At 42.6% G+C, this 64,200-nt stretch overlaps 1 protein-coding gene across 1 annotated transcript; it reads right to left on the bottom strand.

Moving 5' to 3' along the window:
* Positions 1 to 4,105: 4,105 nt before the first annotated feature.
* T265_12798 (hypothetical protein) lies at positions 4,106 to 48,830 on the bottom strand (the record flags this gene model as incomplete). Its single annotated transcript, XM_009165576.1, has 11 exons — positions 4,106 to 4,765; positions 11,376 to 11,561; positions 12,457 to 12,572; positions 13,827 to 13,939; positions 17,857 to 18,252; positions 23,022 to 23,141; positions 34,176 to 34,272; positions 44,383 to 44,468; positions 47,093 to 47,233; positions 48,469 to 48,579; positions 48,622 to 48,830. 11 exons carry the CDS (start codon positions 48,809 to 48,811, stop codon positions 4,528 to 4,530), a joined length of 1,794 nt encoding a protein of 597 aa, XP_009163840.1.
* Positions 48,831 to 64,200: the final 15,370 nt, after the last annotated feature.

A 64,200-nucleotide genomic window follows, 5' to 3' on the forward strand; every position in this document is an offset into this window, starting at 1 on the left:
TATATATATATATATATATATATATCACCTGAAGCCTTTGGATTAGGCACTTCCAGTCTCATTGTCCTCTTCGACGAATTGCAGACATGGCTGAAAATTTTGTTTAAGTATGATTACTATAAACTCCAATGTACTTAGAGGCTGAGAACGAGCTTGTTCCGCTTCAATTATGTGATTCCAAGGTCGGAAAGTTCACTAGTAAACCAAATAGTGAAGCAACCGAATTTCCATACGCTCCTTCCGAGTAAATCAACACCCTATACACATTCTGTTGAATAAGACGGTGCAAAAACGTAAAAACCTGTTTGGGAGTGAAGTTCTACTTATTATGTCACAAGTTTTCTCATTTGCGTGTACGGATAATTGACGTCTCATAAAGTGTTGAAAAACTATTCCCTCGGATGCTCAGTTATTGTTGGTTCGAGACTCAGCAGGTGATCAGACAGGGTTTTCAGTGAAGGACCCATAGTAAGCTTTATGAGCTACCTTTATCCCCAGATACCTTTGACTTTTATGCTGACAGGCAATGTACTAACCAAAGACAAGTTTGCCCTTTTGACCATGACTAGAATGAGTCACACAAACTGCATTTCGTCCCTAGACAGCGATGGAATTTGTCTGAAATTCTCTGAAGGCTTCGACTAGCGGAGCAGTTTTCAAGAGTGTGAAAATCGTTTTGTAGTGAAAACTTCATAAAAGAGAATTTAAACTGGGTTTCAGAACCGAAATTGTCTGCAAGTAAGTGCATTTATCCTCGTCTTCAACTGCACTTTTTAGAGGAAAGTGTCCATTGCTGGTGACCTGTCGGCAGGCAGATAGGCTTGATCTGCGCTTGTGCCACACATTGCGGATACGACAACCGAAGTCAGCCAAAACCTCAATTTGGTCACACTTTCTGGCACTAATAGCAGAAACACACTCTAAGTACTTTCTTCTAATTCGATTATAAAGCTGGTGTTTTCAAAATTTAGAAACTATGCAGGAAAGATTCCCCCCTGAAAAGAAACAACTCGTTGATCAAGCTTATAATATTTGCCTCAAACTTAATCTGGTATTCTGGAATGTACATACGTCTACCTGAGGCCACCAAAATGAGGTATTCAGAAAAGGTCGTCAAAATTTCTTCTCCATTTTGAAATCAATCGCGAGAATTGGGCTACTCACCATACGACCATCGAAAGTGTAATCTGTAACAATTTAGGCATTCGGGCCATGGTGCAAGTGTGATGTTATGCAGTGTGTGATTTTGATGACAAGAGTTTTCCGTTTAACGTCGTTGGAGAAGATTCGAGTTGACACACGTCGATACTGTTTCTTCATGTGTAAGTCTGCCTGTTATTCTGCTGGTCTAAGAAAAATCGAGTATCATTAGGCGCTTTTAGGAGCAAGTCGGGCGTGAACTGAAATGCACGCCTTTTCACCACTGGAAATGCTCGAGCCAATTTTGGTTCGAATTATGATGTACACTATCCATCCCTAATCCCAAGACCTATGTGCATAGATGCACGAGTGTACAAGTGAACTGTACGAGAAACATCAGCTCAACTGAAGATGGTAAACCAGCACTCTCTAAAAGAGTAACTCAGCCCTAATCTTTACCTTTTGCAAAGAGTGACCGAGGCGCCCAGTTTTGTGAAAGGCATGGTATATCGGTTAGAGTTCTGATGCATATCATGATAATTGAGTGTTGAGTAGTGTGTGTATAGTCGGCGTAATAAATCTGATCCGCGGTGCTTGAATCAACCAGATCGACATGTGATAGGGAGTCAGTTGCCTAGACGTGACGTGTGTATTAAGCAAAACATCAACGTCATTCTAATCTTCTTGCTGACACATCACTCATAAGGTTCCGGACACCGCCAGCCAGTTAGGTCCTTCTTGAGACTCGTTTGGTCGGCGTAGTTCCAGAGTTTACAGCAATATTTTGAACATCAAGATCTTGAAACCACCCACAATCAAATTAAAGCAGTGAATCATCAGGGGTAAACAATGGTTTTATACTGCCAACGACGATGATTTGCAGATTGATTTGTTGGGAACAAGGAACTCAACTGAATCTATTCAGCAACCAAATGAGTAGTACATTAAACCCCGAATATCGTTCTATAACAAATGCATGAGGCGGCCTTTCTGTAACACATTCAGACGAAAGATATCCCAGACAAGTTTTCCAGCTGAGTTCCTCGTTCATACCAAAGTAGTCTACAAATGGGTACTTTTCACCGATTGACCCAATTCATTCAGTTTCACCAATCATAGTTGTCATCTCCCGTTGGGTATGTTACAAAGCAAAACAGGCTACGTAAATCTCAAAGTCTGTTTTTGGTGGACTTTAGTTGCAGAGTGAAAGGCGTGTTGATAATTTTGTGACTTAGGCTGGTACGGTGAAGCGGAGCCGCCAGCAAAAGTTATTTTTTTATAAGGTGACCCATCGGTCTGATTGTGGTGAGCACGGAAGCCAACCGACACTCTAGATGAATCACTTACGTCAGTAGATTTGCCCTATATCCCACGCCACTGTCTACCAATATCACATTACATTGTGGCAACCTTTCGATTATCCAATACACACGGAAAAGAACACAGGATATGGGGCCGGATATAATGGACCTTGCTAACACACGCTACGGTTGTTTGTTGTTCGAAGCTGTGGGTAGAAGAGTTTCGTTCACTTCAGCAAAAAAGCAAAAAACACTGACTAAAAAATCAGAAGAAAACGAGGAAGTTAACACATTTCATGTATGGAAAATCTAGTTTGAAGTACGAGTTTATTGCTTATTCCGGGTAAACGAAAGCTTAGGACATGCATATCCAGTTACCTGATTACCACAATCACCAACGGTTTGATAAGATATGTAGTGTTTTCTACTTGTAAACGGATGAAAAGCCGTCTGTGAAAGTTACGACTGGAGAGATGCTTTCTCACTTTTTATACAGACCGGGTAAGTAGCCACTTTGGTGACTGTCCCAACGCCTTGTACGAGCGTACTTTCAGACTTGGTTTTTTATGCTTAGATCACGCGCATCATTTGTTACGGTCACCAACATGCCAATTTCACTGGTTTAAATTTGCCTCTGAAGACAACGACCGAGTCTGAATGATTTTTTCCAACAAGGATGACCTGGACTAGCTATCTTTGACGGCCTGACCAGACCAGAAAGCTGTGTACAGTGTAACTCTTCGCAATTGTTGCCTCACATTTAACAACCGAGAACCTTCTCGCTTTCTATACGTGAACTTTAGATGATCAAAAAACTGACCGAATCCATTCGTGCTCGTTTCAGTGGCTAGTTTGACTGAGGTATCTTCTCAGCGCAATGATTAGAAGTGGAGCACACTGAAACAGTGCTCTGAGAATAACAATTTGCATGATGTTCCTGAAATGAAATGTAAAGACGATGATTCTTAGTTGCCATGGGATGTGGTGAACCGTCATCGGTTAAATAACTACTAGACTGAGCGGACCGGCCGCACGATCAGTCATAACATAAGTGTGGACCTCTTAGGTTATCAGCTTGTCAACAACTAGCCGACAAATGGATGAGAGTTGCAAAAAACGTGCAACAATTAGCCGCACGGTCGTTGGTTTGTTCGCTAAGTTACCTCTATGGTTGACCACATGTTTCTTCTTGCGTGTTTGACGTATGAATACATTCGCATTCGGCCTCAAACTTCATCTGTCCAACCAAATATGCTTGGTGTTATTATTTGGCGAGGGGTCTGTTCACGCAGTAGAACAGGCTGTGTAAATAGTCGAGAAGCTCCTGGCTGGCTGGACGTGTGACCACAACCATCACGTGCGTTATCTTTGTTGCACCCCTGCAATTTGGAAAGAATATGTGTTGTCCAGCGCCAGCAGAAGACTGTCTGTCAGTGTCAACAGTCGTCTTCTCACGGCGTTTTCACCTGGACAGATTAGGACAACATCCGGATGGGTAATCACTCCTATTTTATCTACTATTCTCACCACAATAGATATGAATCAGAAAACACACTACTGCTTACAATGTAGTCTAGATTTTCATGTTCTAAGTAACCGTGTGAACTTATTTGCACATTTGTCAGTACTGGAGACATTTTGAGATTAGTCTGTGACGTTTTAAGACGATTTCCGTTTGTACGATATTGTAATCAGTGAAGTTACGGGTGACTGGGCAAGGGTAAGGTAATCAAAATAGATCACGTAACAAAATTATCAATGTCAATTCAAGTGTTGCATGAGCAAACAAGTATACGGGGGTAAGTGCAATTCTGTACAATATTTATGACAGTAAATCGCACAGACTGGGCGAGATTTGAGGAAGCACTTTTGTGAGTGGATACATGGGCTATTCCATCCGAAAATATTTGGTCAACTCGATACACAGTCACTGTTTCATAGGCCAGGGATGTGACTAGAAAACAGGTTTTTTCACTCTGAAATATTCTGTAACCAGTTAATCATAAAAAATGACACAAAATTCTGTTCACCGTAGAAGGAGAATGTGGCAGAGTGAATTTGAACGTTGCTCAGGCAGCTCATCCATTTAAACGAGAAAATTGAATCCGTACATGAGTAGGGCGGACAAGAGACCGGATGCTGGAACGGTGACCAACCATGCAATCAGAATATTTCGAAATATTCCCCAATTAACTCTGTCTCGCCCTTTCGCTCTCCCGACACCCACCACCGACCCAACTTTACAATGCGTTGTGGAGATGGGCAATCCGACCTTACTGGCAATCAACACCGTTAGGGCCGCGCCGATTTCAATGCAAACGCCGCTAAATTGAAAGTTGAAAAAGGGTTGACAGTGCATTATGAATGCAGCACAGAATTTAATCACAAAAGCCTTTCCAAAAAACCCTACTGTAGACAAAGTTTACGTGGATAAATTCCGTCCAGGATTAGCTCTCAAGGACCTAGTGGAACAGCTGGCTACTGGTAAAGACCTTTGAGTGAACTCCAGTAAATCTGTTGCACTCGCTGGCCAAAAATAATTCAGATTTAAAACAATGTGTCACAACTGGCGTGGCACAGAGAGTAACTTTCAGGCGCCCGCTTAATACCAGGAGGAGAGAAAACTCCAATCAAGCGCAGTATGCCTTCTGTCAACTACATTTCTGTCCCTAAAAATCCTAAAGAGAATATAATCATATTGCCTTCTACAGAAACAAAATTTTATGCTCACGATCAAGAAGCTTCGAACAGAAAATGTATCTGGGATAAAAGTTACTTTCTTTGTGAAAGTTTAACAGTTGCGTACTCCGGAGCATTTCTAGTGTCGGTGATCAACGGACACGCAACAAAACGCCTAGTTTCACAAGCTAGCCACACCAGACACTACTGAGACCAACAAGGAATCGGTAAATGCAAAAGCTCTGTCATTTACAGTCGTGCTGTCTGGCTGAGAGTCGTTACAACTGTGAAACCAGTTTATTCTCGCACCTCTGATGGCCGAATTCACAATAAGTGAGCAAACAAGCAGTTAACAGAGGAAATAAGGAGTAGGTTAGCAAGTAGATGAGCAAATTAACAAGTAAGTGGACTCCTGAGTGTGTGTGTGTGTGACTAAGGAATTAGTCAGTACAAATTACACATCTACTCACAACTCTATATTCACTTTCAAACGCCACGTGGTCCAAAGCTGACCATGAATAGCTATTATCATCATCGACAGCATGACTTCAGTGTTCAGCACCGATCTTCACTGCCGTAACACCAATGGGTCACTACCATGCATGGCCAATGGACATCGAATAGTTTCATTCCTGAATCTGAGCTCTAAAGTGTCACGCACCAGCGCAAAGTAAACAATATTTTAATCTCGTTTACGTGACACCATCCACAGAGTTGATGAGAATTCTTGACTTTAGTTACTTGATACGTGTTTTCTCGGGCTACCCGGGGAATGAAATTCTCTTCGTCAACACGTTAACGCCAACGGTCAAGGACGACAAATTTACCCCCAACTTTCTCGCATGTGTATGGCTCTGATAGACAAAAGAGTGAGCATAACGATGAGAAGTTAGGTATTCTTCTGGTGAATGTCAGCGCGCTGAGGAATTCGGCTACGTATCTTTGTTTTTCACGCCAGCGCCTCACGTATATGACCCTGGTCATTCGATAAAAGTTAAAACGAAGATGATTACTAGAAAACTGACCAAGTGCATAGATGGAGTATTTCTTTGGTTGATCTCAGATTAGCTTCTGCAACGCATATTCTGTATGAAGTAAAATAGGCGCAAGAATATGCAGCAAATCAGTAGCTCGAAAAACGCTGACTGAAGTGCCGACCACACTCGCAACTCACCCCTTGAAAAAACGCTTTAGGTAGAGGAACAGATGTGTTATTGAGTGAGAATGCTGGCAAGGAGTTAATCATTTACCCAGACCCAAATTTGTTTTCTGTTGGTGATATACATATGGCTGCGAAATGCTACCGATTGTTCAGAAACATCGATGAAAGTGATTTTTACTCGACACTTAACAAACATGCAATACAACACAATTATCAGACTTCTGGGTATTTCCAAGCAGAATGAGTAGGCTCCAAACCAAGTTCCACTGTTGGGGATGTGCTACACTCTCTTACTTTGAGATGCACTGAAGCTTTTCACAGGATGTTTCGAGAAAATATTCAGGACCACTTGATGGGAAATATGTACGATCTTTTTGGCTCACTGAAAATGTATCTCTTCTCAGAATACTCCTCTGAGTTGTGCTTCATTGAGAAAGGGTGATACTGCAGACTACTAGATGAATCGAGATCGCCGACTCATAAGCTGTCAGTCAGATTTTGCTGTTCATTGCTACGCTCTGAGCGTTGCGTCTCACAGAGCATGCAACTTTGCTTTTCGCAGTTGTCAACTCGTCTTCAAACAACCTAGTGGTTACGAAATTATAGTTTTACCATAGAAAACCGCAGGTTTTTCGAGTAGGCTAGTGAAAAAAGATGAGATTGCTATATAAAAGTTTGATGATTCAACAATATGGGACTGAAAACAGCATCCTTTAGACTTTTCCGGTTCGCATTCGGAAAGAGCATGAAAACGCTGTCACCAAGTTGTCTGATACAGTGCGCCATCAAATTGACCACAGTCGAATAGTCCTTTGTGTGAATTTGGGGCCAGGTTGAGATTGGACAAAGAGGATTCAGTTACGGTCAATAGACAGGCCCGATTGATTGCATTTCAGTGAGTTGACCGGTTACAGGTTACCATGGCTCTTTAAGAATGCTTGCTTCCGCAACATCATGGAATCGTCGGCGCATAACAATCAACGGTTTTAAAGTGTGGTTGTAGTGAATAAAACATACAAATGGAAACCGTTTTGTTGAAATTTTTTCACTTGAACTGAATATCCCTCCCCTTATGGACGTATCACAATTGCTGGTAAAAACTCGGGAACGTTCGTTGGTAAGCTGATTGCAGGGAATTCATCAGTAATCGACATGTTGTCAGGGCACGGAGTGAAGTGTAGCTATGAGTCAGTGGTTGTGCCTTGAATCGTGGTGCATGTAGGTCAATTATGTCCTGCTAGCCGGAGCTAATCATTGATCACCGTTGGTTTTTCAGTCTGGCAGTTCTATTGGTTGGTCTGTTGTCGTGGTCTTGATTGGTCCGTGACCGTTTATCTTTGAACTTGGTCGCTCCTCCTCTCGTCCTCCCGTCGGTACTGGGACGACTTCTTTCTTCGAATACTCAGGATTCCACTTTGTGATCTTCGCTGATCTGACTCCAACGAGTTTGCTAATTCGACAGTCGTCTGTTTTTAAATATTCCTGTTTGTGTATTGGACAGTCGCACGTCTAGTTTGACCCACCCGTGCGACGATTGAATCAGAAACTAACCAAGTCGCCAACTGAGTACAACGGAACAAAAACTTTCAATTAAAGGACTGAACTTCAAATCCAAGCACACGTACCACAATGATCACTTAGTCAGCTTGAAATACGCTTTGAAAACAACTAGAATGTCCGTTGAGTTTCAAAAACAGATCTGACAAACAATCTTACTGATGGTCATACGGAGAAAAAACAACCAATTTTCGAACAAGTACGAAGCGCACACAGAAGCTTACAAACGGATAAAACAATCGTAATGTTACCGATGGGAAAAGACAGTGGCAGCAAACAAAGCGATGTACGTTGGAACGACCCGAAACTGCCAAGTGGCACGTCTATCCACAGGTCAATCAGTCGTGACCCCACTTCAAAAACTCATCTGTCTAATCAACATGACTCTCAGAAACACCAAAACACACACGAAATGATGGGAATCAAAGCCTATGACACCAATATTGCGCAATCATACAAGCTACCAAAAGTATACAAAGTAGAAAGTCCAACTGGACAAATCAACTCACTTCCGGAAACTCCATTTTTAAATTAACTAGAGACTTTTGGATGAGAGTTAAATGCCCTTTTACCGGGTTGGAACAAACAACCAAAAATACTGGCCGATTTCTATGCAAACTATCGGACGTCAATTAAAAGGATGACGAAGTCATGCTTTCGTTTGACGTCACATGAATATTCACCTAAATCACCCACAAGCTGGCCGGAGACACAATGACGATATTGCTTCGGAAGAATCCAAAAACACGATGAAAACCATGAAATCCGGAAGTTTCTACAGTTTTTTGGACTTCCCCGTGGATACATATTTTGACTATGACGGATTATTACATCAACAACTGAAAGGGACTGCGATGGGATTTCCACATGAAGAAATATTGCTGAAGTCGTAATGTAAAAAGCAGAGTGTGCAATATTACCGACTGTCAATCTGAAGTTATTGGTCCGTTACGTAGATGACACTCATGTTGTCACGAAAAGAATATCAGTACATAATATTACTTTCGAAAAACAATACTATGTTTACAACTGAATCTGAAAGAGACAACCGACTACAACAGCTGGACGTTTAAGAGAATAGAAAGGTGCATGGGATGCTTTCGTATACCGAAAATGAACACACGAATAAAATACCGCAATACAATAGGAACTATCCACTAGACCACAAGACGGGCAGCCTTCAAGCCGTATTCCAGAGCGCAGAGATATATTACAGCACCACACAACTGAGAAAGAAGAAAGACAAAGATCTCTCCGGAGTATTCCAGAACAATGAATATCCGAGGAATATTGTTGAGAGGAACTTGAGGAAGGTGTCAAAACAACAGTAAAAGCAAGGACAAGCGAACACAATGGTAGATATTCTGTGAGCTAAGATTACATCTGAGCTTACAATCAGGTGTTTAGGTCAGAAAGAAATTATTGCAGCCCAAAGCCGAACGTCGCTTCATAAAAACTGATTTCAAGAACAAAGGACATCACTGGCAAACCAAAAGAAACGATATGATATACCGAATCAAGTGCAGCAACTGCAAAATATTCTGTGTTGAAGAAACCAGCAGGAAATAATATGTACGAGGACAAAGACACAGCGCGATCATCATCACAGAGGACTCTCAAACATTGATATCCATACATGACGACCAAGAAGGCCACATATTCAATCTGAGAAGCGCAAACAGTATGTTGGCACGCGGAGACACGAAACAAGGAAGGAGATTTCTGGTATTGCATGACGAATTCGGTCAACCGACTAGTTGAAATACATCCATCCAAAACGTACAAAGGTAAAACATCACAAAAATACTCAAAAACAGACGACTATCGGATTAGCAAACTCGTTGATCAACAAAGGTCACAAAGTGGAATCCTGAGTAGTCGAAGAAAGAGGTCATCACAGCATCGACGGGAGGACGAGAGCAGAAGCGATCAAGCTCAAAGGTACACGGTCATCGACCAATCAAGACCATGATAACAGACTAACCAATAGAACTGCCAGACTGAAAAACCAACTGTGATCAAGGATTAACTCCGGCTAGCAGGATATATATTAACCTACGCTACTCAATACACAACCACTGACCCATAGCTACACTCTGTTCCGTTCCCTGACAACATATTGATAAGGTCACCTCGATTGGTGAGGGCACTTTCACTCTTAAGTTACCCAGCTTAGAGACCGGAACCGATGAGCATCTAAGTTACTTGAGCTACCAGCATTCTCAGCAGTTGCTACTCATGAGGATTGTTATGGGGCACACACTTCAAACGAAGGATTACACGGCCAGTGAAAATTCCATGACCTCACCGGGTTCGTTTCAAGAAGCGGTTGAAATGTATGACCTATTTCATGTTTTTTTCAGTAAGAACGAATTTCGAGTTGTGTAACGTGTAGTAGCTATTTTGATCACACCTAAACTTGCCTAAGTGAATATTTGGAGGTGTAGGCAACTCAGAATGATTGTGCTAATATAGTACCAAGTCCCTTCCCCGTCCACCTTTATTTTCTCAAATAAACCATAGTTGTACGACAGTGAAGCATCGGTGTTGAACATTGATTTCATGCTGTCGGCGATGATTAAGTGGTTTAGAAAACTTTATCCTGGGGTTCTTGAAGCACACGTTTGAAATATTTAGGTTGCTTGTCCAGAGTGGAAGCATTTGTCTCACAGACGACTAGAACGTATCGATCACGATTCTCACTAATCTGGTTATCCACTAAGTTTCAACACATGGCTTCACAAAACGCAGTGTAATCCATGAGAAGTTGTTTCGACTGCGACAGCTGTTCAGAATTCCGTATTTCCCCAGAATACTTTTTGCTGCAATGAACAAACACAAGTTTACTGAACCCGCAGGACCTGCACGGGAATCACCGTAGTAGTCCCTCATCCGAAGAAAAGTCCTTTCTCTGAAGAGTCAAGATCAGAACGGACTATGCGACCACACTGGGGATGATATCTCCGTTCCCAGGAGAGATCAGGTGTCTTTCGTTACCTAGTTTTATGGAGTCATTTATGTCTTTGGCGATTTTTACGCTGAACGTGCCATTAACATCCATTTTGTACCATATAAAGATACTAGAGTAACCAGCGATTTACTGTAATGTGTGCCTAGTTTTTTTTAGTCCGTGTTTCATGGATGGAGCTTAGAAGTCAGAGTTCTCTTAGCCTTAACCATAGTCCTGGCACTAACTGGCCTAACAGACCGAGTTGGGTTGCGACCAGATGAACCATTGACCGTGGAGCCACTTCAGGACTGGATAGGCTTCTCAATTTGAACAACTTCCGAGTTGGCTGCTGGTGAATGCGGTGCTCTGACAAACGAAAATTCATCTAGTGTCCATTTGGACATTCCACAGCACATTCTACACAGGCTTTTCGAAACAGTAGAGGCTATATACACGGAAAGTTGAAAAACCTCTTTACCCACAGTGATGTCGTTTATAGACTACTGTATTAATAATTTCAATCAAAGCTTAACTGCAGATTGCATTGCTGAATAACGACATTAGGGACGGAACTAATACGACTTACGTAGACGGTGTGATCTGAGTCAAATCTTCACCCAGTGTCTGTATTACGCGGCGACCCCATATCCAGAGTCCAATAGCTATACCAAATCCTCCATAGATGAGGATCCATAAGGGAATGGGCATTTTGGAATTAACCGTCTGAGTGACACCGACAATCCAAAGACCAATCAAAGGCCCAATGGCATTACTGAAACGAGCGACAAAAGGTAATGCTGAAAGGACGGACTTGTGGTTCCCCCAAAGGAAGCAAAATCAGTGTTCTATACGGTATAACAACTGAAGTGCAACGGGGTTTCGTACGACATAGAACACGATGAATTCTGGGGAATCGGAGAACCCAAACTTAGACTTAAGGAAGAAGATGATACTGTGAATGTAGACGTAGAGATTTGACACTTGAGAAAGTTCATTACTTCACTCAGGCTCAGATTTGTCGCCCGCTCCTCAAATCTGCGATTGTATAATTATTTTCTACTGGAGATAGATAACTGAAAATCAAGTTACAATACGTTATCGCATAGATATCGCATTTGAAGTGGTGGTGAAAATAGCATTAAACGGCCCGGTGCTTGGCTGTAGTGGTGAATAATCTCTGTTACACTTTACCACTCCTATGCACCTCGACCGCATTTTCAGCGATTATGGGAAAACAGGAACTAAGGAGTTCCCTGGTTTCCATTTTATTCCTTGCACAAAGTACATATGGTCCACAAGAACTATAATTAGGCTAGTGGCGGTCACGGATTTTCAGCATCCTAATCTCTCCAGACTTTGCAGGTAGTGTCGAAATTCATTCTTGACCCCAACATTGAAGCGATCAGACAAACAAGACAAATGGGCTTCACTCAATTAGATTTGCGATGTCGGCTCACCCTAATAATAGTTCGCATGTCATTCAGGATTAGGGTACATAATTAAGCCCTTGATTTCTAGGAAAGGTTGGGATGAACCAGAATCAATAAAAATCAATAAAGTAAAAACCTCAATGTCAAAAAGGCAAGCGCACTTTATGTTCACTTATTTAATTAGATGTTGAAACCAGGTGGGAGTGAGAAGTGCTCATCAATGACCTTTTTGCTTACCTCACATCATTCCCACCGTGAGCAAAGGACCCGAATACAGCGGTAACTATCTGAAGAAGGGAGAAAACTCGACTTTCCACAGTCCGCGCCCTGTAAGATTCATGTTCCTCGGTATCCTAGGGATAAAAGACAGTGAAGTAGGGAAGAGAACGTCAAACGTAAGGTTTAGTCCACAGGATTCAGTGTAGAAGTTTATAACGTGTAATATCGAATCTGCCTTCAAGGGGTAGTTCCATTTTAAGCCAGCGTCCCGCGCAATCTTCGTCCAACAGACCAACTAGTTTTTACTACCGAAAACAGAGACAACATTTTGCCTACTCATTAGTAGCAAGGAATATTAAATTCCACAGGTTCACTGTTTTCCGGGTAGCTTCTAACATCAAGAGCAGATAATCTTCCGTAATTTCCATAAAGTCGTGACAGCATGCCAAAAAGTAGTAATCAGCCGATTTGAATGTCATTGGGGCCTCGATGTCAAACCAAAAAGTAAGTTTCGTAATTCTCAGTGCCTTGAGAATGAAGTCGGTTCATGCGTATTTCACTGAGAATTATTTAATTCTACAAGTGAAAGGAAGAAGGCCTTCGCTGCGGAGTTATTTATTAGAAAATGCCAACTGAATAGTTACAGACTATTGGACAGCGAAGTGAAACTCTCACATGCACCTTGTTTACAAAAACTGAACATCCATCTTCTCTTGAACGCGCCTTCCTAAAATTTCCTGGATATTCATTGACTGTTGCTAAAATCCAAGCGAATGCTACAAAGCAACTCCACAAATTCCGCAATAGATCTCACTTTTCAAGAGGCGCAGAGCAGGTTTACGAGAAAATATATTACTCGCATGTCATCCCCATCAGTAGCATCATCGTTACACAAGTATTACAGAGTTCGAATTCACAAAGACAGGCAATCAGAGTAAATATCAGATCCTGCGAGCGGAAAATTGTAAATGCCAAATTTTTAGATCTTGTCTGTATGGTCCCGTACCGTTTTCCCGAAGCTGTGAAATCTGATCAGGGTCCACTTTTCAGTAAGAAAGTTTAATACTTTTTTCGGACAGAGTCTCTATACCCTTGTCTAACGTTGAACTACGCGATACCGATCATCACCAATTAGTCGCTTGATCAAACCCACATTAGGCACACACAGCATAATACGTGTTCGCCTCCGGTTCACTTTTTGACTGAATTTATTGCAGAATTGGGACAGAACACAGGCCAGCTTGCCAATAGGTTCCACAGGTGGCTTTCAAGGTCGGGTAGGGACACGGACACTTCCAACCAATCAACATACTAATATGCAACGGAAGATGTTGGATTGGTCAAGCTTTTATGAAAATGAGGGTTGACGTTACAACGAGAAAACAAACCATGCTATTCATTTGAGTTCCTCCAGACTCAGCGCTTTCTTGTTGCTCGTTTGACGGAATTGCATCCTTTTTCGGCAGCGAGTTTTCCACCGATACTGCTTCTATTTCGAGAACTACAGGAAAGAAAAATAAACCCGCATTAATCTATGCTACTTTCAAACGGAGATTATGGTTTTGAAAATAAATTACTGCCGAATATCCGGCAGTACAAGGCTTTTTATTCATTCGATAAGACAGTTTAGAATTGGAGAAATAGGTGTCCGAAAAGTGTCGGACACCTGACTGGAGTAACGACAAATGATCTTTACTTGCCTTAACTGTTTGAATCAAACGCATCAAGCAAGGTTACTCGAGGACTGCGTCTACCTGATCATCCACAAGAAGGGTGAAATCGGTTGTGGACTGTCAAAGCATTTTTAGCAATCTTGTGAGTAGTTTCCTTAATGAAGGTTACATACTACTTGATTAGAGCGCTAAATTGAGTGAAACCGGGACACACAACTGGAATGACTTTTCCTTGGATAACTATACCAGAGCGAATTGCTATTACAAGCAGGGGATTCGGCACAGCATCATTTCAGGTCCTATACCGTCATCCGGTTTGCTAAGATAATTAGCTAGCTATGCACTTCCTGTTGACTTTTCCTATCTACCTGTTTTGTTCTCTTTGATTTATATGAAAAGCAGCGAGACCACATTGTTCGAGGAACAAGTGCAGCCAACTGGTCACATGTGGCACAACGTGCTGTCGAAAACAAGCCAACAATAAGAGGAATAGCCTTCGTATGATGTAAAAAATATGTCGAAAATGCTCAGTCGTAGTTACACATTTGATAAAACCGGACTGAATCGCCAAACGCTTTTCACCTTTAAATCGTCGAAATGATTTCTGAACGTATTCTAAAAGTAAGTAAAGGTTTATTGGTCACACGCCTGAAAGTGGAGGCCGGAGTATGCTCAGTCATGAGTTGTTTGCAATGATATTCCGTCAGATTTTCAATCCCGCACGATATCAGGAACATTTGAGGGTGAAATAATCCGTCCTACCTATGCAAGCGCACTTCAGGATTTTTGGACAAGAAGGCGCATGATCCACAGATTTACTTTCGAAAAAATCATTTGGAAAGTTCAGCGTCTCCATTGTGTTTCCAGGATTCTGTAAACTTTATATCAGTAATCGTTAGCACCGTCACAGTAGCAGATCAGCACTTTATGACGTCTTTCCCCTTTGAAGAAAATCCTCTAAAAACCTGAGTCGTTCGTCTGGAGTAGCAGACACACAACTGATCTTTTATCGAGGGTTTGTGCTCCGCATACTTTGGAGAGCTACTAGCCTCGTTTGAAAACTGCGCTTCCTGACGTTCCGCTTACTTTTCATTGCATGTGTCGTATCAGACATGTGACCACTCACTTGCAAAGAAAGTTCAGTTGTCATGCTAGGTGTGCAGTACCGTGTTTGTGAACCGTCTGATCACAGCTAAACAGAAAACCACCGTGACAAACGGTGTTTGCGTTCCTTTATTTCTGGAAATTAAACCCTTTAGGGAGAAGTGGAGCTGATATTTCCAAGACTTGCGAATCCGCTAAGCAAGTTAGCAGGATGAGCAGTAAGCTGAGGTTTCGCAGAGGGAGGTCGATATCCGAGAAGGTGGGTAGATTGAGGGTGCCAAGGGATAAACGGTGGTTTTGAGCCCCAACGAATGACAACAATCATTTTAAAGTAATCAGTGATTTAATCCATAGTCCAATATAAGTTCCACTGTGGATACCCATTAGGTCACAGATCAGTACCAATAAGAATCAACCGCATGAGATCAAACGGTTTCAAGGAACATTTTTAGCCGAAATAGACAGACTGACTGATTGATTGATTGATTGATTGATTGATTGATTGATTGATTGATTGATTGATTGATTGATTGATTGATTGATTGATTGATTGATTGATTGATTGATTGATTGATTGATTGATTGATTGATTGATTGATTGATTGATTGATTGATTGATTGATTGATTGATTGATTGATTGATTGATTGATTGATTGATTGATTGATTGATTGATTGATTGATTGATTGATTGATTGATTGATTGATTGATTGATTGATTGATTGATTGATTGATTGATTGATTGATTGATTGATTGATTGATTGATTGATTGATTGATTGATTGATTGATTGATTGATTGATTGATTGATTGATTGATTGATTGATTGATTGATTGATTGATTGATTGATTGATTGATTGATTGATTGATTGATTGATTGATTGATTGATTGATTGATTGATTGATTGATTGATTGATTGATTGATTGATTGATTGATTGATTGATTGATTGATTGATTGATTGATTGATTGATTGATTGATTGATTGATTGATTGATTGATTGATTGATTGATTGATTGATTGATTGATTGATTGATTGATTGATTGATTGATTGATTGATTGATTGATTGATTGATTGATTGATTGATTGATTGATTGATTGATTGATTGATTGATTGATTGATTGATTGATTGATTGATTGATTGATTGATTGATTGATTGATTGATTGATTGATTGATTGATTGATTGATTGATTGATTGATTGATTGATTGATTGATTGATTGATTGATTGATTGATTGAATGTTTGATTGATTGATTGAATGATTGATTGATTGATTGGTTGATGCTGTTCCTCCATTGTTGAAATGGTTTTTGTAGGCATGCCGTCATGATGAACTGAACTGTTCTATCCAATTTCGGATTTTGTTTAATTGATTCAGTTCGCTCTTCCGGTGGTTTCGCAGAAGGTTATTTTCATTTTGGACTTGATGAAGGGTGCTGAAAGGACTACTCTGTCGTTCCTCATGTTTGGAGTTTCCTTATGGGTGACAGGAGGAACTCTGAAGGAAATTTTGCTTCGTAATCAAACGCGCTCCCCGCTTAAAAAGTGAATTGATCTGAATTGGTTTATTGCCATTTTTTCCTCAGATTCCCTGGGGAAAATCCTTGGTCGACGTCCCAGACAATCATTTAACCGAAAAAATCATTTTACTATTGAATTCATGAAACATCAAGTTATTATACTGTTTATCCCGTTAATTATGATTTCACTGCAATTTTTCCGCTATTCGTAAAGAATAATAAGCCATCTTTCCAATGAAGCTCATGAGCTTATGAACCGACTTTCCTCACCAGTTGCTTGAAATACATTTAAACTTTGTACTTGTATGGCAGTGCAGAATCACTTTCGAAGGTGATGTTGCCGATGAAGATGATAGTGGTGATGATGATGTGACCACTCGGTCCAGAGTCACTGGAGGCCAGCAATTGTTCAGACTCCATTCCTCCAACATTGGTCGCTCTAGAGTGAATGCGTTCGATTGATTCTGTAGGTAGTTACTTTACAGAATTCCCCTACACAGTAAAGTAATTTGGTGTCAAATTTGTCGTGTTCTCTCAATCGTATCTGCATTTTTGGAAATGTGTTGAACTTATAGGGTGAGCGTCAAGAATTGCCGGACATTACTGCCTAAAGTAACGGTCAACTAAAATTCTTGTATCAATAAATCAATCGGAGCAACTTCGGATGTACTTCTGGTGGAGCTAGAAAAAGTCAGATGCCTTCCGCCAAATCTCCACTTTGGCTTACATACCACAGAACAACTGTGAAGTTGAGATTCTGGTGTACTGCTCAACCAATTGAAAATCACCCACATTCCAGTTGTCAAGAGTCATGATTCATTCACCAACAGAAAAAATCATGAATTTAGCTGGGTAGACATCTACCGAAATTCTGGAGCTTCCCCATAGTAGGGCCTCTTGATTTCGTCTCTAAACAGTTTGAACTCTCCTTAAAACGCATCAGTACTGATGGATATTAATGTGCGTTGTTACGGGCGGTAAATTCTGAAACAGAAGTATAATTTACGTTAAAGTTTAACATCAAAGCCAAATAAGTACTATTGAACGTACAATACAGATTATAGAAAATGGTTAAGTCATGATAAAATTAAACTCCGGTGTAGGACTTTTCACCTTTTGGTACGGAAACTTCGGTTGCCCCTGGAAACGATGGGAAAGGTCTGGTCGGGTGCAGTTTCTTCACAGGCCATCGTGGTTTTTGCTCGGACTTTTGTTGCTTTCCTGTCTCATCTGATGAGTCTAGAACATGTGTGCTTTCTTCTTGTCTAGTGTTCGTTTCCACCTCAATGTCCGGCATCTTGTCATTTTGTTTATCGTAACTCGGTGGCAGCTGTTCTGATGGCATACTGTGATCGGCCTCCAACGAGCTCGTAGCAACCTTCTCTATTTGATTTGACGGGACTTCAGCTCCGGGTGAGCTAGTACTGTAACTGTGTGAGACGATGAGGACTCGAGTGGGACGAAGTTTAGACCAGGTTGTTTTCCATATTGGAATTGGCCCCGAATCAGCTAATAAGGGCGATAGTGATACTGTGCGTTAAATTCCGAGGATGTAGGATGTACCATTCTTTAGACGAGAATAATTATGTTTAGGCATACCGTGCAACAACCATGAATAACAAAGTGACATCACATTGAACCAAATACGAAACTGGGATGTATAATGACAGAAAACTTTGCTCTTTGCCACCAAAATCAATTCTATGAAACATGGGCATATGACTGATGACTGAAAGGCCAGGGCTCTTACTCAGAACAAACATTAGTTAGTTGTCATGGCGCCTATGAAGATGGAAGTTGTTCGACCTATCCCATGTCTTTATTGCACTGTGTTTAGTTGGAATTAGATCTGAGAAAGAAGGATAAACTAAACATTCCTCTCTTTCCGACTCTATCGGACTGATCGCATCTCCTGAAAATCATTCCAAAAGTCTAAAGTCATTTTAGAGGTTTCTAAAACGGTTGAAACAAATATGTGCCTGTTTTTTTCAAGTTACCCAAACTACTGAAAAAATGGGATAGAACCCAGCCACTGAAAATCCTAACTGGAATTTTCGCACTCACCAAGAATAGAAGTGAGAAAAACTTGGTAAAACCTATTTTTGTGGCGCTGATATCCCATGCATGTGGTGTCAAAGCTAGTTTTCCGACTTTTAAAACGACAGAATACGCCAACATCCCACGGGGAATTAATCATGCTTTATCTAATTTTCCACAATAGAACAGCGAAAAAGTTTGGCATGAAACGATCGACTCTAAAGACCTTTGGCACCTGTCCAGCCGGAAATTCTAATTATTGTTTGGAAGTACCGAACACATCAAATCAACGGAACGGGTTCCGGAGAAAACCCGGTTGACTTTTCCGATAAAATTAGTCAGTCAGTGATGGGACGTCACAAAAATACGAATGTGTTAAAATACTACGTATAATGAAGTAGCTCTGAAGGTTCAAAATAACATGTACAGCAATGTCGGAAGTTTCGATGTCCGGAGATTTGCAAGTACGGAAATTCATGTTTATCTCGTTATAAAAGTTTTCCCGTGTACTATCAGCTTATCCTAGGGTTTTGCGCGTCACCCCAATACTAGTACCTTTCCGTTGTATTTTCCTAGCTCAGTGGTAAGAGCGCCGTTTCACTGGCCGGAAGGTTCGTGGTTCGACCCCGATATCTGCCACTCGACTTCCTCGGTCAAGGCTTGGGGAACCTGTCATCATCCAAGCCCTGTGCTTCTTTCGGATGGCATGACACATAATCACCGAAAGGGTGCTGCAGCTGAACGATACAATTTTTTCCAAGCCATACAAAGAGTGGCGAAGTAGTTCTAGAATTTGGAGTATACAATGCAAAGTCTGTTAATGTCTGTTCTGTAGCCTTTCTCTTGAGCACACAGATAAACCAATATGCCACCTGCGTCAGAGTAAGCGCTGGTTAGAGTTCATATCTTGGCACCGGTTTGTTTTCTCAGGGCTAATGATCCATCAGAGCCACTTCAGGGATATGAGCTTCTCATTACTTGTCAGAAGGAAGTTAGGCGATAAGGTGTGAAAATTTCAATACCTCACAGCCAGAAGAAAGCCTCTATTCTTATAAACTGGAAAAAGATGTTTATTGATCGGTAAAAATTGATCTGTTAGCATTACTCTGCGAAACGACTTTAAGCGATATTGCCACTCCGAAAACCCCACGCCTCTCTCCGTCCGACAACCGCCATGAACTCACCTAATGACTGTTGCACTATAACGGGATGCGGTGTAAAGTATCGTCAATAATGTTGAGTGAGGCATCTATGGCGTTCGTTTTATATTATTGGTATAATTTTTCGGTCGCGAGGAGTTGGAATAGGTCCCCATGGCTGCCGATCGACGTACCTTAACTAATCAACCTCTAGAACCATCCCAGTAAATGTGCCTACATTTGGATCACAGGCAAACAAGTCACATCTCCTCACAAGCCTACGACTACTCCTTAGTAGGCCAAATAGGCCGGCAAGGCGACACGGTGGTCGCTGGAGCTTTTCAAATGAGGAAGACAAAAGCGAGACAGGTCCGATCATCCAAGGGCCTGTCTGTGCGCGGAAGGCCACAACAAGCCGTCGAGGCATCGACGCGGATTTCATGGCCTGATCTTTAGAGCCCAAATTGAAATCGCACAGGTTAACGACAAGGCAACTTGATGATACGTACAAACCATTCACCCAAATTAGATAATGATTCGACTGGACGGTAAAAACCAGGTTACTAACAGTGTCACCATAACTCAAGTATCATTCAATTACAATTGCGAGGCATAATAAACTCGGAGCAGTCTGGAGGTCTGAGCGCTATCAATTTAGTTTGATATGTTAATTATTGCGAGAGTTTGAGGCCTTTCTTCTACAGAAAAAGCACTGTGAATGCGACATCAGTTGACTGGATGAAAACAAAAGTGATTTAGTCTGTCAGAGTGCTCCACGGATTCTTCGATAGGAAGTAGTGCGACATTGCCATCAATGTCATATATTACGATAAACTCACAGAGATTCATTGAAAAGTGTTTGAAATTTCACTAATCTAAATCTATAAGGATTTGGAGTCCGAATCACTGTCACTGGCCATAATAATGTGACTACCCGCAACTCAAACCGCCGCAGCAATCGTCCCTACGCAAACTCCGAACACTCCATTTGATCTCCAGAACACAAGAGAGAAGCATGGCGCAGAGTTATGGCACAGATATTCAAATTTCACACAACCATCGTTGCTTTGCATTACCGGGTCACTGGATTTCCCTAGCCACTTTAAAAAACCATTTAATGGATGAATGCAACACAGTAGCAGCCAAGGAAGCCTAAATCCTCAGCGGCAGAGTGACATCCAATCCAGGGATGGATCACATCGCTTTCGATTGTGGTCCGCGATCATTGATTGAAGCAGACAGATGCCAGAATTGGCAAGCCTAATGGAGAGGCCCACTGAATGTTTTAGACAGAGTATGATACGTGGAACACCCGCCTGCAAACTTGGTACCGAGACGAAGTATAAGCCCTGTGGTGACAGCTATAAGCTCTTGGAGCAGCGGTGAAAATCCAGGTGGAAACCATTTAACATATGAAGTACGTAAACTATTCTTGGCCTCAATAAAGACTGTTGGGTCCGCGCCACTTCTGTTGCCTAGGACAGTTATCTTTTCACAGACATGACAATACAAATCTTTGGGGGAAAAGTACACATCCTGGATGAGAACATTAGGGATTCGTTTTCACTAACCAGTGTACTACTTTATGAAACATGCAGTTGTTCCAAATCGGTTATTTTACTAAAGTCATTCCCAGTGCACATTTGGTACACGAATTGTAGGCGGTGGTTTGGGCGAAGCGTACTTTGTAAAATACGCCAGGCGATGGACTACAAAATCCCTCTCTCTCTCTCTATCTGGGGATTTCGTCACCATGACAACTCATCATGATCGAACAGTTGAGTGTTCAAGCTGCTAGCCGGAAGAAAAGACTCTGAAGTTTCGTGAGATATGCACTAATGATGACTCCCGATAAGGATGAAACAGCTGTACACAGGGTTTGTCGGCCTCTCACTTGCACGACGAAACCTCCGTTAACTCGTAAGTTTGTTCAGGTTAGCCCAAATTACTTAGCCGGTGGAAGAAATGCAAAAGAGATATCAGAATGAATAGGATGGAGAACAAAGCTTGGTCTCTGTCATTGTCTATAACAGGAAGTCAGATTCTTGGTTAACGTGTTTGTTATGAATGACTCTCTACATGGCTTTATAGCAAAACAAAAAAATCACAGCCGGCTAAACTGAGACTCATAAAACATCTTGTAGAGCAGAAACAGGTCCACCTCAATCTTTCATTTGGGGAAAATTTCACTTTTTGTTTTGCTAACCTGGAGACAGAGAGCCATGACTGACCTCACCAATAAAACCACTGATCTATGCTTGAGTTTTTGTTTCACCCTCACAATCAGTTTCCAGCTGAAAGCCAAGGTGTCAAAGTTCTATCACAAACTTCTGCGTACACTTGTATGCTCATGCCAATTATCATTTTTCGAACGTCGATAAGTTGCTTGTCAGACAGAATACGGTTGCGCGTGATAAAGCTGCAATGGGGAGTGAAACAAGTTGTATCAATTGCCATCACATTATATCTCGCTAAGACTGAATATTCTACAGACAATGAGATGCATCTCGAACCACCTAACGGGGAAGAACAATTGAAGCCGGGTTGGAATCCTGTTACGTAGTCCACGGCTGTGTGTTTAGAAGAAACAATACCAGTTAGGAACTTGAATTGATTATTAGTCAACCCAGCTGCGTCCTCACAGTTGACGATGACAAATATGTTAACATCTTTATCTGTAAAGTCCCACACGTACCACAGAACGCAAGTGACTGCTGTACATCTTCGTATACATTGACAATTTCTTGATCTGATGAAAACCATAGAAGCCAAATTGTTTATTGAAATGCAGCCATGGGGGGAGTTCACTTAAACTGTCTTCTTGGTGTTGTCGATTTTCATGAGACTGTATGAGCATAACGTGACTGTTCACAACTCCTGATGCAACTCCACTAAAACAAACTGTATTTGGTAGATGATTACTTATTTCTAGTTCTTGAAGTATGAATCTAGAGTTGCAGCACATTTCTATCGAGTAATAAAACGTTCTAGGGAGAATTGCTGTCAATTTTGAAATGAAGGGGTAAAATTCGCAAAAAGGGTTTACTTACCACTGCTCTTGTGCGAAAAAGAGAACATTTTCTGCATGTAATAAGAACTTACCCAAAACGCGGCGTCGCAAGCGAGGCACCAGGATGAACTTTATGCAGATTGCAGCAATCACGCCACAGCCGCAACTAAGAATAAACACCCCGTACAATGGGATGCGATCGAAATGCAACACTGTTGAGTAGAAGGTAAGAGAATATCGATTATGCGTCGCTTTCATGCCATTTGTAGTTTCGGGCAGAAAAATGAACGATAAAAGTGAATATGAGATTCATATAGGACGTCGGTAGGCATCTCAGTGAGGGATAAAGTGGGCGGAAACTGCTGGAAAAAGAATAAATAGAAACTTGCCAATAGTATTTATCAGGAAGGTCAGGTTCCTGAGGGTAAACCCAGGACGCCCGGAACCTGCTGCTCCAACAAAATCTCAATGGGAGAGCCGGAAAGCATCCAGACCAGTCAATCATTCAAACAATCCAGCAAAAGCTGATGTGTGTTCAGGCACGCCACAGAAGCGCGACCGAAAGTGATCAGCGTTTAGGCATTTCATTGAAGCACGATGGATGTTGATGGGCTTTCACTAAACGTTTTTCGGACAGTCTGGACGTTGTAACTTTTGCACTTGCATGCACTCGTCTGTTTGGAATAAAGCTGTTGTGTGCCCTTGTCAGTGAGTTCTTTTCTCGCACCGGACACCAGAGTAGAAATAGCAGTTACATATAACAGTTCTGTTCCTGGAAGATGACGACTTTAGCTGATAGATGGATCCATCAGAACTTTCTGCTGTACAGCAAATGTTTGGAAACTTTTCGATCGCATGAATTCATTTTTTGGTGGGGAAAGCTATTATCCTAAATAAAAGGCATCCTACCTAAGCTTGCATACAGGTTTCAGAGTACCAGCTTCTTACTGTGCACACACCAGGCTATTGTAAATTTTGCACAAATGATTATGGTATTTCTTACATTTTCAAGATTTATTGAACTCCGTATAGTCAGCTTTTTTGGTATAGCAAAGTACTTCCCCAATGAAGTATTTTGTCTTCTGAATGTTTATTCACTAAAAGCTATATTGGTGACTAAAATGGCCAAAAGCTGGTGTTAAAATTATCGAATCACATATATTCTCACAGATCATCACTAGTTGGCGGTTTGCGAAGACCTTGATTCGGAAGCAGCTCAACTAACAAAACGTCTATTACGTTTGGTCTCCGCGAAGCTGTCAGATAGCAATCAGAGGTCTTGTCACACACTACTGTTTACAAACTGCTCGGGTGAGTTAATTTGTTCCAATAATGTTGGAGCTTAAGAAGAGTAAGTGGTTAAGGTTCACAACGAAATCGACCAATTAACACTTTAACTGAGTGAGTGAAATGACTTTGTAACTGAGTAATGTCTCCTTGTTGATTTGACTGTTGTGACATTGGTTGAGATCGCCTCTGCTAATCCAACCTTGCAGAGGGGGTGAACATGACTAAGAGCCGTTGAGACCCTCCCATCTTTCCCTTCCATCCAGAAAGAGCTTCAGCAAACACAAACAGACGGGACATTGGACCGCTATACATAAAAACATGGTCAGTTCAACGTGCTGATTCGAATGCATTAATTACAGATTTTGACATTTGATATTTGATACCATGGTGTATTCAGGATACACGTAATGTGTTTCTAAGATACTCACGATCTTGTGGCCTCTTACGATGAATTAACCGAAAAGAAGAGGCTATCAGATAACCATGAAACTTGGTAATGCTGAGATGTATCAAGCGGTTTCTCATCTCTTATTCCCTCTTTCGATCACATAAGCCTTCATTTATCCCTCAAAGCGTTTCCGTCTTTCTTACACTCAGTGTATCCTCTGAATCTACTGCGTTGTTGGAGTCGGGAAGCTGAACGCTTTAATGCCCAGCAACCTTTCCCTATTTGGCACATGAAGTAGTCACTGACCCCTAATTTTGTGCCAGATACTAGTGAAAGGAAGAAGGTCTTCGCTGCGGAGATAGTTATTAGGAAATGCTAACTGACCGGTTACAGACCATTGAACATGGTAGCAAAACTCTAATTTGCATGTTATTTACAAAAACTGGACACATCTTCTCTCGAACGCGTCTTCTTGAACTTTCTTGGAGATTCATTGACTCCAATCATTCCTAGCTCAAATCCAAGCAAATGTTACGCAACAGATCTCCTCTTTTCAAAAGACGCAAAGCAAAATTCCACGAACTACACATACTACTCGCGTGCCTCCCCATCAGTGGTATCATCGTCACACTAGTAACGCAGTTGGTGATCGTAATAAGCAAAGTCGACAACAACAAATCCTCCTATTTGATAATTTCCCCTTATCCTATTGAAGGTTTACTTGAGTGAACGAATTTTCAATAAGCAGTCAACTAGTCTTCACATCTGCTTTACGGCAATATTTGAGACCATCCCCATCCGTTTCGGAAAATCCCCGGCATACTTTGATAACTCTGACAACCTCAAAGTGGAGGAAGTGCCAAAGAACGGCATCCTCTTAGTCTGTAAAGAACTGGTTTGAACCCGAAATGCAAAGGAAAGATGTATTTAAAATAAATCGTTTTGGTAGGGCACGTTTTCCGGCAATGGGTTGTTTTCTTGCCAAAGGATGTCTTTTTTCAACCGTACTGTGTTGGTTTAATTTTCTGTCTGTTGCTAGATAAAGTAATGGTTCTGTAACTAATGGCTTGGGGTTAGCAGTGATGCAGTCCTAATGACAGTGAACCGTACAGAAAACGAATCTTTTTCAGTAGTGATTTTTCACATATATATATATATATATATATATATATATATATATATATATATATTGCCGTGTTCTGTCCATCCAATTAGGACTGGATAATGCATATTGAAAAGTTCTGTATCCTCGTTTGTGATAATAAAAGCCGAAATCCAGAACATAGATACTTGAGAACCACAGAGTGGGATTCACCCGGAACATGTGGCACAATGGCCAAGTCCAAATGAAACTTAATTCATATTCAAGTATTTCTGGTGTCTTGGTTTGTATGTCTTCCATGCCCTTCAGACCGTTTGAGCTTCCAGGTACAGTTTTTTACGACGGTCACTTTCCTATACCAGGTGTATTCATGAGTTGCAGCTCACATTACGGACCGTAAGTACGCTACATTAATCCATTTAACCCCGGAACAGCCTGGGTACCGGTACTGTGAAGTAAGTCAACGACTTTATCGAAATATCAAACTGAATTGTATAGGTCCAGTGAGACAATATTATTAAAATTTTCATGACTTTGTGGATAAACACACCTAATTTTATGGCTTGGCTCTAGTAACAAAGACTTCTAGTTTTGTTGGAGTGAAAAATGAATTCACAACTATTTTCAGTCTATGGCATGCAGCTGCTGTTCACTGTATCTCTGGTGACCTGAAGTTATATCCTTCGTTGGACATATTTTCGGCGGTGGTAGACGTGTAAACAATCCGGCCTTAGGTGGTTCGACGGAGACCGGAAACACATCACGGTGTCTTGCTAGACATACTAAGCGAATATCAGTACACTCATCAATCAGAACAATCAAACCAACTTGGTCGGAATGGGTTACCAGCGGTCCGAGTAAACGAAAGCTAGTAAACAGGGCTTAGACGCCATACAACGATAAATTGGTCTTTCTTAGTTTGATTCCTATTAGTTCAGCTGTTTATCTTACAACGAATGGATCTGAGTGGTAAACACATTTTTTCAGCTTATCGCAGACAAGCGCAATCGAGCTGGAATGAAGTCAGGTAAAAACCTACTACGACAAACTTCCAACGAACCGAACTTGCTCTAAGTGGATCCTAAACAGTCCGCAGCAATGATTCTCACGGGCGGTGATGTCGTCATTTATAGGGATGAGAGTAAATGTAAGGGACGACAAAGCAAAACCGAATCGTGTTAGGTGATTAAGGGCAATGTAGCTGCCAAATATCGTGATTGTTTGTGGATTCTTACGAACAGTCATTATCGCGCCTCCAGCTCTCTTGGATCTGCGTAGTAGGTCGTGAGTGTGGGTGGAAAATGTGATCTGAACTAGTTCATTGCTTGCGATCTTGCTAGCATACGCTGTCGTACACTCGGTAGTTAGTGTTGACATGCTAGATAGGCAGAGTGTAGTGCATCAGGATATTTACTTAACTGGGTGAACTGTTGCGGTGCGGATGATCAGTTGCTCCTGGAGGACTAGTGTACAAATGCGCCCACTGCAGAATCAGCACGGTCCTGACCACTGCTTGCAGTCATGGGAAGAATGATGGCGCATATTTGAGAGGTAGACACTTGAGTACAACCCCTTGCATTTTGAGTCTGAGTTCTAATACCTGTCAGCAGAAGTTACACCCATTATATGATTTTCGGTCGTCCATTAAGCTTCCGATGTTGAGTGATTCAATGTTGGTGTTGTAAGCACATTTCAGTCGAGAGGTTCATATTGTTATTAAAGAGGCGCGGTCAAGATGTGTAAGATTCGGACTTCCATCAGCTAAAACGCATCAAACAACTCTCTCGTGGCCACTTTTGATCATTTCTGTCACAAACTCTTTTTTTTGAATAAAGGAATTACCGCCTTGGTAACAACAGTACGATTAATATCCTAACCGTAGACTTCTACGCTACTGACCTAATTAGCTATCCTGTATATGGAGGTAAATATACACTCCCACAGGATGCATCACTATAAATAGATGTCAGGTATCAGCGCGATCAAAGTCTGAAGAGATCTAAGTGGGTCATTGGAGTTGTTGTTCGTTTTACAAATGCTGATAAACGTATATTACTCTCACAGTTCGTTGACGCGGCCTACGCGGTATATTCTGAAAGCTACACAGTGACCTGTGGTTAGAAATTGATTCAAGTGTTTTATCATTCCTGTGGTCCATTTAAGCTCACCTATGGAACGATTTTAAAAAAATCAATTAAAAATTTTCAGGCACAATATGGGCTATTATCGGACCAGACCTACTTAATGAATTACTTGAGGCGGAACCTATGATGGAGTGTCATCTACCTTATTACTAGTATGGAAACTAGACAGTATGTGTGCGGATCCGTCTGTCATCAGAAAGAGGCCCCTTTATCAAGAGCTGTATATCTTTGTTCCGTTATTTAACTTAGCTAGTTTCGAAAGATCTGGAGGTACTCACAGAACTTGCATGCTGGTTGCCCATGGTTTGGGTCCTATTTTGGTGTCTTTTGCAACAGATTTGGCAATGTGTTGGAATATGTTTAGCTCGGACGCGTTTATTGGTGGTGTATCAAGTGGTTGTTGATCTGTTTGCCGAGGTGGGCAAACGAATTGCAAGTCCACATCCACCTGATTCTTTACCAACGCAACAAACATGTTTGTAAGTTATTCTGAATAGAGAAACCATCTTTATGAAGGACTGTAAACGAGAATCTGAAATGCTGAAAAGATCTAGGCGAAGTTTTGTCGCAATAAATTGGGTGTCTTCAAAGTTTTGAAAGAAGAAGGAGCCAGTAGTACCATTATTGACCTCAGCGGTGAACTCTTTCTTATGTGTGACAGCCAGAAAAGCAAATAACCTAGTACTGGTGACCTGACGATTAGGTAAAACTGGCGGACCCGTTCAGATGGCTTCAAATTATTCATTCTTATTGAATTTGACCAAAATATGTGGTCATTGCGAGGATTCTGGCTCACATAGGCTGATGACGAAACTGAAGCAAAACGCGGAGTTTTGAAGGATCCATGACATGCTCTGCAGCCAGATTATTTGGTTTAGCCCTCCTGGATCGTTGAAGTTTATGGAGATTTCGAGTAGCTCTGAGATACAGGCACAAAGAGTGTTGTCTCGAGGTTTGCTCTCTGGACAAACAGAAAATTCCAAACGGTGCCTTCAATCTTTGGGATCTAGTAGTTAGTCCGAGATCGAAGGGCGAATGAAGGATTGGATCAGAGTTACAGACATCTATGCTCGATTTATTTTGTTCTACCCTAGGACAGACTGTATCCGAGAGCTGTATGTCTGTAAAACCTTGTCTAAACGTTTGAGCTCCTCCATGCAATTGTTTCTGGATGAAAAACATTTTGCGATGTGTGTGATCGAGACTGTCATCATGTTCTTTCTGAGGCATATTCGGCTTGCCGGCTCAAAATCTAAGTAACGATCCGCATGTGCTGGATTTTCATGTGAGTATGAAGTATTGATAGAAAATCCGCAGTCTCAATGGATAATGGCTTTATTTAGCACGCATGTGTAGCATGGTCTCAGAGAATTTACAGAGTGCTGTATGAGCCCATGGAGCATAAACATTGAATACTGAGGAGGCCTTCACGTGCGACTTGGAAGAACGTGATGTTACCCATAGAAACTGAACCGTTTCGGGTCGCCGTTTATTTTCGGGGAATAAACAGCTATAATTTGCACAAAAATTAATCAAAATGTTGTTTCCTAAACCGTTTGTTATTTTGACATTCGGAAGTAAATTTAAAAACCCATCTATAGGTATATGGAGATTGCTGTTACCGTAAATAAATGTAGGCTCGACAGATGGTTGCAAGCTAGAGACCCTGAGGTTAGATGATTTGAGAAAACTACAGGTGACCCTGGTTAGAGACCGCAAAGCGATATCAGTGATGTTTGTCTTTGCAAGCTTATATTCGGACATTGGAACGTCGCCAAATTCCATTATATTTCCGCTTAAGCATCCACTTAATGCTCCGCTACGGGTGTAACGGTGATGCTAATAATGGGTGGCACGTGCATAGTATGTTTTCTCGTAAATCCGCTTTGCGTCTGTTGAAAAGTGAGATCTATTGTGGAATTTGTGGAGTCGCTTTGTAGCTTTTTCTCGGATTTGAGAAACAGACAGTGAACGTCCAGGAAAGTTCAGGAAGACGCTTTCAGAGAGAAGATGGATACTCAGTTTTTGTAAACAAGACGCATGAGAGTTTTGCCTCCCTGTCCAATAGTCTGTAACTGTTCAGTTGGCATTCTCTAATAAATAACTCCGCAGCGAAGGCCTTCTTCCTTTCACGGGTTTGATGGCTACACTGCAGCAAAGTAAATTGTTTGATCTGGTTGCTGCATTCGGTAACGACGGTGGTGATGATGACGACCACATTGAGTGAAAATGCGGTATTGCTTAAGTAGTGCCAAAACATATCATGACTTCACAGAACAAGCAATGGTGTGGCCAGAGTGGAGGGCCATTTATGGTGTTGATGTTATAGTTATTTACCTTAGTATCACTATGAAAATCAGAGCAACGAGAGATAACGAAAGCATCGCCCATAATATCAACTGAGGAGGCCTTCACGTGCGACTTGGAAGAACGTGATGTTACCCATAGAAACTGAACCGTTTCGGGTCGCCGTTTATTTTCGGGGAATAAACAGCTATAATTTGCACAAAAATTAATCAAAATGTTGTTTCCTAAACCGTTTGTTATTTTGACATTCGGAAGTAAATTTAAAAACCCATCTATAGGTATATGGAGATTGCTGTTACCGTAAATAAATGTAGGCTCGACAGATGGTTGCAAGCTAGAGACCCTGAGGTTAGATGATTTGAGAAAACTACAGGTGACCCTGGTTAGAGACCGCAAAGCGATATCAGTGATGTTTGTCTTTGCAAGCTTATATTCGGACATTGGAACGTCGCCAAATTCCATTATATTTCCGCTTAAGCATCCACTTAATGCTCCGCTACGGGTGTAACGGTGATGCTAATAATGGGTGGCACGTGCATAGTATGTTTTCTCGTAAATCCGCTTTGCGTCTGTTGAAAAGTGAGATCTATTGTGGAATTTGTGGAGTCGCTTTGTAGCTTTTTCTCGGATTTGAGAAACAGACAGTGAACGTCCAGGAAAGTTCAGGAAGACGCTTTCAAAGAGAAGATGGATACTCAGTTTTTGTAAACAAGATGCATGAGAGTTTTGCCTCCCTGTCCAATAGTCTGTAACTGTTCAGTTGGCATTCTCTAATAAATAACTCCGCAGCGAAGGCCTTCTTCCTTTCACGGGTTTGATGGCTACACTGCAGCAAAGTAAATTGTTTGATCTGGTTGCTGCATTCGGTAACGACGGTGGTGATGATGACGACCACATTGAGTGAAAATGCGGTATTGCTTAAGTAGTGCCAAAACATATCATGACTTCACAGAACAAGCAATGGTGTGGCCAGAGTGGAGGGCCATTTATGGTGTTGATGTTATAGTTATTTACCTTAGTATCACTATGAAAATCAGAGCAACGAGAGATAACGAAAGCATCGCCCATAATATCAGTAGCATAATTATGACACTGGAAACCCCTTTAATGACTGCTGACGGAACTGACAAGGTTCAGGAAAAAACAGTGAAGCTAGTGGCTTAAAGAAGAATTACTCAAGCTGGTGTCGCGCAAGAAATGCGAATGCATCCAACAGAAATAAACATGGAAAATCGTTTACCCCAGATGTTATCTCAGAGAGTCAATGGTACGGGGGTTTCACTGTGGTTCTGGTGAAATTTGTTGGCGAAAACAAAACCAGGCTTTAACTGGTTCTTCATTTTTGCACTCCTGTTAGAGACTTAATGGTTTACTCTTACCTGAAATTCCGGGAAGTAGGTTTCACTAAGTTAAACTTAAATACACCACTCAAACGTTTTCTAAAATCCTTCTACGTCAGCCTTATGAATAGCGTTCCCTCAAGAGATCAGGCTGCGATATCTCGAATATATTACCCACTGAAACACTAGGCGGTTCTTGTGAAGCACATTCGGTTGAAGAATATCATAAAAGGGGTACTCGGCGAAGATTATTTTGGGCCTCCTATGATGGTCAAATTGGCAAGAAAGTAGGTGAAACGCGCCACCATTGGGTACGTTCTCTGTCCGTCATACGTAAGCGAAAGTTTCCACTGGTAACGTTATTACGATGAAATTTCGAGCACCCGATATGAGGTTTCAGTAGTCAAACTGATACTGAACATCTGTGCTCAAAAGGGTGTTTTCACTGATCATCCCTTGTGAACTTTCAACAGCCCGCAAGCCATTATATCCGCACAACTTTTTTCATTCCGCATAGGCACTGGTCGGTACAAGCTTCCTTCTCTAGAACCTAACCAAAGGAAGATGGTGTTAGAAAATTCCAAATTACTACATCATCTTAGGTGTCCAAGAGTAACTGAGTAACGGAGACATATAATAAGAATGATTCATTGGATATGCAAATCCCTGAGGATAGCTGCAAGTGCACCTAAACCGATGTTGAATCCAAAGAAAAAATAACCATTTCTGCATAATCCACATCCTTCGTGGAAAGAGAGGACAGATAGGCGCGACACACTTGTCATGACAGGATCGCTGTGCAGCGCGTTCTGGAACGAGAATTAGACCACCCGTCAAAAAGACTTGATTGGCTTGTTTTTTTAACTAACGATGTATGGGAAGTTCCGCAGATTTGACTGTGTTGAGGTTGTGCTCAACACTGGCTTCGCTGCTTATACTGTACTTCTACAACCTCGTTTGTGAATCGGATAAAGCCTACGCTGCAGGCAATGATCACTTCTTATTCATTCGATCTTTGCTTGAATTATGCCAACAATATGCAGTATTGCAAGTTCAGATAGGACAATTTTATGTATGCCTATTATTAAAAGATGTGCTCCAGGAGTGTTGATCCCTTCCTCGGTAAAGGGGTTTTACATACGTATCCATCAGTCAACATCTGCATGAATATCCAGAGGCATATCAAATGTTAGTGACGTATCTAACAATGGAGTGAATCCACAAATACGTTAGTCCACAAACTCGTGGGGGTTTGGATTGGCCTTTGACGTCTCGGTCATTTGGTAACAGACAGACAGATTGTGACGTGAATTGTTTACAGTTGAATAAGCCATTCCATTTGTTGCTGTCTGAGAGGTACAGGTTTATTTCGACGTAAGAAGGATACACTATTTAAGAAAGATTTGGGGTGCTGAGATGATGAAAATAAGGCATCTTTCAGCTGTTTTACGTCGTCATCTCCGTAAGCAGGACTAGGCCAGTGGGCAAAATAGTGCTTCACTGCCACACAAATAGGGAAAAAGTAATTCCTGCAAAAGTGCAAGAATGAATGAGAGAACTGGAGAATTATTGAAAGAGACCTGCGTCTCTAGAGAAAATGTCCAAGATCGAGGACCTACATCTTCCAAAGCTACTAAGGTGAACATATCTTAGCATCATTTTGGAGCAAGACTCTATCAGCTGGATTGACCAAACTTAGTTTGCGAACCTCCTATGTAAGCATTAGCTGGCTGTGACATGTTTTCAACGAAGTGATGCGTACACGAGTACACAGTGAAACACCAGTATCACTGGGAGAGTAACCGAAGATTATCGGGTGAAGGTGATTGAAGAACAGTCTACACATACCCTGCCTCTACCAAAAATGGCACTGATTCCGTGATAGAAATTACTCATAATGTTTGTGAAAACTCTTAGACCGCCCACGACCGGCTTCACTCTCCTTTTGGGCTTATCAGGTAGGAACAGTCCCCCAGTTTTCTTCACACGTATGTTCAGCTTGGTATGCCATTAGTGCGATATCTCGAATGCCGTACCAAACAAAACATGAGGCGGCCTTTGTGTAGCACATTCAGTGACAGCGTACCATATAACTGAGATCCATCTGAATTCGTGTCTCCGTTGTGTCTGTGAACAATGCTGTCAGGACAAATGAGCGTAAATGACGGACAAACTAAACGGTAGCCGACGTTAGCGATAGGAGTAGAACTTCATATTCCAGTTTATCGCTAGTAGAAACGTTCAATGATGAAAGTGTGAATATGAATTCTTTTAATTTCATAAAAATCCATGTTCCCGAGTGACTGGTTCGGTTTGGAGCAGTGCAGCGGTGGTTCGTCTACTGTACTCACACCAACCCAGTAAATCACATGATTCATAAGTAGTGAGCGCTAAAACGGTCCGGTGCGGGATCATCTTCGTACACTGAAGTTCTGGAGGGATGGTTAGGTGGTTAAAGCCAACTTCGCCAGGTCGTTAGCACCTATTATAACAACTTTTTAACCCAATTATACCAGTCTGGGAAATTCCCATCGTGAAATCTCACTTTGTCAATTCATAAGTTATAAAGAAAAAGTATTGTCATCCCGTCTGACAGAGTATGACAGCAGATAGTAAATCATCTTTGCGTAAAAACAAATACACTTGGTACAGAGTCTGTCAGAGACTGAACTTACTCGGAGGACCTTCATAAAAAATGGAAAACGAATTGACCAGTATCACTGTGCCGTAGAATGCAGGAAGCAACCGCAATGCCGGTTCGAGTTTGGCTTCCTGTTAGAAATGTGAACATTGGAAGGACAAAATCAAGGTAGATAATGAAGCATGGATAAGTTTTATTTCATAAAAACGAAATACTTTATCAGCACCTACCGAATTGGTTGAAAGGATGCTAATTAACAGTATTGGTTAAACTCCAGAATAAGATTTTTGTTGATTTTTAATTTCATAAATCTGTCCGCACAGAAAGCTCTTTCAGCTTAACCTGGTTGATATCCCTGAAAAAAGACCTCTGTAGTCTGTGTGAAGTGCATTGGAATTAGTACGGTCATTCAGATGTGGGTCGTATAACTGGTAGTTTCAAGTGAACCTTCCCATTAGTATACATGTCATCTTTAAAGTATGCTAAACGCGGGTTAAATGATTTTACGCTGAAAATTTCTTTCCAGCCATAAAAAGCTGGGCTACATGATACTGCTTGGGTTAGGGGCTGACTGGAAGCTGGCGATTGGTCTGAGACTCCCCTAGTTCGGTTATCAAGCCTTCTCACCTGTTGCCTCGTGCTAGCTGCTCCCTTTTCAGAACATCGAATGAAAGCCTTCTTGTGTACCATATGGCATTTGTGTTGTTCTGCTTCTCGCGCTCGTAGCTTCTTAATTCAGCACGATATCTCGGGTATTCTTATAGTTGTAGGCCAAGTGTAGCTAACATACAAATGAAACTGTCTCAAAGCACAACCGACGCATACAAAGTTAGCTGCCTAACAAACTCAGCGATACAGTGACGGTAAACTCTTTCACGCAATGCCTTATTGCATGAAGCAGTCAAGTCGCCACATGCCAAAAGGAAAGTTCTCCACACAACAGGCAATAGTTCCAGGGCAAGATGTAATACTGGAAACGGGCTTTCATAATCAGGTCAATAATGTTCACAGTACGCGGAACCGAGTGTGCAAAATATGTGAATGATTTGGTGTTGCTCTCGATTCCTTTTTTGGACAATCCTCGTGTTTCGAACCAGAAAGAGCTAACGATAACAATGTATCGTCCGTCAATGAGAAATCTAAAACCCACTTTCTCCGTACATGCACTGAGTATTCTCGGACCATGAAGTTATCAGACTGGATAAATGTTTCCTTTGTCTAAACTACAGCTAAGAAGCAAAAAATTTCCTTCTTTGAGTGTCGTACGACAAACTTTATTTAACAATGAAATCTACCTTCCACTAATGACCCTATAGGAGGAAGTTATGACGTTCCGCTAGTAACAGTTGACGGTGGGTTCACCGCAAGTTCGAGGTAAATGATCACCAGGATGTCTAAAAGAAATCGAATCAGCAATGAAATTTAGCTTCTCATTTTAAAACGACATGATAAATGAAAGCCATAGAGCACTGCTAAATTTTATGGTAACATTTTGAGAGTCTATGTGGCGTTTACAGCAAACACGTGAACAGGATCGAAGTGAAGTGAATCAGCTGGAAGCAACCAAGTTTCCAAAAAGCTATTCCATCACTTCAAGTCAGTACTTAAAAGTTGGACGATAAAACAGGGGATTAAATACTTCCAAGTGCCTAAGGAGATGTCTGGGTCAGAAGGTATGTGCCCTACTTGTATTCTCACAAACATTCCTCATATAAGTTGGTCTTATAGGTGGTAAGCAGATCCATTCACAGCAACGGTTTTGCACAACAAGTTAGGAATTTTTTCCACCTAACCTCTGGGTTAAAGTTTGGTTACCTCGATGCAGCTGACCAAGTAGAATCAGTCAAATACGATGCTGATTATCCCCTTGTGACTAAAACAGTTAGGAAAATCGGAAGGCAGCAGTGCAATCTACTACGACATGGTCGGACATCCGTCAGGAGTTGAGGTATGTATGTTTGGTTATTTACCTTGACACATCATCGTCGTCATTGTCAGCCGTAATAACCGCGTACTCGTGGTACAGTTNCAGGTTTGTTTAATCGAGGTTTGGGGGGGGGGGTAGGTAGCTGCGCATTGCAGGCGGGAGATGATAAATAGGTGCATGAATCCAGCATTGTCAGTGGGCTGTCAAGTGGGGGGTTTAAAAAGGAGCTATGCATTGAAGGTACTAGCTTGGATGCACGAGCGCCATTGGGGGCGCGACTGGGCCATATCTGACAATGTCTTTAGCTAGTGATGCGGCCAGTCTCGGGGTCCCCATCCAGGAGGACGGCAGTGACCAGCGCAGCTGATTTTTCTGGTAATGGCTTTTATACTTTGCTGCCAAGTCAGTGTTTGACAGCCTCTGACTCTCTTCCACTCTTCTCGTTGTTGTGCGAAAAGAGCCCTTCGAGGAAGTCAGTCGGCGGACACAGATAAGAAGCACCCTTTTCTCATTCATCGTGAGTGATTCTATGGATGTGAATTTTTGTTCCTAATAATTAAATCAGAACACATCCTCGGAGATAAGCAATACAAATGATATTGTACTACTTGTCGGATATTCGAATTAATTATGGATGGTGGATGCAGTGGATTGTGGCATGTACCGCGTGGGAGTTGCACTCAGCCCCAAGGCTGGAAAAGCCTTACTGGACTGAATCCCAGTAAACAGTCGCCTTTGCACTGTGTGGTTGTCTGACTCAAGTAGGTTCAATGCAGGTCGATGCCGTAAACGGTGCTTATTTGTCGTATCGATATTTTCTCCGACAGACAGCAATTCGGCGACTGAGAAGGACGGGCTTTATCTGGATCTGTTACAACTGCTTTGGTCAGCAAGAAGGACGGATATAGTAATCCTGATCAAAGCTGGGCGACTAATTCCGTACAAGGCACAATTGGGTGGTAGATTTGGAATCGATGCTGAGCGTACAGATAATGGGGAATGACTTTTTCAGTTGCGTGCAGATCATCGTCTGTTCCAGTCCAATACGAACTTCCAAGACAGACGCCCACATCGAGTTACTTGGAGGCCATCCACCACATGAAATTTCTGGTCTCTTTTGGATCGTATGGCTATCAGTTACCGATGAAGAGCCTCAGTTAACAATTATCATTCCTTCTGGGGTACGCAACTTGACTGTGATCACGCCATCGTGCGGCCCCAGTTAGCACTTCGCTTTTTGTCAGCATTATGCGTGCTAAAGCAGTGCAGTTCCTTTCCTCAAATTCGACAAGTTTCAGTCGCTCAAGTGTATTGACCTGACCTGGCTAGAAATTTACAGGGTGCGCAAATTGATGCAGATGACGAAGATTGCCAGAAGACTGAATGGAGGCCGGTTAGTGAAGCTGCCTTCATAGATTTCAAAGCTGTCTGTCCAAGCCATCCGACTCTACCAAGTGAACACTAGATATCGTGGAGCTCAGCAGATCTCCTTGCAGCCAGAAAGGATAGCGCATGCAGCTCCCTCAAACATTGGATAACCAGGAGCTTGAGGAATGACAGAGAACGCTGGTGGATTCCGACCACCCAGAAGATGGAGAAAGTGTTACGGTTCTGTCACGCAGCGAGCAAACAATATGATAATGCGGATTGTGGCAATACTCTATCCCCAGCTATGTTGCTTGATCCAGACTCCTAGCACGGCGAATAGTAAGAAGACGAAAACCTCGGACACAAACTTAATAATCCAACAACACACGATCAACATGCGATGCCCGGAGCTTCCGAACCCAAGTCAGTGGAAAGAATGGTATCCTGTACGTGGTCGGATTTAAATTTCCTTGGAGTATCAATAGGCCATTGATTTTTCATAGTTTGACCTTGAAGATGCCAGGAGTTCGCTAGCACATAAAAACACAGCGTTTTCTGGGGGATACTGATATCCCCAACAGAAAGCTTTGACTTCAGGCAACAATCGCGCCCTATTTCAGCTGATTTGAGCAACCGGTCAAAAGAAGGCAAGTGTCAGTGAAACAGTATGCGAAAAACCAGAGTGGTAATTCACTGCCTCAATCGTCGTCTTGAACGATGGGCTGAGCACCTCAAAGAACAGTTCAGCTGTTCTCCTTGTATACAACCCGGCGGGCCCGAATGGAACCTACCATTAAAAACAGAAATCCAGTGTGAGATATCAATCCTCAAGCACTGCAAGTCATCTGGACCCGCACTCATTAATGGGGGTGGTGAGGTTCTGGTGAACAGTTTATTATCCATAATGCAGGTGGTTTGGAACAAAAAACAGAATGCCAGCCGAATAAAGCTACCCCGCCGTCATCCCAGTTTTCAAACAGTGAGCAAAAATTTTAGGCATCAGCCTAGTATGCGTCCCTTTTGAGGTGTTTTTTGGCCCTATTTCGCGTAGGCCGATCGATTATCTGGAGAGACAGATTCGTGAAATTCCAGCTGGGTTTCGCTCTGGCCGAGAACGCATCGATCTGAAATCTGCTTTTGACACTGTCGATCGTGATAAAATTTGGTGGTGTCTGGCATTCAAAGGTGCCCCATCCAAATTTCTAACCCTTGTTAGGTCACTGTATGCAAACTCCTGCAGGCACGTATGAGTATAAGGCAGACGTTCGCCTGAGTCACTCACCTTCAGTGGTGTCAGGCAAGACTGTCCTTTCTCATGTTTCCTCTTCAGCTTTTTTATTGATGTACTGCTTGCCTGCCTCTGAAACCTCAGGAGTCGAAACGCCACCGAGAAGTTCAACCAAAGGCATTGAATATGCGAACGATATTGCCCTCCGTGGTTTAGGTCCTTCAAAAATGCAGACCACTTCAAATAATTCAAATGAACTTGCTGCACGGTTTGGCATTCCTTTCAGGGCAGCAAAATGCAAAGTGCTTCTACAACACTGAGTTGTATCAAGCTCAGACGTCATGCTTTTAGACGAGACAATGGATGTGGTAGATAATTTTTTTTACCTGGGTACCTTTGTATGTTCAGGTGCACTAGCTGAAGATTAGATTATTCCTCGAATTGGAAGAGCCCGGGTAGATTTTGCCAACCTCCAACCCCTATGGCGCCGACGTGACGTGCTTTCGTCTGTCAAGGGCAGAGTTCACAATGCGGTCCATTATAGTAACGGATCAGAGACGTGGCCTCCGCACTCAGAGAATATGCGAAAGTTCTCAGTGTTTGACCATCGATCTCTCCGAAATATTGATCGTATGTGGTGGGAACATCGGATTATTAATGCTGAGGCACGCCAGATGGTTCTTGGTAGGAGGGACCCTCCCGTGAAAGATGAATTACTCACATTTCATAAGCTGCGCTGGTTACGGGATGTACTTTTCATGCCAGAAGTCCGTCTCTGTCGCAGATCTGTTTTCGCCTAGCTCTATACTGAGTGAAAGCGACCGAGTGCTAGACAGTATACGACTTGGCACCGAAGTATTAAAACTAACCAGTAAACATAGTCGGGTCGATAACTGTCTCCCCCCTGGATGGGTACTCAACTTGGTTAATAACATTAGTAAAAAATCGCCAAAACGTGCAGTCATTGGCGCTCATGCATCAAAGCTATCGCCTTCAGTGCGTAACTACTCAGTTCCTGAACCAGCCAGATGTACCATCATCTCTAAGGCCTGGCTGTGTGTATCACACCCTCCCACCTTCCAATGATCGAAACTGTAGCAGCTAGAACCATTGTGCCTATGGCACGCGGTTTATAGCTGATAGTGTATATCAGGTCATACGAAGGCATTATATTCTGTATCTTGCGTAACTGTGGGTTATCAACACTGTTGATTGACCGTCTATTTCCGAATAACAGTACTGAACTTCTGTCCACATGTTTGCGGGTTCTAGCCTTCCAGCCAATATCGCAGGACACAAGGCTTCTAGGTCGCTTTGCGAAGGTTAACTTTCTCCACAGGACAAAATACATAGGCCTCCAGTGAAACCATTTATCGGTTTACAGTGACGTACTCGTGTGTAACAAAATGCATGCTAGAAAGCTAGCGATTTTCAGCAGACAACTTTCGATCATGTCGCATCGCACAACCCGCTTTTCGGGCATTTTTTGCGATCACCGCACATATGCTGTGCACTCTGATCGTAATTCCGCAACGCGTGGATTTGCTGTGTGACACGTGAATGCGTCATTCGATTGCGCTATTGAGTCGGATTCTCGGTGAATTTTGGCTGCGTTGTCTGTTCCACAGTTCTGAAAAGTACCCGTCTCCTATGTCATCCGAATGGGAATTAGAAAACATATTAACTGGTCACTTAAGATTGTCCAGCTAAGAAGAACAGGGGATGATTTCATCGTCCAATGTTCGTTATAAATACCTTTTCCTTTTACAATACACTCACAGGCATTCCGTAGTTTCATATGAAATCTCTTTTACCAAGATGTTGGAAATTCACCTTCTGATTCAGTTAGGCTTCCCGGGATAGAATATATTTTTGCCAGTAATGAGCGACATCAAACAATTTTCCAATAACTTCTAGAACCAACTAGGCCAGCTTGGTATGCGAAGAATCAAGCGCATCAGCTGTGGCGAAACTCATACAGCTAAAAGAACGTGTTTGAATTTCACGGAGCTTTAACCGTCATCATGTCGTACCGTCCCTATTTTGTCACTCCTTCGTTCAACACTGCCTGCAACACATGAAGCCCCTTACTACTTTCTCGTCTATCAGGCGAATATGGTTGTCAGCTTTCTCTTGGGTTCGTGATTTCCCTTAGGCGAAGGTTCCCTATCTACTTCAACCCGTGGTGCGCCAGTAGTTGACTGCCGGAACTCTTGTTGCTTGAAATCCGAGGTGAGAGGTTTATTGAGGCAGAGGTAATCAACCAGTAAATTTATACATAGAAGTACATGGTGACTTGTACAGATTCTTCCGAGTAAAACATCATTAGATAATAGGCCTGCTTATCCCAGTGAAAACGAAATTTTTTCTTAGAACAACAGTTGTTCGGCCTCTTCATTATTTCACCACACTGTTTAGTGCCATGGTCTTAACACTGTAAGCGTTTGATAAGCTTCCAAAGATTGAACAGCTCTATCGCCTGTGATATGTTGACGGAAATTGATCGATTTGGTTTAGGACAAGTTCTGTCACTTGACAGGTTATTATTCAGCTTCACTCTCACGAATGTGCACTTGATTTCGTTTATGACGGGTGATGGAGGCCAAAGGCAAACGATTTAGGTCTTCTATGATAAAGGAAGAGGTTGTTGATGGGTAATTATAACTCTAGATCAAAAGCCATGTCATCATTTGAATAAGATCACTTTGCTTCCAAAGACGACAGGAATCCTATCGGCGTCAGAGACATTGATTTCGGAAATCCTTGGATTCAGTCCAGTGAATAGTATAGTAAGGGTGAGGTGCGAAGTCATAAATTGGGATAAGGGCTGAGGAAGTTGAGTCCAGTTAGGGCCACGGACATGGATGGGGTCATAAAGAATGCTGCAATCGTTGTTGCAGTTCATGTTGTTTACGTTGGCCGAACCTGTATTACGTCATCGTCGCAGCAACTGAAGAGGGTTGGCTGTCTATTCTAAATGTCAAGCGTCCCAAGTTCTGTCCATCATAGTAATGAGATAGTATTTACCCTCATTCCTGTCATAGTTATAGACCTAACGTAGAGTATGATGGTAACCTGTGGAACTTTTCTGCATTTTTCGGTCAACAAAAGTACTAAATCCGACCGAGTTGCCGATACAGTCATTCTGTGTGATTTCATTGTTTACAAATGTACCATCGATCGAGACAAGTTGAAGTGTGCGCTGCAGTTGCCTGTCGCAACTGAAGCTGTCAAAGAAACAATGCACTGACGCACACTAATGAAACCTCGTTGTTATGATCAACCGAATCTACTTTAATTCCCACTGCTATATATCTTCTCTCCGAAGGTTTTGAATTAGTTCCACTATTTTGTCATGAATAAATGTATAGTTGCATCCGTTGTGTAAACCAGATACTAAATGCTCGTATTTTGAATGCTGATCAATTAATTTTCTTTGGTCAGGTAAACGAGTCCAGTAATTACTACACCTTCTTAAAAGAGATACAGGTTACTAATTCGGATGCGATACGATTTTGGCCACCAACATGGTTCGAAAAACAATAGTTTTGCGAAGTACACTCATTTACAAACTGATTTGGTTTTTCGGGAGACTCACCTGGAACCCAGCTGAATCGCTTGGTTGTGATATTTCGATTGCGATAAGTAATGATTTGCAAATATACATTTATCGCGATGTATCGAAACATGAGGCGGCCTGGTGCAGCACATTCAGTTTCCTGGAAACATCACTATCTAGAGATTCAGCTGGGTTTCAGATGAATCTCTCGAAAAACCAAATTAGTTTGCAAATGCGTGTATTTCGCTCATTTCGTTCAATTTGGTTTTAAGTAGAACACAAGGTTGACGGAAACTAGAAGACTGCGCCTACCTAATGAGCCCCAAAAAGGGCAAAACCGGTCGTGGGCTGTCGAAGAGTCTTCAGCAACCTTGTGGGTAGTTTCCTTTATGAAAATAGATGTAGTACTTGGTAATCGGCCTGGTAATTACCACTGCGTGACAGGAGTGAGCTGTGAAGACATGGGTCAGTCGCGTCCTCAGTGGAGCTCATGTATCCAAGCTATTGCCTTCAATGCATAGCTCCCTTCCCAATGGCCACACATAACAGTTCATCTTCAGTGCTGTGATTACACACTAATTTATCAGCTCCCGCCTTCAATGCGTATCTACCTACCCCACCTCCCCGAACCATCGGTGAACGAAACTGTGGCGGCCACAGCGACTGCACGCGGTTATTACAGCTGACAATGATGATGATGATGATGTTGATGATGATAATGATGATGATGATGATAATGATGATGATGCGAAGTACCTGAACTATCCTTATCATTCCTGGGGGTTTTAGTGAAATTGGTCATGGGGTTGATTATGGTTAAAAAATCACTGTACGTTCCCAAAGGTGGGCCGTTCATATCACTTGGACGTATATTTTAGGTGTATGCTGGAAAGAGGAATCACAGATGCACTGAGACCCCGATAACTTCCTTAAAACATCATAAACGAGAGATTCGTCTGGGTTTTAGGTGAGTCTCTCAAAAAAAACATTTTTTTCGCAAATGCGTGTATTTCGCTAATTTAGTGCACTTTGGTCTCAAGTAGGACATAAGGTTAACGGAACCTCGGAGACAGTGTCTGTGTGGTAAGCCCCCAGAAGAGAGAAACCGGTCCTTGGCCGTCGAAGGATTTAAAGTAAACTTTTGAAAGTGTATTACGTCTAAAATTATTTAAATCACCAGACTTGACCAGCTTGGAAGATGACAAACATAGGGCATCGAATCTTCGCCGAAAACTTAGAAAAATGTCGTGAATTCGTTCGACATGCCACAGCCTTTAAGGTGGTCTTGCTGCATGTAGCATGCCTGTAGATTTCGAGAGTATTTTCACTCGGCATATTCACCTTTGAAAGAATTTTGGCTTGCTCGCCCAATTTTGCATGTATGATGTGCCATTTCATGGCTGCATTCTGAGCAGTATGCAAACAGCAGTATGTTTATTGGCCCATTGCAAAGAAGGGAAGGGTTTATGTCCCCTCTAAAGATCATCATCAGAGCGCATCGTAAATCTAAACGTGAGTCAAATTCCGAACATGATGTGAGAGGCGAAAGTGTTACCGTTTCCCCACAAATACACACGGAAAGCAGCTAGATTACGCCTGAACAGGCTGATATGTTCTGTCGATTTTCTCGGAATACGACTTACTCTCGGTAAACGGAAGTCCCTGTTGAGGGTTTCCATTCAGGCAATGCCAGATAGGCAGATTACTTGTGGGATCAATTGAAAAACACCAGAATGCCCGAAAACATGCACCATTAAATAGGACTATGTCAGCTTTGATCAGCAATAAACCAACGTTTTCCACTGAGGTCATGAATATTTCGCAGCCTCATCTCCAGCCTACTTCTTTTTAAGAAAATACTTTAAAGGCTGTGCTCTCTACAGTTTCAATAGCTTCTTTCCGAATTTATCCAGATATTTTTCAGGAACGTAATCGTTAGGTTAACGAAAACGTATTGTGCTCTACTGCTTGGTCGTTATTCTCTGTGAAAGTTAGTCTAACTGGAGATCCATGCAGTTGATAAGCTGAAGTAAAATCGCTGTGGCAAAGAATTATCAGATATGAGCCGTTTTTGATTTCCCAAGTTGAGCATGACCCTCTTGTCAATTAAAGAATTTAGATCAAGCGGACAAAGGTTTTACCGATAAATACGAACTCACTTTAGATAGAACCAGGTAATATAGTAAGTAGTACATCCCAACCGAAGCCAGGCCACTGAGGAGTGGAGAGATGAACCAGGAAACAACTAAAATAAAATGAAACGGAAAGTTTGTGTAGTGTGCTACATAAAGTGAGCTAGGCGTTATCTGAATGCAATAAATCTAAATAGCCACATATAACATAAAAAGGTTCGACCAAACGGATGGTTTATCCTAGCAAAAGAAATTTCCACAAAACGACAGTAGGTAATTTCATGAGAAATTTCATTAAAAAATGACAGTAGGTAATTTCATCAATGTCGGTGTCAAAGCATCATGCAGTGTCATTTGTCCGGAAGAAATACTGTATTTCCCGTCACTCTTAACGTCCGGTCACATATGAATCAAAGCAGTCAGATAAAAGATAAGCCACTTTTCAGAGGTAAATAGAACTATTTTGGCACACTCCAACTCAGTGGTAGAATCACTCCACCACTTCATTTCAAACTACACAGATCATAATCGTTCTTGGCCTACCAGGTCCCAAAGTCAATTTGCTGATGACCTTGCCATCTAACCATTTCTTTTAACCAACGTCACTAACGGATCCTATTTTAACTGCGCTTTTGATTTTCCAACCCGTAGATTTATCACGTTTGCTTCTTCATCAGTATGCAACCTGACCAGAGGTGTCTGAAATAATCCTCTATCGAACAGATTTCTTTTAAACAGGCGTCTGCTAGTCTGGTCTACTGCAAACAATGATGTTGTGGCTATATGCGTTCCAAAAAGCCCAGCGTTTGCACTACAGCGGGGCTTTTCTAAAGAGATCAGGCCTTTTAATCCTTCTGAATCACTATCTATGACCTTTCTGCAACTACGTACCCCTCTTGACGAAGCTAGAAAACTGTCTGGCTTCCTAACCTTCATTTTGATCTTTGGATTTCCTCCAGCTTATTGCCTGCCAGTCTATCTTTTACTTGTCATACGTTTGAACTTGATTAGGGATTTTAGTCAGCAAATTTCGTCTTCCGGCATAGGCATTCATATTCCAAAGTGTCATTCAGGAAAAAGGCAGACGTTTCCTGGGAAATTTGAGCCCATGAAACGATTCTACCTCTGGATAGAGAGGACAAAGTCAACAAATTCCTCAAAGTGGATTGTACTAATTTTAGATAATGCTTACCATTCGATCTATGCATTCATATACTTCCTACTTATAGATCCACAAATCAGCAATGCCTCACGTTGTGGCCTACTGGTGTACATGTATACTACTGATGAAGCGAGTGACCTGTGGGATGATGTCCAAGCGCCGCCGCATCCGATAAAAAGCGCAGGTCACTACAAAAATTATAAAACCGTTTTCGCTGTTCGTTTACAATTGTTTGATCTTCAATGAACGTTCAGAAAATTTCAACAGAACGTTCACTTTTCAAAAGCTCTATGCAGATGAGAGGTCTAATGTTATATCAATGGCTTGTAACTGATTAGTTTGTGTTTGCTAACAAAACACTTCGCAGCAAAGGGTCTTCCTCCCTTCACTGGTAGGGAGCACTTCCTTGAATCTACCATGTTTGCTATCACCAAGTCCAAAGTTCAGTGCTCTACTTCACACCTGAAGACTTCCAACTCTCAAAACCAAGCCGATTTCCTATTTTCATATTGCTCCAATTAACTTAGAGTGTTTCACTCTTGCCGTAAATTAACCTTTAGGATAATAAAACGAATGGTCAGATGATAATTTCTAACAGTTAGACCATAATATGGTAGCAGACTGGTTTATCTGACGATGGAAATTACAAGGCATTCAGGCAGAAAATAATGAAAAAAGCACTTTTGATTACACAGGAAGGCTGGGTATGTGATGAAGGACTACCCCAGTGCCTGTTTTAAAGCATTTTGCACAACTGTATGGAGCAGCCGGAAGCATCAGAATATAATGTCTACTAATTCAAAATACGAGCTAGTGAGTCTTGTGCACGTTTCCTGAAGCCTTCCCAAATGTCCATTTTGTCACTGTTGTCTACTTTTTTGAGGTAATGGATCTTTGAGAGTTTTATTAGAAACCAAATGCAAGGTACCAGATTTTGCCTGCTCCAAGGAGGTGATGGCGGAACATCTAAATGTCAAAGACGTTTGGTCTGGACATTCTCCAGCCAAAAGTACAGTTTTGCGCGGCAAAACGGAAAGCATCTATGAACCACGTCTTTCCGAAAGAACCGAGATTTCATGTTTCAACGCTCCAGTGACGTTTCTGAATTACGAATCTAATAGGAACAAATTTTTAGGGTTGAATGCATTTGAGAACAAAGAACTCGTTCGTTCGTCACCTGAAATGGATCTGCCATTGCTCAGGCATGAGACAACTGTCCTTCAGTTCTAACATTACCTCGGTACTTGTTTTAAGGATCGATACTTGATGAATTTAACTGGTCCTATTCTAGCCTGCATGGCAATAATGCAGCGAACAACAAAGTTCACTGAGCAGTATCAAAGATAACAAGCCAGGTGTTGTTTATTTTTCAACGATCTTTACCGAACAAGCCTCTCTTTTGACACCCATCTTCATGGGAACTGTTGGTGGCACTACAAAAAGCCTGTTGGTATGGTTCACAAGGTTCAAAGGGTATATGTTGTGTGCAACTGCATCATTATGGTTAACATTCAATTTTTTGTCGAATTTATTTTTTCTCGCACTATGATGACCTAGAAAAGAATGATGACTCACCGATTTTTACCAAACCTATCCATTTGACTGACCGGATACCTAAAACAACCAGGCTGAAGCCCACGGTGGCCCCAACAATGCTGTGCGTGCCAGAGACTGGTAACCGGAAAAACGTTGCGACCAAAAGCCAAACACAAGAACCTCAACAACAAGAGAGAGGAAAAAGAGCATACATAGATATGAGGGAATATGAACAGGACGGGTTAAGAAAGTATGCTTAATAAAACAACGACATGTTATATTCTTGAAAATAAGCGCCGTTGCTTTTGTTTTAAGTTGAGTTTATGGTAGGTTTAGGCATGACAGGTTGAGTTGAAAAGCCACGGTGGTAAACATTGGCTATATATGGATGTCAGCTGTAAACAATCTGTAAATAACCTGTGAACAAAATATGGTGAACATAAATAACCGATAACTTAATCACCAGCAATGGACAAAGCGCGAAAAAAGTAACGGCATAAACCAAACGCATGAAGTATTGCTTGTCGTGGACCTGGACGCGTGTTTAATGAATTAGCGTCAAGAGTTAAATACTTATCTCCTCCGACATCCACCTACTGTAAACAGCGTTACATTACACTCTCACTAATTAATCGGTTTTACATTAAACTCACAAAGCTGCTAAACATAACGTAAAATCGGCGTATTCAGTCCATTTGTGGCCTCAGTGAAACGGCTTTTATAAGAAAATGAAACATTCTGGGTAGGTTTGTTGTTCAACCTTGTTGATCTTATTCTTCACACGCTAATAGCCTGGTGACTGCTACCATTCTGCCACACGATGTTCCTGCTGCTCTTTTTTGAGTTGAATCTGCAATCCTGGTCATATCAATAAAAGTGCGTCCAGGAAAAACACAGGGTTTTTTAAGGTGTACATATCGCTTCACCGTACACACTGAGCAGATTCACTGGGCCACTTCAGTGCGACGCAAGGTAATTTAACCAAAATGCATATTTCATTCAAAATCTGAGGAGAACTTGGTTCATATTTACCCGTAACCTACAACGCACGTCAAGACCTCGGCTTGGGGTCAACCGGCATTTCTTTTATTTCATTTGTTTCAGAGAGTCTGCAAGAAAGATTTTTTGTCAAACTCATTTTTAGTGTAATTGATATCAGCCAATAATGATCTCTAATCTTTGCTGTACTTAAAGTCAAAGGTAAATCTGCCAATTTCAAACCGTAAGAGCCTCTAGGCACACAGCCCAAGACGGCTAAAGTGAGTCAATATTATGACACTGTACAATAATACAACAACAAATCGGACCCACGCAGAAGGGAACCAGGAAGACAGTGCGCTTTGCTAATTGAAAGACGATTAAAGAAAATCGTCAGTAGATTTCACATCCATAAACGGAACAGATCGCGTACGTACCACAAAGTGAAGCCACTTGACCAACCATCAATATAGCTGGACCGTTTTCCAAATCAACAAACATGTCCACGTCCACTATGCCCTTTCTGATCGTATTTGCTACTTTTGAACCTGTAAAATGCAGGTGATTAAAACGGTGACAAATAAAGTTACCCAGGAGTATAGCACCGGATAATTCACATATTGTGGCTAGAATACATGCCTGTCTGAGTGTTAGAACTTTCGCACCAACACTAGTTCCGAAAGAATTGGCCACATCGTTTGCCCCTATTCCAAAGGCAAGCAAGAAAGCCACAATAAATCCCACGACAACCATCCATATTTGGTCCTCTGGAATGAGCATGCTTTTGGAACGGGAAACAAAAAACGAAATAGGACCGATTACTCCCGGGATGAGAGGCAGTAGAGCTTCGGTCGGCGCGGATTCCGAACAAGCTGAAGTAAATCACATAGGCAATACAAATAAAATGTATCTGGAGGCAAGCAAGACAATAGTTCACAAAGTTGAGTTTAAAAAAACTTATTGAATGCTTTTAGGCTAGAACGTAAATGAAAGGCCCCAGTAGAACTGGTGAGAAGAAACATTATACGTCTCTCACGCAGAAGGTAAGGTAGATGAATGAATACCAGGAGTGCCTTGGCGCTATCCAAAAAAGTTTCGCTTACAGCAGGTAAACTTGACCAGACATTGAATATAGATTTCTTCTTATCCGTGCAGCCGACCCGTGATGAGAAGATGTACAGTTATTTCATCCTTGTTGAGAATCAGCAGCAGTGCAGATTCCGCGAATGGCAGAGGATTTCGAAGTCACAGCATTGCAGCCACTGGTTGAAAATTTAACTGTTTTGCCACCTGCGGCTGATCAAGCGTGGACAGCTCTCACCACGCTGCATTTCAAGCAAAATACTCAAATAATGTCAACTGGTTCCCTCCATTTATTATAATAAAGCTGCAAGAAAACCAACGTGTGCCCCTAAACCAACGCGTTTACAAGAAAGGAGTGACCAGGCCGATCAACATGGTTTGCCCCAAGAACGCCTCACTTTGACGTGCCTTAGGAGCTCTTATTATACAGCACTTTTGACAGGCCTTTAAACATAAACTCTCCGAAGAAACATTTATTCTCCTCGCACACTGTTCCTGCTTCTACTAGGTTGGAGAAATTCACTCCCATTCCACTCTCAGCTGACTCAGATCAAGCCACCACAAGGAATATCGAACCTGCTCGCAAGCAGTGGGAGTAAAACAGGTTCGGCCACTATTATACCTTAATAGGCACCTTTACAAATACAACTAACAAAGCGAGCAAACTAGTTCTCTGAGGTGTTAACAGAAAACATAGGACACTACCTGAAAAAATATCATTTATTCCACTATCCACGTGCTCTCGTTAATGGCACATCTTCAGCTACTTACAAAAATTTAACAGCGATAAGGTAATAACACTCACTCTTCTCAGTGGCTAGTGATCCGCTAAAATAATAACTGCATACGCCATGACGAGAAACAACTGGGCTCAGTTTTAACTAATAAAAAACGGGGACTGGGTGATACGTCGAAATGAAATGAAATCGGTTTTCCTTACACTGAATCAATCCGGCTGATGACTCAGTTAATGATAAAATTATGGAAAACGGGGTGCACATGACGACAAAGCCACCGGCCTGCGATGAAGATGTCACTTTATGACAAAACAAAATTCTTCTCGACTACGGGCCAAAACAACCAGCTCCTTTTCCTGGACTGATCAGTTGGCTGAATAAGTCACATTGTGAAAGTTTTGGCTTGGCTATTCGCTCAGACGTCACCGCCCAATCATCTGGTCGGTGCTCCAGTTTTGGGCACAATGTCGAATGCCATGTCCATCCGTGATACGGGTAACCAGCGAGCTGACGCACTTCAGGCATATCCACCATGGTGCAACACCAGGCCTAATGCCCGGTCCAGTACTGTTCCTTGCCTTGATGACTGATTTGCCCACTACCCAGTCGACATCCCGAAAATTATTTGCCGATGACGTCTACATCTTCGAAGGACCCGATCAACATAGGACCACCTCATATTTCAGGAAAAATTGTCGGTGGTTCATGGGCATCTTATAAATAACCGCTGTATGTCTGATGCTAGAATATATCACATTTTCCACCACCTAATACTGAACTTCTTAAAACTGCATTCTCGGTCACTAGTGTTTGCAAAAAAAGGGATAAATACCTTTGAATAGTCAGTAGATAAGCAAGTGAAACTTCAGATTATTGCTGCGTACACGGTTTGCAGGTATTTGGAAGTCTCATGCCGCGCATTGTGGACCTACGTCTTGATAGGGAATGTAATCTTTGATTTTGGATTATCCTACTTCGAGACCTGACATATGTAAATATGCATTTCGACCTGAAGTGCACCGCTGTTGCTATTACCACAACCTCGTAAGCGATTCCTCGTTAGTTCGTCACATACAAATTGGACCTGCACGATAAATACCTCATTTTCGAATGTATAGTTATACATAGTCGCTGAATGGCGCTTTAGGTATCACTGATTTGTTTCAACACTCTCATCACGTGCATGTAGAGACCGTGTAAGCCGCCGGGGATTATTTTAAAAAAACGTTACACCTTACGCAAGGACGGGGACAGACTTGAACAAGCACTTAAAAACGGTGTTACAGTGCATATAAGCCAAATTAAGGTTCTATTTATCATTAAAATCTTACGGAGCCTTTAATGAACTCCTCATATGTCACAAAAATGAATAATCGAAGGGTTGTATTAATGGTGATGTTGCTAAATTGCCTAATGTGCTATTTATCACAATACCGAAACCCCAATCGAAAAAGCATCGAATAAGTGCCTGTCCAGGTTTGAAAAGCGGTAATAAATAACGAGTTTTGAAAAAGCACGCTTTCTCTAGGCCGTAGCAACGACTAGGCACTTTACGACATCAGCCAGAGATCGACCCAGTACGTTGTTCAGAAAGTGAAGATCTTCCAGATTTATCTCCGAGCCCTTGATGATGCAGTGCCATCCAGCTTCCCCTCTGTCCCTAGAGAAGTTGCAGTGGTAGGAGGGGGCTTTCCGGACCCCCCAACCCACCCGATCTCCATTTGTGTTGAATTCCGAAGCCCTTTTTTCTGTAACACTTGGAACTCATTTACCAGGCACTTAACTCATAACAATCGCATGCATTGTCCGGTCCAAACTCCCTCAGTACCCTCACTTTCCAGCGGTGGACGAATCATGCAGCGTTAGAAGTAAGAGATATGGTTCAACAGCATTGGAGCCGGGTGGCCCTCTAACACTTCTTGACATTCATCTTCTTCCGCTCGCAATTTTTGGTACATGGCACAAACATTACATGCCGCACCCTCTGTCTGGGCTGCTGATCCACATATAGATGGTGATAACAACATGACTCCCAGTACATCCTATTCAAAACTTGCTGTCCAACAGTGGAGGTCTCAGACTGTAGGTTATAGGACCATTGTCAAGAAGCTTCACGAGGCTGATGCGATGTTCGTCCCAAAAAACCAGCACTCATTCGGAGGAGACTCACGCTGCCTAAAAGAGTTCGGCGACTTCTGGAAAATATGTCATAATCCTTTTTTCAAAAAGTTGACCACAGGGGATACGGAAGATGAGCTGGCATTTCGTAAAATGCGGAACCGCTGTAAATCAGAAATTCGCCAATGGAACATACGAAAACAAGCCACCATCCTGGACCCCGGTCGGAAAAACAAAATGTTCAAATACATGAGACATTGCCGCAGAAACAAGGTATCCGCCTTATTCTCTAGAGACAGGAACGGAAAACCCACGATTGACCCAACAGTGGTATTTGAGGTTCGCAGAAAACAGAATGCAGGTCTATATTCAGCCCCATCGTCCTCGCAACATCCACTCATGCCAAGGCGTAACTAGAAACAGCCTCTAATCGACTTGTTCTTTACGATGGAGGACATTCTTCAAATCTTGCACAAGATCCACCCGTTCTGCGCCTTGGGGCCCGACGAGGTCCATCCAAGGATCCTGAAGGAAACGTCGTCTACACTGGCAAATCAGTTATACCTGGTGTTTCGTCGGCCACTTGACGAGGGCCGGCTTCTCTCTGCTTGGAAGGAAGTGATTGTCACGCCAATCTACAAAATTGGTGACTGACTATCGCCTGGCAGCCACAGACCTATAAGCCTCACTAGCGTGCCGTGCAAGGCTGTGGAACGCATTCTGTAGCGAGCTATCCCAAGTCACCTTACTTCCAGTAACGTAATATCTCCAGCTCAACACGGATTTCTCCCGCACCGTTCCGACGTGACAAACATGTTCGTTTTTATGGACAGCTCAACCCAAGCCAAGGACGAAGTATTCATAGCGGATGCCATATATCTCGACTTCTCAAGAGCGTTTGATAGGGACCCACACGTCCCGCTACTCCAAACAACCAAGTCTTACGAGATTCAAGGGAAAATCCCACACCGTATCAAGGCGTTGCTATCAGACAGATCATTCTCGTATCAAGGCATTGCTATCAGACAGATCATTCCGAATGACAACAGGCTCAACCTTCTCTTCTCCAACGCCGGTCTACATTGGAGCTCCTCAAGGCTCCGTCCTGGGAGCACCCCTGTTTCTGATCTACGTTAACGACCTCTCAGATGCTCTTGTAAGTTCATGTCTATTCTTTGCGGACGACTTAAAATCCTGGAGTTTCAATGCCAGTGCCCTCTAAATGGATGTAGACGCTGCAAAGCAGTGACCGTCGGACTGGCACATTTCTTTGAATGACGAAAATTGCGTCGATGTCATTTGCAGAAGACTCAGCGAATGCCTTTGTTATGCATGGTGAGAAGGGACCAGAAAACAAGATGAGGATAGATGCCAAAAAGGATTTGGGCACCTGGGTCTCCTCAAATTTGTTCTTCTCATTGTACCATAAGAAATCGGCCCAAAAGGCATTCGCCATTTTACGGATGATCTGACGCACCTTTTCCCATATTACTCGCAAGTTGTCTACTCAAGGCACATGAAAGACGTCATCGTCATTGTTCATGTCCAGCGAGCCGCTATGAAATGTTTGCGGCCTCAAATCCGCGTTCCATGATACCCGCCTCGCGATGCTCGGTCTCTTTCCGTTGGAGTGCAGCCACCTTTGAGGGGACCCTATTCCTACTTATTCCCTGGTTGAACAAAGCTTGACCAACAGGTTTTTCACCAATGAACCAGCAAACACATGGCGGGGACAGTAAGAAGATTTTCAAGATCGGAGCGCACAAGTTCATCAGGAAAATTTTTTCTCATTTTGGATAGTAGGTGCGTGGAATGACTTTGCTCCGACGGTTGTCCACGCTCCTTCCAGAACCCAGTTCAAAGCACTACTATACATTTATTTACGCAAATCCTCGCGCTGGCATGCTACCCGTGCTGAGAACATGAAAAGCAGTGCTACGCCTTTTTTCACTTGTGCCTTTCAGGTGAACGACAGCCGCTGAACGACAAGAACAAAACGGGCCCGGGAAACCTGGGGAAAAACCTCGACCCCGTGTGTCGATCAGTGAATTCGTATATCTTTGAACTCCCTAGCGAAAAAGGACATTTAGGCTACCCTTAAAAATTACAAAGGTCAGGTGCACTTGTGGAACTTTGAGTTGTCTTTTTTCGATCATGCAGCATGTGCTGGAAGCAACCCCAAACTTTCATGCAACCACGGTAAAACCTGATATTGCAGAAGGGCAGAACCACTTTCCTTCGAAGGTTCCCCGATTTATCTGGGTGCACTTTTTACTCATCTCAGCTGGCTGCTTGGAGCTCTCCAAAAGCGCTCACCTTGCTTGTTGGTAAGTGTGAATCCAAATGACTTTCTAAAGCCATCCATTGCGCTTGGTTCAAATGGTAAGGGTGCCGGATTGTAGAATATATGCGGACGCTGGTATCTATGTCAACTGTCTCACTTCTGAACAGAGTGCCAAACCTCACAGCTCTGATCTCACGATCCCTCTTTCACCAGCCGCCGATCCGGTCAGGTCGACTCCATCATTCGAACCGGGTTGCTTGTACAAGATGAGTTTAACTCCAGTGAATTCCGATATCAGCCGACTGAGCAAACCCCCCCCCACCAAATTCATTGGCGGGGAAGTGTAGACCGGAGACCTTGACAAAGGCACCCATATGTTAGTCTCTCCAAATCCAGCTCACAATCTTTATCCAAATAACTCCATTGCAATAATAGCAGTGGCAAAGTGATATCAGCACAAGACCTCAGAGGCTCATTTATACCCGATAACTTATCTAAAGCAGTGGTCCCCGAAGCTAAAGGATTAAAGAAATCTCTAGCATCCGTCTAAGGTGGGTTGAAACATGATTAACCGGAGTCAAAATTTACAACTTGCATCCGCCTTTTCTCGGTGTCAATCGGAGTAGGCTGGGTATTCTACCCTTTGCTTGTGGCGTACAGCATGCAGTGCCGTCAGCCTACTCCACTTCATATCAGGTGGAGTCTCAATGTCAACAAATAATGTGAAAGTCGATGTGTCGTCGTTCACCCTTCTTTAACCACAAAAGGCCCTTTCATACCTAACCCCAATCGGTTCACAACCCACCTCATTGCATCGTTCAGTTATTTTCCCTGATTTTAATTTGCCTGCATCCAAATAACCCTCAAAATACGTCAAATGGACCTATCCTGTTGCGCAGATATAAATAGAGCTATGGAATCAAACGATCTGGCGTTGGTGGGTTCCTACACAATTTTGCTCGCTGAAACTTTACATCGGATACAGGTGGTTTCAATAATTACTATTGTTTGGTTTGACACTGCCGGGGGCACACAGATGTTCAACCTCGGTTAATTTCCACTTCTCTAACCTCCAGCTATCCCCACCCAGGGTCACATTGCGGCTCACTTTCAACCAACACCATGGGGTGTCTATTTTTCCCTCAGCTACACTAGAGCAGAGTTCACCTGTGGTGCCTATGCCCTCTCAGTCACCCTCAGGTTGGTCAAGCCTAAAAAACGCCCATCAAGATTAGACTTAGGACCGGACCTCTGAAGTCCGCAGTTTGTCATCCCAATAACTTGGCTATCTCAAGTACAGTTCATGTATACAAATATCTTGTTTTTGAGTGTTATCTGTGGCTCACGAAAGTCCCGATAAATCGGCCTTTACCTTTACGGGTGCCAGATACGTGAGGCCATCCTTGACAGCGATTTGACCAATGAAAATGATCCTCCAGATTCTGACACTGCTCCCAGTGCAAGAACCCCGCAAGAAGTTCCCGACATTACGAGGACGCTGCCAAACTTTGAACACTCTTTTTTATAATGCGCGCGTGAAACTGGTACCCAAACAGAGTCATCAAAGCGTAAAATGAATGATACTGGGTATAGAACATGCCGGGTTCACGCGCACTTTGACCGAAGAAACACGTAAGTAACCGTGAGAGGTTCCGCAATCACGGCTCGGCACTTGAAATCAAAAAGCTATTTCTTAGTGACAGTTGTACTGCGGGTGCACAGATGTCGCGAAATTTCCTAATGAAAGTTTGCAGTAACAACTGAATAGCTTTCAGCGCAGTCAACCCATTATTTTACTCAAACCTAATGTGGTTGTGTGGTTGATTGTGTGCTCCAACCTGGGTGTTGTTCATGGCCTGAATAATGGTAGTAAAACCAACTGCAACATGGATACGGTTAATATCCTCCCACCTGCCCCTGAACATATAATACAAAGCCTGCAAAACCTAGAAATACTTAGACGGTAATCGATGGGAAAAAATGCACCTCCATTAACTTTCCATACTTTCCCAGTCACAGGAAGCACTATACACTACCTTCATGGGTGAAACGCTACGTTCATCGTTATCTGCCCAATGCTAACCCCTTTTTGTACTTCACGATTCGAAATAAAATTTGGAATCATGGTTGGAAACAAGAAAGAATAAACTGGATGAGGGCTTAAGGATTTTTTGGGCTGTACACTGATCGACAGATCTGCCTAGAGTGGGTGGGGAAGTATACTGAAGGGCAGAAGCCGTCAAACGACGATAAACTATTATATGATTTGACGGTTATGCTACAGAGACTCGAAAAAGTCGATCAACTGGAGATGTTGAATGTGACCATGCTAATTTCAGTGGACATAATAGATATTATGTCGCTGTCAGTGAAACCGCCGCGATATGCTTTGGAGCATCACCTATCGAAAGCACTTGGCATTAACTTTTATGGCTGCTGTCTGAAAGCCGCCCATATATCCCAATCAAAGTAACAAACCGTCCGTTTCCGCTGCATTTGTTTACAGGTTTTCTGATATTGAGTTTGACGTTGAGGAAGCTACGCTCTTCAATCAGGTAGGCTTTACATTCAACTTACTTAGATCAGCCACAATCGCAATAGATTTTTAAACTGGCATAGTCGTTTGGCAACAAAGTCACTGATCATTTTCCATCCAAGTTCCAAGCAAACTGCTTGGTCCGAATCATGCTGTGATGGAAATGCATCATAAAGGATAAAAAATTTGCTTCCCACAAGTACGTTTTATTTCTTATTTGACATAAAATCCTTCATATTTTGGCAGTGGATATTTCTCATCACTTCAGCACTCAAGACCAATACGAATAGTTCACAAGTCGAGTTAAAGGCAATCACACCAGTCAAACGTGGTTGAATTTTTGAAGTTTACTGATTCAACAGCAATATTTTGGTGCGATTAAGAACAGGTTTGCTTGTTTACATCATTTTTTAATCTGTTGTTACACTGCTTTTCATTAACTTAGGTGAGTTGTGCTCTGACTGTAACCTTTTCGAAAATTAGGGTACCGAAGATTGTGAAAAGTTGACATTTTCACTCCACCTCCGGTTCCTTCATGTGCTCAGCAATTAACTTCGCCATTCGATTGCAGCATAAAAAACATCTCCACCACAGTTAGGTTCTCAGTGATGAAGTCTTTACTAATGAATTTAGGCAAAGCTGTTTATTTTAACAACTCGGTGGCAGCAGCCTGTTCAGTTGGGCGAACCTTAAAGTTCACCAAACACGTCAGATAAGTAATTCCATGTAACATTTCGTTGCGAACTCCGGTACCAAGCCAAAGGAAAGCCGAATTCCCTCTTCTCTCGGATACCCCCGATGTTGAGATCTTGATTTCCTAGGCTTCTTGGAAACTCTGGAGGCGGGCGGTGGTTCTTTATTTTAGAGAATGACCATTTTCATTCATCTTTCTCTTTTCTGGGCACTTTGTGGAGACCTGTTGAGTCAAATTCCGCTGAGTATAATCGACTGTCTTCTTGTTGACCTCAGTTTTCGTTGTCATGCTGAAAGCCGATTTTTACCTCATGACAACCATGGAGCAGTTTTCAACTCGTTAACACCTTAAACATCTTTTGCATGTTGAGGAATTGAGCGCTTTCAAAGGCGTCCCCGATAGGGGCAAGTACTTTGGTCTAGTAGAAATTATGCATTGGCAACAACCTAAATGACGCAGCACAGCATATGAAACGAGCATCTCGACGCACTCACCAGATAATGCATGGGGCAACTGCCACCCCTACTCGTCTCATCCATCACCAATTAAAAACTTTCTGCACGAAGAAATGACCAAGGTCGCCTTGTGGTGTATTACTTTATAACCTCATCCACCACTGAACAAAATGCTGTGAATATTAGACGTATATCCCTTGGGTATGCGAGACAACGCTGAAGAAATGAATAGACGACATCCCTCTTGGGAGTCCACGAGCGATTCGATGATGGCTTCTGAAGCCTCTGATGAGCACAAAGAATTCCTGTATTTAACTCCGGCGACTTCACCAAATTCTAGAGTACGAAGTTCCTAGAATCTTTCGCGGGGCAAGCCCATGCGGCACGTCCAAGCTCGTTGATGTACTTCCGAGAATCCTAAAGGGGACATCGGTAGGACTGTTCGAGAATTCCCACACAATATATCGTCAATCACCCGGCGCATGAATCCTCATATCTTCTTCAATGAGTGCGCTTATCACATGAGTCCACGAAACTTGCGACCGTTTACCGCACCACAGCTGCAGGCTCACTCGTTTCACTGGAGCACCGTGCTAGTCGATGAATCGCATCCAGAAGCGGGCCACTATAACAACCTTTGTGTTGGGTGATTGAAATCCCCGGAGGAACGCGGACTCCTCCATACAGTTATTGCATAACAAGCATTTTCGTGTCCAGTAACAGCTCAGCATAATTCCAAGACAAGGGATATTCGTTGACCAATTTTTGAACGTCGTGTTTGTGCACATGCCAGAGTCCTACAGAATTCACGGAGAAATTTCATCCTAGCTTCAGGCTCTGTTTCCGAGAAAAAGTTCGGGATAAAATCGATCAACCTGACGTTTATCTTGGTCGAAATGCCTAGGAATAAATTTGAGTCCTTCTTCTCGAGCCAAGATGCCCTAAAGAACCGTTGGCAGATGTCTAACTTTGTGCAAACATATTTTACAGTTTCACGGAGCAAACATATTGCTTGAAGGCTATGCCAGTGCAGAGTTATTTATTATGTAGAGTTATGAAAGGTCACGGCCAAAAGCGCTATATTGTCTGCGCGGGCTGTAAGCGATGCGAAGAGAATGAGGCTGTAATAATACTAATGTTTATTTTCAACTTGTGAGAGGCATAACGTCTGGCATAATCATTTATTTCACCGTGCACCACCTGTTGTTAAAATGCGCCAACTACGGGTTGTGAGGCATCAATGACCAGGAAAAGAGGTGTAGACGGATCATTTTTTGTATGTGCCAAATTATTTGCCTGATTGAACACTTCCTCAACCGCTTCAAATGACGTGATAGCCTCCGCTGTGGGCGTGAAGTTGCGAGTTTTTAGTCTAGGTAGGTCGGTGAGAGGTTTCACAACCTGGGTACAGTTGGGAATAAAACGACGATAATAACTGGTGAGACCAAGGAAACGTTTCAACTTTTTATTGCTGTCAAGAGCTGGATAGTCGCAAAAGGCGGAAGCTATAAATTACAGAATACGGATGCCGTTCGAGTCAACATTATGTCAGTTTTAGTTCATGCCACCTGGCTGTCCTTGAACTAGTCGGACCTCATGCTCATTGTCCCCAACAAGTTGGGAAATAACCAATTATTACTATATCATCGGGTATTCCCCACTGTTTATGACATTGTCCCCTTTTTGTGCATCATGGACCCCCACAAACCCCCAGTCATGCTCCATTCCGACTGTAAAGCTATGACCACGCCAGACAGTATGCCACCCACAAGTTGGGAATAAACCTTATTATTATTGTTATTATTGTTATAGTGACAAAGTACACCAAATTGGCATTTACTGCTATTGATGCCTACACCATACTGCTCCAATCTTTCAAAAATTTGCTTTAAGTGAAACATGCTCGACTGTGGAGCGACTGGCGATAAGTACATAATCCATTTACGCGTAGGCAAAGTCTAATACACGCAAATCTTGATCCACGAATCGTTGAAATGTTTGAGCTGCATTTCTGAGCCCAAATGGCATACGAATAAATTCATGCCTACCAGATGGGGTGGTGATCGCAGTTTTGGGAGTACCGTCCGGAGCAAGAGGTATCTGGTGGTACGCACTGACAAAGTCCAAGTTACTGAAGAGGGATTTGCCGTGATGAGCAAGGGCGAAATCATGTAGATGCGGGATTGGATATTTGTCCTGGATGGTGACACGATTTAGTGCGCGATAATCGCCACATGGTCTCTAATCACCCTCATACTTTTGGGCACCATATACAGTGGAGATGACCAAGGGCTGCATGAGGGTCGTATGATAGTTGAAGCAAATGCTGGAATTTGGTTTCGGTTATGGCAAGCTCTTGTGGAGTTAACCATCTTGGGCGGATGCGGTTGGGTGGGCCTTTGGTCGAGATATGGTGGAAAACATGTTTTGCGGAATTGGTCTCGGGAGCAGGTTGCAGGATCTCTGGAAAGTGATGAAACAGTGTTGTGTAGCGATTATCCGGCAAAGCTGGACGAATTCTAAAAATTAATGGATGGAGCTTTGTCAATAATGGAAAGTCGTCGAATTGTCAAGCAACCGCCATCAGCGAGATCAACCGCGAGACAAAATGACGTGAGAAATTCCAGATCAATGATGGGTTCATCAACATCGGCCACTGCGAAAACCCACGGGAACTGACTGCGAAGACCTAGATTGAGATTAAGGTGCCTCTCATCAAAGGACTTAGAGTCCGCACTTTTGGCTGCCTACATGGTAGATGCCACCGGCTGTCGGTTGTGCTTGCATATCGGAGGAAGGATTACACTAACCTCAGCACCGGTATCGATGAAGAAACTCAAGGATGTGAAGTGGCCATACACAGATTAGGCAACAGGTAGGGGAACCGGTGGCCATGGTCGCCATTACTGGCCGGCCAAGGCGCTTCCGAATTCGTAGGCTTGGTGACGAAAGCGCAAGTTCTAGTTCATCGGCTGGCACGGTCACCGAAAGGACAATATTAGCAGCACCAGCCAGGTTGATCGCTGTGCTTGGGATTACGAATGTGGGGTTGAGACCGGGATCTTCTATATTGCTGCGGGCGACTAATGAGTTTAGTAACTTCGTTCAGTTAGAGAAACAACTCGGCATATTGAGCCTTCATAGAATTGAAATCGAGCTCCAGGTTAGACTGCGAAATGGATGGTTGCTGAGTGTTTGAGATAACGAATCGCCTGCAGGTTACATGGACATGGTCGGCCATCTCGGCTAACTTCGCTAATGAAGAACCTTTTTGATGACAGAAAGACTTTGCGAACTTCAACAGGGAGGCTTTCCTGACAAAAGCTCTTTCAAAACTGCATCGTTGACCGGGTGTTTACCTTGCAGGTGCATCATGTGGTGAAGACGTTGTGACGGAGCTTTATCGCCAACAGCAACACCGGAGAGAAGTTTCCGCAGATTCTGTTCATCACTGGAAGCGGTGCGACAAATGATAGCTGATTTGAGAACATCATACGGATCGGTGGACGGTCGAGTGTGTACTAAGTCAGCAAGTTCTCGAGCAAAAATGTCTGATAAACAGCCTACCACATGGTTGTCTCTACTACCCTGGGAAATAATGCGACGCGATTCAAAAATAGCCTCAAGTTGGGAGAGAGAGGGCGCACCAATTAAGTAGCGGACTTAGGACTTTATTAGCGTGCTAGATCAAATAAAATAGCAGTGACAAAATCACAATGAGGAAAGAATAAGCAACGAGTAATTCGTGACTCATTTGGCTGACATGAACTAAAACTGGAAAACCATTTCTGGCCATGAGTGACCTTTGCCGGTTGAGTAAATGGCCCGAGTCATAACAAGCAAAAGTGGAGGTGGAGATGGGATAATTCAAATTGGGAGAACACGGCAAGTTTAGTCTCAGAAATCTGGTGCAATCTGAGAACAAGCAAACTCACTGGTTGCACTGTTCCTGGGAAGTCAGTTGAAGGGGTTAGGTTGGATGGGGTCACTGAGGTCGTTGGATTCTAACGAGTAGCTCAATAGGTTGGAATGAATGTCATAGTGGTCGTTGGGGTCAAGGAAACGAGTAGGCAATAGGGCACGGTTGAGAGGGGGAATGAAACAGTTGCGGGTGTGCTACTAATGTGAGTATGGCAGTGCTGTGCCATCATTGGCCTGACATGCTTCAGTTCTTGGACAGCCCCGTGAAGGACGTCACATTTGAGATGATTCAGCTGGGGTGTGCAGTTCACTGAACAGCGGTGTTCATTTCAACCTGGCCGAGGAAACAAGCTGGAACGAAGCCGATATAGTGTTGTACGCTTTCTTGGCCCGCTTGGTGATCCCGGAGTTGTAGATCGTAGGCCAGGTGGAGTGGAGGTCGGCTAACCAGGTCGTCCAAAGCGGGCACTTCCGAAGTTCAAAGGTTGAAAAGGTGAGGGGATGGAAGGAGATTCGCAAAACATAGTGAGTTTGAGGGGATATAAAATGGGATAATATGCATTTATACACATAGAAAGAAAAGCTTGGTGTCTGATGCAACCAGCATGATGACAAGCGATTACATGGAGTAGGGAATAGATAGATTTGTACTTAGTGGGCTAGGGACCAGGGGCTGGTTTTGCTGATATACGGTATTATATCACAAGGGATCTATATACCGGGAGAGAAAGTGTGTGCTTGAAAAATAGTCACCAGTCCCCGAAGCACTGCTATCAGCTCTAATCTGCAGGTGGTGCACAGCGATGAAGACCCTGGTGCCTACCACTGTGAGTGGTGAGTAGATGTATTCTCTGTTTGGGTGACGGAATGGGCTTTGGTGCGGTGCAGCCTCTGTCCTGACGAAGGCAGATACAACTACGCTAGCCGATGTAGGTCATGGGCATTGCAGAGTATTTTCAGGCTATCCCAAGTGATCTTTTATTTTACTCTTTTTTACAGATGAGAGTCCAGTTGTATAAATCTTTTTGTATAACTCTACCTAGGCGAGCCCAACACCAGCAGCAACAAACAGAAGTCAGCAGTACTTTTTATGATTTCCTGAATTTAAAGGCCAGACTCAGAACCGCCGGCGATGGGCGATGCACCCATGCTACTGGAGGGGTAGCGGCCATACGAACGCACCACGGTGCAACGTAACAGGGCGACCCTACCTGCAGGGCGTACCCGTCCACCACACGAGTTTTTTTCCCTCGTGCATGCTACCAGATCTGCAAGGTGGAATTTTCCACAGATTATTCACGTGTGAGTAGTACATTCCACGATACGAAAGTTATACTGTGATGAACATGACTGATACTCTATTCGTTGCTCTATTCATTATTCTGTTGTTTTAATATTCTATTTGCTGTACATATTCGCCAATTCGAGTACATACGTGCTAGTTGTTACGCTTCGCTGAATTCTGGATTTCTAGTTCGTCTGGTTATAGCGATATACGTTCGAAACTCAATTCCCACATTTTGGCATCGCGATTGGGACGATTCATCATGCCTGCCGAAATGGAACCATTAGATGTTAATTCAACTGCGCGTGACGTAGGGCATAATTTGGAGCGGTTCGATATATGGTGCCTCACAAAATCCGATATGGATGATAAGAAACTCACTGCATATTTCCTACATTTCGTCGGCAAGGATGCGTATACGTTGATAAAAAATTTAGTAAATCCTGAATCTCCAATCGATATTTCCTACACTGCATTGAAGAAAAAAGTTCTTCAAACTTCAAACCGATGAACTTCGTAGCAGCCGAAAGAGCTAGGTTCAATATGTTGACCCGCTTCCATTCTCAGTCGGTTCGTGATTCCCTATTGCGGCTGCAGACAAAGGCAGCCAAATGTGACCACGGTGCCCAATTGGAAGACCAGCTGCGTGAAATACTCATTGCTGGCATTCAGCTGCCCGAATTACAGCAGAAGCTGCTACTCTGTCCGGATCAGAAATTCCAAACTGTTCGAAAAATATGTGAACAGTATGAAGATGTGGAGCATGTGACGAAGACTGAGGAAGCAGTCTTGTCAAATTATTCTAAAAGAAATAATTCAAGGATGCAAACGAACAACAAATTCACACCTCGAACAGATTCTCGTGCCCCGAATCCATCAACACGTCACTTCACAGATCGTAACCTTAATCCGCTGGCTCAAAAATTTGCAAAATGTGAATCTTGTGGGCGAAACCACTCCAGATATTCATGCCCTCACAGACGAACGAAGTGCTTTATCTGCAGTAAAACAGGACACATTCAACTTGTCTGTAAGTCCAAGAAAGTGTGTCACTTA

This window comes from Opisthorchis viverrini (assembly GCF_000715545.1).
Source record: "Opisthorchis viverrini unplaced genomic scaffold opera_v5_16, whole genome shotgun sequence".
Taxonomy (NCBI): domain Eukaryota; kingdom Metazoa; phylum Platyhelminthes; class Trematoda; order Opisthorchiida; family Opisthorchiidae; genus Opisthorchis; species Opisthorchis viverrini.